This window comes from Lithobates pipiens, unplaced genomic scaffold (assembly GCF_037356315.1).
Source record: "Lithobates pipiens isolate NorthernLeopardFrog02 unplaced genomic scaffold, aLitPip1_a1.2 Scaffold_6, whole genome shotgun sequence".
Lineage (NCBI taxonomy): Eukaryota > Metazoa > Chordata > Amphibia > Anura > Ranidae > Lithobates > Lithobates pipiens.
Window position 1 is genome coordinate 9,097,886 of NW_027507881.1, and position 72,089 is coordinate 9,169,974.

General features: G+C 43.0%; 2 protein-coding genes across 3 annotated transcripts in view; one reads left to right on the top strand and one right to left on the bottom strand.

The window, feature by feature from the left end:
- Nucleotides 1-10,911: 10,911 nt before the first annotated feature.
- LOC143958251 (E3 ubiquitin-protein ligase RBBP6-like) lies at nt 10,912-40,520 on the bottom strand. Its single transcript, XM_077467769.1, has 9 exons — nt 40,467-40,520; nt 37,988-38,074; nt 25,128-25,222; nt 24,958-25,045; nt 20,302-20,426; nt 20,042-20,214; nt 15,679-15,782; nt 13,768-13,898; nt 10,912-10,942 (listed from the first exon to the last, which is right to left on the bottom strand). Exons 1-9 carry the CDS (start codon nt 40,518-40,520, stop codon nt 10,912-10,914), a joined length of 888 nt encoding a protein of 295 aa, XP_077323895.1.
- Nucleotides 40,521-60,364: 19,844 nt separating this feature from the next.
- LOC143958220 (immunoglobulin superfamily DCC subclass member 3-like) overlaps nt 60,365-72,089 on the top strand; it is a 319,528-nt gene continuing 307,803 nt past the window's right edge. For both annotated transcript variants that reach the window (XR_013270102.1, XM_077467717.1), the window contains exon 1: nt 60,365-60,670. Coding sequence is in view for 1 of the 2 variants with exons in the window: in XM_077467717.1 (XP_077323843.1) it covers nt 60,598-60,670 (73 nt within the window). In the remaining variant the exon portion in view is untranslated. The remainder of the gene's footprint in view (nt 60,671-72,089) is intronic.

Genomic DNA, 72,089 nt, shown 5'->3' on the forward strand with positions numbered 1-72,089 from the left:
CAGAATTCATCCTGCTGCTTTTGTCAGCAGTCACATCATCAATAAATACAAGAGAACCAGTTCCATTGGCAGCCTTATATGCCCACGCCATGACACTACCACCACCATGCTTCACTGATGAGGTGGTATGCTTTGGATCATGAGCAGTTCCTTTCCTTCTCCATACTCTTCTCTTCCCATCCCTCTGGTACAAGTTGACCTTGGTCTCATCTGTCCATAGGATGATGTTCCAGAACTGTGAAGGCTTTTTTAGATGTTGTTTGGCAAACTCTAATCTGGCCTTCCTGTTTTTGAGGCTCACCAATGGTTTACATCTTGTGGTGAACCCTCTGTATTCACTCTGGTGAAGTCTTCTCTTGATTGTTGACTTTGACACACATACACCTACCTTCTGGAGAGTGTTCTTGATCTGGCCAACTGTTGTGAGGGTGTTTTCTTCACCAGGAAAATTATTCTTCAGTCATCCACCACAGTTGTTTTCCGTGGTCTTCCGGGTCTTTTGGTGTTGCTGAGCTCACAGGTGCGTTCTTTCTTTTTAAGGATGTTCCAAACAGTTGATTTGGCCACACCTAATGTTTTTGCTATCTCTCTGATGGGTTTGTTTTGTTTTTTGAGCCTAATGATGGCTTGCTTCACTGATAGTGACAGCTCTTTGGATCTCATATTGAGAGTTGACAGTAACAGATTCCAAATGCAAATAGCACACATGAAATGAAATCTGGACCTTTTATCTGCTCCTTGAAAATGGGATAATGAGGGAATAACACACACCTGGCCATGGAACAGCTGAGCAGCCAATTGTCCCATTACTTTCGGTCCCTTAAAAAGTGGGAGGGACATATACTGTATATATATATATATATATATATATATATATATATATATATAAATACCACCAAAAGAAAGCTCTATTTGTGGGAAAAAATTACATACATTTTATTTGGGGACCGCGCAATTATCAGTAAGACCCCTTTCCCACTGAGGCGCTTTACAGGCGCTATAGTGCTAAAAATAGCGCCTGCAGAGCGCATGTTAAGCGCCTCTCCTGTCACTCTAATGTGAAAGCCTGAGTGCTTTCACACTGGGGCGGTGCGCTGGCAGGACATCCAAAAAAGCAGCTTCTTTGAGAATGGGCAGTGCTGCCGAAGCGCTTGGAAAGCGACACTGCGCTGGCGCTTTGCCGGCACATTTGACCCCTTTTCAGCCATTAGCAGGGGTTAAAAGCGCCTGAAAAATAACGGTAAAGCGTCATTAAAAAATAGCAGCGCTTTACCGCAGATGCCTGGGCGCTGTGTGAAAGTGCCTTTAACCACTTCGCATCCAGGTCAATTCTGACATTTCTCTCCTACATGTAAAATTCATAATTTTTTTTGCTAGAAAATTACATAGAACCCCCAATCATTATATATTTATTTTAGCAAAGACTCTAGAGAATACAATGAAGGTCGTTGCAACTTTTTATCTCGCAGCAATTTTTTCGAACACGTTTTTTTCAGAAAAACGCACAATGGCTGCAATTGATGGGCACAGTGGCTGCAATTCATGGCACAGTGGCTGAAATTGATGGCACAGTGGCTGCATTTGAAGGGCATAGTGACTGCATTTGATGGGCACAGTGGGTGCATTTGATGGGCACAGTGGCTGCATTTGATGGGCACAGTGAGACTCTGCAGGTGATGTTTTTTTTACAGTATTTTTCAGTTTGTTTGCGCCCCTCCAAAAATGTTGAACACCAGCCGCCACTGCTCAGGGAACTATTGGCCCGGCCTAAAACGACTTCCGCAGCACGCCCTAGCCTCCACCTACATAAGTGTCAGAAAGTCTACGGCTTGCTTTCCTGAATGAAGGTCTATTTCTTCCTGGCCTTCAGCCCTGTCCAGGGCCTCCACATGCTGGTTAAATCTGTACAGGTGTGGGTTGTTTGGCTCCCATGCCTCAACTGCACAAGCGCTCCCCCAACCAAGCATATATCTGGGCCCTGACTCACCCTGACTCACCCATGACATCACTGCAGGAGGGCTTTAACGAAAAGGGGCCTAGCACCTGATGACCCTGCTTTCTGTAACCAGACACTATTCTGGAACAGAGACTTTTAGGGTCATAAAGAGGGTCCCGAAAGCTTGCATCTTTATTAATGTAAATTATCCAAAAAAGGGTATCACTAAGACCCCTTTCACACTGTGGCAGTTTTCAGGCGCTTTAACGCTGGAAATAGCCCCCGCTAAGCACCTGAAAACCACCTCCCATTCATTCACGTGTCTTTTCACACTCGGGTGGTGCGCTTGCGGGACGATCTGAAAAGTCCTGCAAATGGCATCTTTGGGGTGGTCTGGGGGTTCTGTATTTAGAGCTCCCAAAACGTCCTACCCATTGGGGCCTTAAAAGCGCTTCTAAAGTGCCGCAACCCAGGAGTTTTTAACCCCTTCTTTGGGGTTAAAAGCGTCCCTATAGCGGCCCAAAAAAGCGATGCTAAAACAAGCAGTGCTTTACCGCGAACGCGGCCGTGGCCCCAGTGTGAAAGGGGTCCTAAACTTCGAACATTCTGCTTTATTGTTCCTCCAAATACAGTTCTCTGTGCAGTTTCCCCTTTAATTATGTTATCAGATAACAGCCTGTGTGGAGAGAAAACAATATAAAAGAATCTAAATCATCTCTGGTCAAAATGGTAATCTTTAATGTATACCTCAAAATACAGAAATAACAACAATGAGCATCATTTTATAGCTCATTATTATCTATTATATATTTAGAAAAAATATTATTTAACTATTATATAACTATTATAGAAAGTACAGTAAAAGAAATAACACTCAGGTTGGTTGGTTTCCACATAGGATATAATACGGGTTTTGTTTTTTTTCTTCAGAAATGGTTACCTTGGTCCAGTTAGATGGAAGGTATGAAAAGAACCCTAACCTGCATTCAGGATCCCTCCAAACAGAGCAAGGATGGCAGAATATGATAGTGGGCACTTGCATCTCTAGAGGTACCTGGCCTTCATCATAATTACTAGTGTCATGGTTGGACCTGTAAGGCAGCCCCCCCCCCCCCCCCATTTCTATTTTTGGGTGAGATTGGTGAAGTTAGATGGAAGCTATGAAAAGAACCCTAACCTGCATTCAGGATCCCTCCAAACAGAGCAAGGATGGCAAAAGATGATAGTGGGCACCTGCATCTCTAGAGGTACCTGGCCTTCATCAGAATTGCTGGTGGCATGGTTGGACCTGTAAGGCAGCCCCCCCCCTATTTATATTTCTGGGTGAGATTGGTCCAGTTAGATCGAAGCTATGAAAAGAACCCTAACCTGCATTCAGGATCCCTCCAAACAGAGCAAGGATGGCAGAAGATGATAGTGGCCACCTGCATCTTTAGAGGTACCTGGCCTTCATCAGAATTGCTGGTGGCATGGTTGGACCTGTAAGGCAGCCCCCCCTATTTCTATTTCTGGGTGAGATTGGTCCAGTTAGATGGAAGCTATGAAAAGAACCCTAACCTACATTCAGGATCCTTCCAAACAGAGCAAGGATGGCAGAAGATGATAGTGGCCACCTGCATCTCTAGAGATACCTGGCCTTCATCAGAATTGCTGGTGGCATGGTTGGACCTGTAAGGCAGCCCCCCCTATTTATATTTCTGGGTGAGATTGGTCCAGTTAGATGGAAGCTATGAAAAGAACCCTAACCTGCATTCGGGATCCTTCCAAACAGAGCAAAGATGGCATAAGATGATAGTGGCCACCTGCATCTCTAGAGGTACCTCATCAGAATTGCTGGTGTCATGGTTGGACCTGTAAGGCAGCCCCCCCCCCTATTTCCCAATAGCACACATCCCGGGATTATCCTACTGGTGGCATCTAGATACAGGAATGTGGCATACAAAATGTAAATCAGGATCACAACCAAGGTAAAACCAAATCTCTCATTCAGAGCTATAGTAGACTGACCAGTCAAGCAAAAAAAGCTTAAAAGAGAACGTTCTGTCTACTGTTACTTTGTAAACCACAAAGCCCGTGACTTCAAAAACTTCAATGCAACAACATTTTCACAAAACATCCAAAGTACAATTCCAATTGATATATATATATATATATATATATATATATATATATATATATATATATATATATATATATATATATATTGTTAACTTGGTTCCCGGACACTGTAATATTTTTTGTAAGAACCACCTTAAAATGGAAGCGTTCAATTTGGTCCTAGGTCTGAAAAATCAACCTCAATCACGGTCTGAACTATCAATGTTTACACATGAATGATGTGGGGGGGGGGGGGGGGGTACCGGGGCAGGAGCTTATATAGGGGAAGGCATATGGAAGTGCAGAGGGCACAGTAGGCAGTGGAGACCAATATGGAGGAGTTTAGCCACCAGAAACTGGCATATTGCTGGGCGATAAAGAATTCTAGTGAGCATATGAACATTTTAAAGCTTAGTCACACCTTACTGCATTGGCCATTTAGTCCTGCAAAGCAAATGTGCTTCCTTCTTAAAAAATGTATACGGTATATATTTTTTGATGTCTTAATACATACTTATTTCACAAGGATCTTTGTTCTGATGTCTTCCTCTTCTAAGGTCTGGAAAGCTGCAGAGAATGGCTGCCACTTGGCGTCGGTACAACCAAGAAAAACGCTTGGTTGGACTTTAGAGGCAAACAGGACCCTTAATAGTATAAAATTATACATTTTATTGATGAACAAAATGTAAAAGGCATGTCACATCATGCAACAATAAAATCACATACACTGATATGCAATGGTAATCCTCCAGACTGCAACAATGAGAAGTAAATCAATAAATGCATCCCTGTGCCTCAATGCATTTAGCTTTCTGCTTCATCAGGACACACAAAAGGACAGAAAAATTACGTTTGCTACATAGATGAAAGAAAATAGATTGTATTATGCATATAATGCTCAGCATTTAACTAAAGTATTGCGGTATTATGGGACTTTTAAGGTACATATACTCGTAGATAGAACTAAAAAGATACATTTAAAAGAAAAAAATTTTATTTTAACATTTTAAAAAATGTTTAAAAACTGTTTTTACAACAAATACATGTGGTACAGTCCTTATGGATACAGCAAGGTTGATGTGGTTGCCAACATGTTTCAACCTTAACCTGGGCTTCCTCAGGGGGATGCTGTCCATTTAGAAGCAAAAGCCTTAAAATATGGTTTTACAAAAGTGTGAAGCATCCAGGTACACAGGCGTTTTCAGAGCAGGACAATCATATGTGGAACTGAAGTCCTGTGGTGTGTGAGCGTGTCCCCGTAGTTTCAGCTTCTGAGGAAGCCCAGGTTAAGGGGCGAAACATGTTGGGAACCACATCAACCTTGTATTTGCCGTAAAACTGTTTTTAAACATTTTTTAACCCGTGTTAAAATAAAATGTTTTTCTTTTAAATGTATCTCTTTAGTTCTATCTACTAGTATATGCACCTTCCCATAATACCACAATACTTTTTTAACTTGGGGATGTGGTGCTCAATCCGGTGTGTTGTCAATGGTTAAGAAACCATCCTCAGCATTTAACTATTACAGCATATTCATACATATTGCATCCATTAGAATATATGTTCACCTAGCCAGGGAGAATAAGTGCGCAAAAGGGAAAACTTCCTGGGTGAGCGCCGGGGCAAAAAACGAGACCAGCCAAGCATTGCCCTGTTGCTGAAATGCGAAATATCCCATAATAGTATCTAAATTACCCCCAAAAAAGGGAATTCGTACACTTAGTATATTTCAGTAAATGTGCATGCGGTCACATATATACGTATGATTTACGCATTATTAATCTGTAGTGTTAAGTGCATATACATATACATATACATATACATATATATATATATATATATATATATGTACCCTCCCCTCCCCCTTCCTTTTCTTACTCTTATTTTCCCAGGCTAGGTGAACATATATTCTAATAGATGCAATATGTATGAATATGCTGCAATAGTTAAATGTTGAGCATTATATGCATAATACAATCTTTTTTCTTTCATCTATGCAGCGAGCGTCAATTTGTGTCCTTTTGTGTGTCCTGAGGAAGCAGAAAGTGAAACGCGTTGACGCACAGGGATGCATTTATTTATCATTGTGGCAATCTGGGGGGAATTACCATTGCCTTCACATATCTGTGCATATATTTGTATTGTTGCATGATGTGGCATGCCTTTAAAATTTTGTTCATCAATAAAATGTATGCTTTTATGCTATTAAGTATCTAATTTGCCTCTAAAGTCCGGCCAAGCTTTTTTTTTCTGGTTTGTACCTCCGCCAGTTTATAACTGTATGTGGCATTGGAGTGATTTCATTATTATCTTCACGTATTGGCGTCCTCCTTGTTCCCTGCAGTATTCGAGGGCCACTCATTTCATTTTCTAAAATGCAGGGCGATTTAGTGGAAAAAAAAGTTGCATCAATGACTTTAAAGACATTAATAATAACTATGGTTATTGTATTTCGTTTTTTTATATATCATTTTATAATTATTGCTTAAATGTATAGTCAATTGTTATTATTGTATTATAGTTATATTGTTTATATTATACTTCTCATATTAATTATAGTTATGTATGTTATTAAATGTAGTTTTTAAATTATTTTGGTTATATTATACTATATTTATGATATTATTATAGTGATGTATGTATTCTATATAGTTATTGTATTATTATAGGTATATCATATAGTTTTTCTATATAGTTATACTATTTATATTATATTATTATAGCTATATTACAGTATATAGTTAAGGTATATAGTTATGTACATGGCAGTTGATATTGTATATTCTGCCTTTCAGTATAAGAATGCCCTTACCTTGACTATAACTTTGATTTACATGTGTTACCCCATAGTATAGCTACCTTGGATAAGGTATTAGCACTGTGTTATTTTTGCATATTCTTTGTACATTTGTGCATTTTCTTGTAAAAGGCTGCTCTTGTTTCCAGATGAAGGCTGGAAGTCCTTAAACAAGGTGGAGGCAAGGATAAGGTACAAAACTGCACTCCATAAAAGTCATCCAATTGGATTTTTATCAATGTAGTCAACTTCCGACACACTCCCCCATCCTAAGCCACTCTTAGCCCTTGTACACACGGTCGGAGATTCCGACAACCAAATCCGTCTGAGTAATTCCGACGGATTAATTCCGGAAGAGGTCCGGAAGTGATGTTGCATACACACGGTCGGACTAAGTTTTCGAAAAATCCGATCGTTCAGAACGTGAGGACGTTATTTAGTTACGACGGGACTACGTTCAGGCTAGTAGCCAATAGCTTTGGTCTAGGAATTTGATCTGAGCATGCGTGGCACCTTGTCCGTCGGAGTAGGCTACACATGACCGGAGTATGTCGGATAGGAGCATTTTGTCGGAAAATTTTACCGGCAAGTTGGAAAAGTTGGTCCGTCGGATATTCTGACGGAAACAGTCCGATGCAGACCACACACAGTCGGAATATCCGACAAAACGGTCCGATAGGAAACATTCCAATGGAATCTCCGACCGTGTGTACAAGGGCTAACTGATGCACTTCACCTCGATTTGGGGTAAAATTATTCGGGGGGGGGGGGCTTAGATTAGGGATTGTGTGGGAAGTTGGCTACATTGATTAAATCTAATGGGATGACTTTTATAGAGTGTGGTTTTGTACTTCACCCAGCCATGTTGGTTGGAGTTGGATGAGCTCTCTGTTAACCAGAACCCGGAACGGTGAAGGACACAAGAAGAAAGTTTGGGACTTAGAGCAATGCAATTTTTTTGTCTTTGAACTCTCACAAGGTGAAGGCAGCCAATAAGTTGATATATAAAGAGTCCAGCGCACTCCGTATAGAAATGAGACCCGGTCATAGGGGGGTGTTGTAGTGAAATGGCAGATGGTGCCACCAAAACCTATATGAGATATCCCCAATGCACCATATTTAGATAAATAAACAGTACACTTAAATGTCCACAACAGACACAAGCAACCTTCTGTTGGTGACAATGTCCTGTTTGTTTATCTCAATATGGCTTGCAGGTAATATCTTGGATGAGGCAGCAATAACCGATATAAGCAATGTCACTTAGAAGCCCCGGTGGCCTCGGCTTCTGCAACTTGATGGCCAGCTTCATCCTTACTATTCTGTTTGCGTTTCTCACGCCTCTTCTTCTCTTTTCCCTTCTTCGAAGATCTGCTTGATCTGTGGTGGGGTTTTCTGTATGAAGATTTCTCTCTGGAGCTGCGGTGTCTACAAGAATCTCTCGGAGAACGTGACCTGGGATGGAATGATTGGTCTTCTCTGTGGACTTGAGAATGATCTCTGGAGCGGGGATATCCAGGGGAATGGTATCTGGAGCGAGACCTGGAATAATAATCTGGCTTCTCTCTGTGAACCTCCCTCTGGTATGATCTAGATCTATGGGTGTAGCCGCGGTGTCCAGGGGAATGGCATCTGGAATGTGATCCAGAATTGTAATTTTCCTTCTCTCTTAGATACTTTCTCCGATATGATTCAGATTTATCAACGGAGTAACGGTATTCAGGGGAATGGCATCTGGAACGTGACATGGAATAATAATCTCGCTTATTTGTCTGGATCTTCCTCCAGTATGATTCAGATCTATCGCCGAAGTGGTGGAATCTAGGTGAATGGCATCTAGAACGTGATCTAGAAATGCAATCTTGCTCCTCTTTGTGAATCTTCCTATGGTACGATTCAGATCTATCTCGCTCCTTTGTGTGGCTCTTCCTCAGGTATGCATTTACTTTTGAACAAATTAACATGGACCTTAATTTGGATACGAAGAATGCAGGTTTAGTCCAAGAGAAACAAAATAACATTAAAACAATCAATAGTTTTTTTTTTTAACAAGAAAACAATCAATAGGTTTAACCACTTGACCACTGGACACTTAAACCCCCTTCCTAACCAGAGAAATTTTCAGCTTTCGGTGCTCTCACACTTTGAATGACAATTACTCAGTCATGCAACACTGTACCTATATGAAATTGTTGTCCCTTTTTTCACACAAATAGAGCTTTCTTTTGGTGGTATTTAATCACCACTGAAAAAAAAGAAATTCTTTATTTCTGTTAAAATTTATTGCAGAGTATTGGCAGAGTATTGCACAGTGTTGCAGAGTATTGGCAGAGTATTGCACAGTGTTGCAGAGTATTGGCAGAGTATTGCACAGTGTTGCAGAGTATTGGCAGAGTATTGCAGTGTTCCAGAGTATTGCACAGTGTTTCAGAGTATTGACAGAGTATTGCACAGTGTTGCAGAGTATTGGCAGAGTATTGCACAGTGTTGCAGAGTATTGCACAGTGTTTCAGAGTATTGGCAGAGTATTGCACAGTGTTGCAGAGTATTGCACAGTGTTTCAGAGTATTGGCAGAGTATTGCACAGTGTTTCAGAGTATTGGCAGAGTATTGCACAGTGTTGCAGAGTATTGGCAGAGTATTGCACAGTGTTGCAGAGTATTGCACAGTGTTTCAGAGTATTGGCAGAGTATTGCACAGTGTTGCAGAGTATTGGCAGAGTATTGCACAGTGTTGCAGAGTATTGGCAGAGTATTGCACAGTATGGACATGGTATTGCAGAGTATTGGCACAGAGCAGCGTTGTGGGCACTACACATCCAGCCCACAGCGCTGCTGCAATCTCTCTCCCTCTCCCCTCGCACTGTACCGATTACAAGTGATCGCTCCGTTATTTGACGCAGTGATCACGTGGTAAACGGCCGCTATCAGCGGCTGTTTACCGCAATCCATGATGTGCCGGGTCTTCCGGACACGGTCACGGATGTTTGCGGGAGCTCGCCCCAAGGGGGCGCGTGAGAGCAAGATTCTGGGAGGACGTCCATGGACGTCCTCCCAGAAAAACACGACTATGCTGTAGCTGTCTTTCGGCTATCACCCGGTCGGTAAGTGGTTAAATTGAATGCAATTGAAAGAATCAGGTTTTCTTTAAAGTGTTACTAAACCCACATCAGTAAAATCAGTCAGTATATGCAGTAGAGCATGCTTATACTCACTGTGGTACCTAAGGGGTTAATCCTGCACATTGTGTAAAAAGGCTGTTTGATCCTGACTTCTCTGATCCTCCCTTTCTTCCTCTGTCCCCAATCCATCTCCTGATAGTACAGGGTACTAGGAGGCACTCTGCGCACGCTCAGTTTGGTCTGCATTTCTAGATAACAATGTGATAGGGATTTTGCAGAGCAGTGTTGGCAGCTCTGCACATGTTTTCAGTGTGTATCTATTCTGAGCATTTCCTCGCTATCACATCTTAACAGCCCATGTGACTATAGAGTCACACATGTGGGCGTATACACCGTGGTAAATGACAGCCCACTCCCTCCCTCCCTCTCTCCTTCTATTCCATGCCCACTAACCAGCTAAACACAATGGGGGTGGGATATCACATCTTGATTGATGGAGGCTTCACCTCCCTGTTATTATAAGACACAGGCTGAAAGGGCGGGACACAATATGTAATTGGCCAACAAAATAATAATGATTTGATTTCAAATATATATTTGTATGACAATTTAAAAGGGTTTATTGATATGAATTACTTATTTTTACTCTGTATTCCAAAGGCTGTCTTTTTTTATTTTTTATTGAACATGTGACCAGCAGCAGAGGACTAGAAGCTCCTCCTGCTTATCTTTCCTTGCAGACAGGCTGGGAGAGAGCTGGGCCATGTGACAGCTGGATATCCATTAGGAAAAAGGTACTTAGATTTTTTTTAATATTAAAATAATTACAGTGCCATCATCCATATACTGAAAGAGAAGGGAACATGTAAATTATACACTGTGTGTGTGTGTTTAGTATGACTTTAATGTGAAACTGTTGCATTGTCCTACATGGGCAAAGCTAAGGTTTACTTTAAAGTCCTATTCTCCAACATTAACAGGCATTTGTAGACTAATGAATGATTTAAAAAATTAAGTTTTTGGATAAAGTGTGGAGGGGGTTAAAGAGGAAGTAAACCCTGATGGGTTTACTTCCTCTTTCATTCCCTGCAAAGGCAAAGCATAATGGACTACTATGCATCGCATACTACCCCATTATGTGTCACTTACCTGACACAGGAGTCAGCGATGTCACTGCTGTCCCCTGTAGTCCGGCGCATCCATCTTTTTGGTGGGGTCTCGCAGCTCCGCCGCTGTCATTCGGCGGAGCCGCGATGACATCACTCCCGCGCATGCGCACGGGAGCCGACGCGCGCGGCAGCTCCGTTGTTGGAAATGCCGCGCTCAGTGCGCCTGCGCGCCGCTGTCTACGGCACATGCGCCGTAGACAGCGGTGCCTGTCTTCGGGCAAATATCTCCTAAACCGTGTAGGTTTAGGAGATATTTCTTGGACCTACAGGTAAGCCTTAATCTAGGCTTACCTGTAGGTCAAAGTGGTTTGTAAGGGTTTACAACCACTTTAACATCTTTGTAGCTTTCAGTATCACTGTAGGGTAGATCTTTCCCTTACATTCTAGCCCCTTTCACCATGGGAAGAAGTAAGCGTAGATTCCCTCCAATGGAGTAACACATTGTTGGCCTGCCGAAAATGCGCCTTCAGTTGGCCATTGGGCTGCCTCTCTGATATATCTGATAGACCGATGGCTAACTGAAGGAGCATATCTTCTAATGATGGGGCAGTGGCTTAGTCTTGTCATCCGGCAACAGGAAATGCTCTTACTGGCAAGGTCTCCAGATAGGAAACTTTTGCAGCAGATTCAGTAAACTTGAGACATGATGCCAAACATACTGAAAATTCTGTTTAGGGTTTACATACACTCAGCCCCCCCCCCCCCCCTCCCCCTCCTGCCCAGGCCAATTTTAAGCTTTCAGCGCTGTCACTTTTTAAATGACAATTGCGCGGTCATGCAACACTGTACCCAAAATACATTTGTAACATTTTGTTCCCACAAATAGAGCTTTCTTTTGGTGGTATTTGATCACCTCTGCGGTTTCTATTTGGGTGGCACTAATAGACGGCACTGATGGGCACTGAAAGGCAGCACTGATGGGCATTGATGGGCACTAATGGCTAGCACTGATAGATTTAACTGATAGGCATCACTGGTGCCACTGGCAGGCATTTTACTTGGGCACTGATTGGCAGCCTGTTTTTTCTGGGGGGGGACTAGGATTGGGATTGCAGCGGACCCTCAAGCACAGCAAGGGGGAGGTTGAGCGCCGGTACAACTTGGTATTTTTTGGTTTTACTGATTGGCAGCTGCCTGGACACTGATTGGCATTTCCCTGGTGGTCTACGGTGGCACACTTGGTGGTCCAATGTGGTGGCCATCCCTGGTGGTCCTGGCGGCATCCTGGTGGTCATGGGCGGGCATCCGAGGGGGGGCTGTGCTGATAAACAATCAGCGCAGACCCCCTGTCAGGAGAACAGCCGTCTATCAGACGCGAGTGAGGAAAAGCCGATCAATGGCTCTTCCTGTTTACATTGTGATCGGCCCTGATTGGACATGGCTGATCACGTGGTAAAGAGTCTCTGTCAGAGACTCTTTACCTAGATTGTAGTTGCGGTGTGTCAGATTGACACGCCGCAACAACGATCGCCACAATGCGGGGGTGCTCAGCGGCTTGATATTCTGAAAGACGTCATATGATGTCCGGTCAGGATATCGCAACCACTTTTCCAGTGTCATTTTGTTATATGGCGGGTGCCAAGTCGTTAAGATGTAGTCAGGTTTTCCAAACAAAATTGGCCCCTAGGCATTTGAAATCTTGGGGCCCCCCTCGCAGGATTCTTGTGCGTGCGCTCTAGTGGGGTAACACTGAACTACATCGGCACGTTGGCCATTGAATGGAGATGACATCACTACTGTACATTACATGGACATAGGTTGCATCGGCATTTTTTACAAGCTGAAAGAAGATGAGCTTTTAAGAGACAAACTAATGTGAACCCGATATCTCTGCTTTATGTACCGTATTTATCGGCGTATAACGCGCACTTTTCCCCGCTTAAAATCAGGGGAAAATTGTGTGTGCGTGTTATACGCAGATCTATGCTGGAGACTGCAATGACACAAGGCTGCAGATGGACACTGGAGAGACTGCAATGACACAAGGCTGCAGATGGACACTGGGGAGGCTGCAATGACACAAGGCTGCAGATGGACACTGATAAGGCTGCATTGATGGGCATTTAAATGTACGTTTTTTTCCTTAAAATTCCCTCCTAAACTTGGGGTGCGTGTTATACGCCGATAAATACGGTACTTTAGGTTGTTATTGGATTCATTACATTAATGCGATGTCTTTAAAGTAAAGTTTTCATTTCTTTGCGTTGATACATTTTTTCTATCTTTTGTAAGCAATTTAAGAAAGCTTCATTGTCATTTTCTTTCAAGATCAAATCAATATTATTTTTATCCATTGTGGTGGGGCCCTTATACGGCGTGGGGGCCATAGGCCAATACCTACTCTGTCTATTTGGTAATCTGGCACTGGGGGCTTCTGATATGAAGTTATTTCTTGGCGTGGGTTCGTTAATTTCCATTTTTCTCATCCAGTAATAAAACAGTCTTTTTTTTTTTTCGTGGACCACCAATGTTTGTAATATATACAGTACAGTGTGGCCTTCATACTGAATAGTTTGGAGACCCCCTTGACAATTTTCTGATAAAAAATAGAAAACATATTTATTGCTTCAGCTAACTAAATGGCATCCTGTCCTAGTGAAAGTAATAGAGACACTATAAAACGTTTAAAAAAGACATAAAGACTTACCATGATGCTCTCTCCAGTTCCGGTCTTGGTGGCACAGTAGAAGGCTTTACCAGGGAAGCCTCTGAGTAGTTGGCGATTGGGCTGTCCATTGTTGACCGTTGTTGACCTTTGTTGTTAAAGTTCTCAATGAACTAAAAGAGAGACATTTCTTGGGTCTAGAATAGTACCCACCACATTTGGACATATATTTATGCATTTAGCTACAAAAGAAATTACCGTTTAATGCACAAGATCTACATAATACAAGGCAGGGAGGCAGACCTGTTTCCTGATTTGCCAAAGTTCCAGGCCACCCTATTGGATGCCTCGCACTTAGGAAGAGGAGTGGAGGAGCTGCTGCGGTAAGTCCCCTCTGCCAGAGCCTCGCGTGCAGGGGGCTTCGTTGCTGCCAGAGCTGCAATCGTGGGGGTGTGGTTTTATTGGTGCTGCCAGAGCCAGGCTGGTGGGGGGGTGCTGCCAGAGCCGCAGTCGCGGGGGGGGGGGGGGGTGCTGCCCCAGAGATGCATGGAGGATGGAGGTTGGGTGCTAGGTTCTGCCAGAGCCGTGAGTGGGGGGGTCGTGGGCACAGTGGCTGCATATGATGGGAACAGGTGGCTGAATATGATGGGCACAAGTGGCTGCATATGATGGGCACATTGGCTGCATTTGATGGGCACAATGACGGCATTTGATGGGCACAGTGGCTGCAATTGATGGGCACAGTGGCTGGATTTGATGGGCACAATGACTGCATTTGATGGGCACAGTGGCTGCAATTGATGGGCACAGTGGCTGGATTTGATGGGCACAGTGGCTGGATTTGATGGGCACAGTGAGGCTGCAATTGATGTGGAGTTCAGTATTTTTCAGTTTTGTTTGCGCCCCCTCAAAAACTTTGAGCACCAGCCGCCACTGTTTATGAAAAAGGAACATTTAAGGAGTCACCGTAATTGGCACCGCTGTGTAGAACAGGTGGCTGAATATGATGGGCACAAGTGGCTGCATATGATGGGCACATTGGCTGCATTTGATGGGCACAATGACGGCATTTGATGGGCACAGTGGCTGCAATTGATGGGCACAGTGGCTGGATTTGATGGGCACAATGGCTGCATTTGATGGGCACAATGACGGCATTTGATGGGCACAGTGGCTGCAATTGATGGGCACAGTGGCTGGATTTGATGGGCACAATGACTGCAATTGATGGGCACAGTGGCTGGATTTGATGGGCACAGTGGCTGGATTTGATGGGCACAGTGAGGCTGCAATTGATGTGGAGTTCAGTATTTTTCAGTTTTGTTTGCGCCCCCTCAAAAACTTTGAGCACCAGCCGCCACTGTTTATGAAAAAGGAACATTTAAGGAGTCACCGTAATTGGCACCGCTGTGTAGAAATGTATATTCATGACATGCTATATATCAACAAATTGCCAATATTCTACATTTTTGATAAATGAGAGCCACACTCAACTCTCTGCTCTTTCAGGTACATTTACTTAAACATCGACAATAAAGCTGCAACCATGAAGTCTCGACCCAAAAACCACCACTTCCTTAATGCGTTTCACCACAAATGGCCTGGTCTCAAGGATCATGGTTGCAGCTGCATTGTTGATGGTTGAATAAAAGTACCTGGAAGAGCAGGGACTGTAGAGTGGGTTCCATTGATCTATTCTCCTCAATGGTGAGCGGAGATGAGCTTCTTTGAGCCGACACTCTGTTTGTCCATAGGCAATAAGAGGAGAAGGTCTGGAGAGGTGTTGTGGGTTTGGGTTACTTCAAATGTCCAAGATCTGGAAACAATATCTGTTTTAGATTCCTACTAAATGTCCAAATCCCATTGCATGAGTTTTTTTTTCCCCCCAAAAAATTGGACCCACCAATTGTTACACTAATGTCAAATTTGTAGCTGGTGAAAGTTTTGTAATACCTGACGCAGCAGCTTGTTGGCGATGATGCTGTTCGGTGAAACTCCTTTTTGATGGCACACCGGGCATTCATGCTCTTCTGATTCTAATAGAGTTGTGCGGATACCTATGGCAGAACAAATACGGAATTAAATTCTGAGAGACAATACACATTTATGCCCCATACACACTATCAGATTTTCTGTTGATTTTTTTCCTTCAGGTTTACCAAAACCATGTAGTAGAAGGGCCTGCCTGATTGCATACAAATTGAAACTCCTAAGGTTTGACCTCATATTATATGGTTTTGGTAAATCTGAAGGAAAACTCAGCAGAAAAACTGTAAGGGGTGTTTTTATGTGGCGCTACCTAAGTGAATACTAATAAAGTAAAAAAATTAAAAAATTACCTAAATTAAATAGATACGATTATAAATAAAATATGTGAATCTATCGAACCTATCACAATACTGAAAAATATAATAATCAGGCTACTAAGCAGCAATAAAGTGCATAAATAACAATTCCTCTAAATATTAAAATGCATCAGCAATAAATCTTAATTATAAAAATTCATGTGACAGTGGAACTAGTGAGAGCACACCTAGCATAATGCTGTCATGCTTCTATTATATTAAATAAATAACAAGTGCTTAAAAATCCAGAAATATATCAAAGAAAATAATAAAAAATATTCATATACAAAAGTGGATAAATCCACGTTAACCGCAGATTGCATGCACCAGTGTTGAATATTTTTTATTATTTTCTTTGATATATTTCTGGATTTTTAAGCACTTGTTATTTATTTAATATAATAGAAGCATGACAGCATTATGCTAGGTGTGCTCTCACTAGTTGCACTGTCACATGAATTTTTATAATTAAGATTTATTGCTGATGCACTTTAATATTTAGAGGAATTGTTGTTTATGCATTTTATTGCTGCTTTTTATTATTATATTTTTCATTATTGTGATAGGTTGGATAAATTCACATATTTTATTTATAATCGTATCTATTTAATTTAGGTAATTTTTAAATTTTTTACTTTATTAGTATTCACTTAGGTAGCGCCACATAAAAACACCCCTTATAATTCTATTTAGAGTGCTAAGAACACTTTCATATGTGAGCAGCTTCCTATATTCCTTATTCATTTTTTATTTTTTATTTAGCAAGAGTGTTGCGCAACAGGACTTTCCCATTTTTATATCAGCAGAAAAACTGATAGTGTGTATGGGGCTTTAGTATGACTCTGCTCTACCCCAAACTATCAGGTACAACCCACAAAGTGGTAATTAACAACCGTTCTTTACATTCCAACTATGGAACAATCTGAGACGTGAGGCATATGTATGAAGGCTTTATCAAAAGAAAAGTACATCGGTCGCCCAGTTGATCAATTTTACTTCTGATATTAATTTAGAAAAAAAACAAAAAACAAAAGCTGGAATCCAAGTGGTTTTCTGGGGCTACAGGGAACTCCTCATCAACGTCATTGATTCCCATTGGCCAACAATTCTCATTCTTGGTAGACTAATGATGGCCTCACATCTGTAGAATTCAATTTGTACATTTGGACAAGAAAGTATAAAAAAAACATCTGATGGCGCCTTGATGGATGCAACTAATTTGAAAAGACTTTTAGTTTGAGTATCATGTCAGACAGCTCCATTCACAAAGCGGTATCTTACCACATCTGAATATACAGTAAGATACCGCACAGCGTTTTTCAAAAAGTTTTTTTGGCATTCACTAAAAAACGCTACTAAAATACCGCATGCGCTATTTTATGAAGTCATGCAGTATTTTAGTAGTTAAAGCCTGCTTCAATTTTTCGCTGGCAGTAGCCGGCGTCCTTAAAGCGGACCGTCAGTCATTTTTTCAACTTTCCATCTATTAAATCTTCTGTCCTTGTAGTTTTAGCTTTGGATAGTAAAACATTTTTTTATGCCAGCAAATCCCTTATACAGCCCACTTTCTGTTTCTTGTCTGGTCATTAGCCTAGGCTTATGACATCATGCACAGCTCTCTCTCTCTCACTCATTTGAGAGTTTGCCAGTAAGAGAGGCGGGATGAGTCATAAGAGGTGCAATAAGAACTGCAGAGTTGGAGGTGTGTCTGTGTAAATCCAGGAAGTGAACAGGCAGCAAGCTTCAGCTGCCCACAGTTAAAATGGATGCAGCCAGAATCAGTGGGGAAAGGGGGGAGATTTCTGCAGCATATTTGGCAAGTACAGAATCCCAGTAAATATAAAATAATATGCAAAGTGGTTGGAGGGAAGCTTCAGAATGGCAAATATGTTTTTATTACAAATTATGTGAGCAGACTGCAGTTCCTCTTTAACAAACACTGTAAATAGCTGATTGTCAAGGAGCGTGCAGCCTCCGGTGTCCTTAACAACCAGTAAACAGCACGGTTGTTAGGGAGCTGGCAGCTTCCACGTCCTTATTTAACAAATAAGTCACCAGCTTTCAGTGGGGTTCCCTGCTGACAGCTGAATGTAAAAAAAAAAAAGAATTGCCAGCAATGGAAAATACAGAAAATAATGGGATGAGGTCCCCCCCTAATTATACACGGCCCTTTGGGTCTGGTATGGATTTTGATGGGAACCCCCCTTAACAAATGGACCGCGATATCCCAGCCTTCCCCCCCATGTAAATGAGTATGATATTTTGAGGGGGACCCCAAAGGATATTTTGGGGGGGACCACACGCCATTTTGAAAAATATTTTGACGTGGAGGTTCCCCTTGAAATTCATACCAGACCCAAAGGGCCTGGGGGGGGCACACTGTTTTTCTTTTAAATCGGCGGTCAGTGGGGAAATCTGCTGACAGCTGATGACTCATCAGTTGTTGAGGATGCAGTGGCGGCCCACTCCTTAACAACCATGTTGTTTACTGGTTGTTAAGGATGCTGGTGGCTTCCGGTTCCTTAAATATCGCATGCCGAAACCAATACTTATTTATTGCATGCATTTATTGACTTTAACTAATGTTTTATGCCCTATTCACCAAGTGTTTTTGCTTTATGACCTTTGGGTCTGGTATGGATTTTGATGGGAATCTCCATGCACAAATAAAAAAAAAATGGCGTGGGTTCCTCCCCTTAATAAAGGGGCTCCAATATCCCAGCCTACCCCTCTGTGAATGAGTATGATATTTTGAGGGGGACCCCAAATGGAATTTTGGGGGTACCGCACGCCATTAAAAAAAAAATTGGTGTGGAGGTTCCCTTCGAAATTCATACCAGACCCGGCATAAAACAATAGTAAATTGACATTTTTAGGATCGCATGCAGTATTTGGGAAAACACTTAAATGCCGCATGTGATCTGCTATTGTGAATAGAGCCCACTGTCAGTAATTCCCATTGACCAAGAGTTACCATTCTTGGTAGGCTAATGCCGTGTACACACGACCAGACTTTTCGACGGACTGAATTCCGTCGGACTTATTGACAGGCTTATCGTCAGACTTTTGGGCTGACTTTTGGGCTGACTTTTCGGCTGACTTTTCGACTGACTTTGATGGACTTTTCAACTGACTTTTCGACTGACTTTGATGGACTTTTCGACTGACTTTTCGACTGACTTTGATGGACTTTTCGACTGACTTTTCGACTGACTTTCGTAGTATCGGACACAATCACACCAAAGACCGACGGATTCGACTGCGATGACATACGACCAGACTAGAATAAGGAAGTTCATAGCCAGTAGCCAATAGCTGTCCTAGCGTCGGTTTTCGTCTTTCAGACTAGCATACAGACGAATGGATTTTTAGACCGGACTCGAGTCCGTCGGAAAGATTTGAAACATGTTCTAAATCTAAAGTCCATCAGATTTTTCGACAGCAAAGGTCCAATGAAGCCCACACACGGTCGAATTGTCCGACGGATTCGTTCCGTCGGACCTTTGCTGTCGAAAAGTCCAGCCGTGTGTACACGGCATTATGCTGGCCTTACACCTGTAGAAATGTACTCAAACGTTTGCATCGATAAAGAAGAAAAATCATCTGATGTGGTCTTCATGGGCTCAACTAATTTTGAAGGACCTTTAGTTTGAGTATCATGTCAATATCTCAATTTTGGTAGAACAAATGTTTGGCTTCTGGATCAACTTTAACAACTTTATGTGTATTTGACTAGTTGCAATCTTTCTTCATCTGGAGTGAATCCAGTTGTTAGAAATTTGTTGGTTTTCATTAGATTCAACAAAAAGATTTTCCATTCTTTTCCTTCAATTTTGGTTGAAAGCAATTCTTGAATCGTCCATTTAAGTCTTAAATTCTGAAGTTCTGAAAGCAACAATTTTCTAACAAAATTCTACAGCTATAACTTCAGCTTAAGTAAAGTTCAAAAATTGAAAATCAGAAGCACTCACAGTCATCACAGAAGCTGTTTGCACAACAGGGGACAGAGGCTGCATCAATCATGATGTCTTTACATAGGAGACACACCACCTTGTCTGCTATTTGTTCTCTCTCTTCAGGAGAGGATGATGGCTCTACTGGAGGAAACTGAGGTTTCTCCTTTCTCTTTATAGCATATGCCTCACTGTAATATAAGAGAAACAGGTGATGAAGAACACTGGCTTACCAAACCCCTTACCCCCTTGTCATGCATGGTAATTGGGACACTCACGCACTAATGATGGGAATGACATATTTTCCAGTTTTTAAAAGCATGGCTCCGGTCATATTGGGATCATCAATCTCTTTCAAGAAAGTCCGTGGGATCCCGGTGGCCTTTTTCATTGTTTGAGACTTCTGTAAAGGAGGAAACACATTTAGTACACATGAAATGTGAATATAGCTAACACCCATAACATTCTCTAAAAAGTGGTTAATATCCCAGCAGTGTGTGTTTTGTCCAATTTACATGAATTTTCTATGTTTTATCCAACTGCATCATACACTCACCAACCACCTTGCTATTAGCGGGTTGGACCCCCTTTTGCCTTCATTCTTCATGGCATAGATACAACAAGGTGTTGGAAATTAAAAGGCGCTCTACTGGATTGAGATCTGGTGAGTGTGGAGCACTATTGGATTGAGATCTGGTGAGTGTGGAGCACTATTGGATTGAGATCTGGTGAGTGTGGAGCACTATTGAATTGAGATCTGGTGAGTGTGGAGGCCATTGGAGTACAGTGACCTCATTGTCCAGTGGTGAGATGATTTATGACATGGTGCATTATCCTGCTGGAAGGAACCATCAGAAGATGGGGACACTGTAGCCATAAAGGGATGGACATGGTCAGCAACAATACTCAGTTAGGCCGTAGCGTTTAAATCATGCTCAATTGGTACTAAGGGGCCCAAACGGTGCCAAGAAAATATCCCCCACCACCATTACACCAACAGCCTGAACCGTTAATACAAGGCAGGATGGATCCATGCTTTCATGTTTTTTACAGCAAATTCTGACCCGACCATCTGAATGTTGTAGCTGAAATCGAGACTCAGACCGGGCAACGTTTTTCCAATCTTTTATTGTCCAATTTTGGTGATCCTGTGTGAATTGTAGCCTCGGTTTACTGTTCTTAGCTGACAGGAGTGGCACCCGGTGTGGTCTTTTGCTGCTGTAGCCCATCTGCTTCAAGGTTTGATGTGGTGTGTGTTCAGAGATGGTATTTTGCATACCGTGGTTGTAACGAGTGCTTATTTGAGTAACTGTCGCCTTTCTATTATCTCAAACCAGTCGTCCCATTCTCCTCTGACCTCTGACATCAATAAGGCATTTCCTCCACACAACTGCCTCTCACTGGATATTTTCTCTTTTTCCCACCACTCTCTGTAAACCCGTGAGATGGTTGTGCATGAAAAGTCGTCTTCACCACGTCTAGATGCCTAAATGCATTGAGTTGCTGCCATTTGATAGGCTGATTAGCAATTTGTGTTAACTCGAAATTGAACAGGTGCACCTAATAAAGTGGCCGGTGAGTGTATTATTTTTGTTCAGTAGTATGCTTATATCTAGTAGAGGATTTGGGAGACTACAACTTGTTTACTATGTGATTTTGGTTCCTTCGTCTGTCGTCTCCTCCTGTTTAGTACTAGTTAGTTGAGTCCAACTAGACCCTCCCTATTTTTTCCGTTAGTGTTAGTACTTCACACAGATAGAGCTTGGGAAAGTCACTGCCTTCTTACGCTTCAAAAGACTGGAAAAACATCCTCTACTGCACCTCGCTAAAGTTAAATTCTCAATAACACACATGCATGGATCTCTAATAGCAGCTTACACAATTTGTTGACAACTAACTTCAAAACATATATAAGTATTAAAGTGCAGCACTCTAAATAGAAATGGTGTCTAAATGAAATTTTTAAAGAAAGTCCGGAAATCATGATCACCTCCGTGTTCAGAAAGAGAAACACTCCAGTGCTAGCCTTTCACACCATCCACCACTGGTAAGCACATATAGCCTCTTATCAAAACATATTGACCCTCTATACAACGAGTGTTCAAATAGCGCTTCTTCAGAAATAGCCAGTATGTCAGAAACCATGAAATCAGAGACAGAAGTACAGTTAAATAACACTTGTTTATTAAAAAGTAAATAGAACAAACGTAGTCAAAACCAGAGTTCAGGAACGGATAGTCAGGCAAGCCAAACGTCAGGAAGCCAGAGATGAGCGTAATAAAACAGCAAACAGGATCTGGAGCCAGAAGGGATGTCAGCCAAGCAAGTCTTTCAACAGGAACTCAGGAGATAGTCTCTGTGATGTTGACTAAGGCGAGGGCAGAGATCCTCTTAGCTGGACAACTTAAGTAGGCAGGACTGATGAGTGGGATATCATCAACAGTTGAGTAACTGTGGAGAGATAGGAGCCGGCAGTTAGCCGACAGCTGAGCGGCCAGCTCAGAGAAGGAAGGACTGAGCCCAGCTGTCAGGTCACCTTGAGGCGAGGTGACGGATGCACACCGTAGGGATCAGGAGTGCACTGCAAGGTTGTGGACCCTACAGCTGACTGCTGCGGACGGGAGACAGATCCCACCGGGATTAGAGCGTAAGATTCCCTGGGGCGCAGAGTCTAAGAGCCAGCAGGTGTTCACCAGAGCCTCTAGAGGTGAGGATGGACTGGGCTGCAACTGGCTCCAGGTTGCGACCCCCAGGGTCCCCCAGCTCACACCCACAGTAGGCAACAGGAGGATAGGGATAGTGAGGGATAAAGCCAAGGTCGGGGCCACAAGCAGACAGGAATAGTCAGGGACACGCCAATAGGTCAGGATCACAGGCAAACACTAACAGGGACAGTCATGGACACGCCAAAGTCGGTAACGGAACAACAGAAGAGCACACGGCAGGAACAGTAAGCTAAACACACAAAGGAATACACAATGGTTGATCAGCCCTGTTGGCTTGCAGCGCACAGGTTAATATAGGGTTCCCTGATAGGGCCTGGGGTGGAGCCATGCTCAGAGGAGAGGTTATAAAAACCACCAGGTGGAAGTGGCTGGCCTCTTAGTCAGAAGACATGAGGGGAGGTAAGCAACCAGAGGAAGATCACTGCATAACCATGACACCAGCCCTGACAGTATCAGGAAAACACAAGGTTCCACAGCCTCCACCAGACCTTACCCATCTACACAGGTTCAGCTGGACCACCTTCACATAAGCCTCAAACGTATTTCTTACCAGAGACCTGAAGGAACTTGGCTCCAATATTCAATCCACTTCTGGAAAGCAAAAAGAACAATTTCATGGTGCTGTATACAAGCCCCAAATATGGTAGTAGAACTGATATGCATATCATAAAATCCTGAACAAATCACCAATAAGATGGCCACTGTCCTCAGCGTGATGACGCCACACATCACATAACTCCGCCCTATGCATTTCATCATATGGGGACGTCATCAGGGGCGTGAAGTAAAATTGCACTGAATTTAACTTCTATGTCTTATTGAAGAGTTAAGCTCCCCGTGGATGGTGCCAAGTCAGCAGGTGAACATTCTCCCTGGACAGACTGGTTCTAAGGAGGTCAATGTTAATGCATACTATGGTATTTTAAACAGAACAGAATGCCTGGAGTCAGCAATGGCAGCAGACAACCTAATAGTTACATAGTACGTGAGGTTGAAAAAAGACACAAGTCCATCAAGTCCAACCTATGATGACCTATCTCAATGTTAGTGCTGATTTTATACTTCACTGCCCGCTCGTTACTGAGCTCAGCTTGATCTGTGACTTCGCTTCTGATTCCTACTCTGCTCTATGCCATTGTCGAGTGCCTACTTGCCCTAATTGCTGATTCATCTGCCTGCTTCTCTGTATAGTGCTGCTTCACGTGTGCTAACATCATCAGTGAGCTCTGCCAGCCTGAACTTTTTGAGAAGCCCGAGTTCCCTTTAACTTCTGCTGGTTCTCCTGCTGACTCCTGATCTGGTTCTCCTGCACATTTCGCTGGATCTTCCTGGTCGGCATCTCCAGTTTGGGGTTTTGCAAACTACATCCTCCAGCACTTGTCTTCTTCCTGTCCCTTTGCACCACCTGCCTCACCTTCAGGGGTGCTTAAAAGAGAGGTTGCCCTCCTCATCTCCTATCAGGTACATGACAGGTGTGGAAATGGGGGACCCATTATTACACTAAGCCCTTGTACACGCGGTCGGACATTCCGACGGAAAATGTCCCATCGGACAGTGTTGTCGGATAATCCGGCTGTGTGTGGGCTACATTGGACTGTTTCCGTCGGAATATCCAACGGGCAAAGTTTTAGAGCTGGGCTATAAAACTTTCTGACAACATGATCCGATCGGACTTTGTCCAATTGTGAATAGAGAATTCCGATCGGACAAAGTGCCACGCATGCTCAGATCAAATTCCTAGACCAAAGCTATTGGCTACTAGCCTGAACGTAGTCCCAACGTAACCAGATAACGTCATCACGTTCTGAACGATCCGATTTTCCGACAACTTTGTCCGACCGTGTGTATGCAACACAAGTTTCGGACAAAATCCGTCGGACAAAATACGACGGATTTTGTTGTCGGAATGTCCGGCCGTGTGTACAAGGGCTAACAATACCGAAGTCTGGAGAGGCTGGATTTACATTTCTTCCTGGAGATGCAATAGATGCAATGAGCTTAATTTCTAACTATACAAAGAATCTACTGATCTCATTGTTGATGGCACCCAATCACCTGCACACTTTCTTGTTTCTAGTGTAGTGTGTGAGAATGAAAGAAAGAATCTGATTGGATGCTGTAAGTAACAATAGTTTTTTCTTCCCATACTTTAGACCAAACTCAAGGGAGCTATGTGATGTAACCATCATGTCTGAGATATCCACTCACCTTCTTAATAGGACAATCCTTTATTAAATGACCAGACTGAAGACAGCGGTGGCAAATGTAGGAAGGTGGGAGTGGACTCCCCAAACATCTGTTGGGGATTAAAAAGGAAACTGTTGGTATTGGCAACACCATTAATACTATCAGTCCTGGGAAACTCTGATTTTACTTACTTGTCCGAGCCGTAAAAGGAGGCAGACTGATCCATCACAGCTCGTATCTTTTCTTCTTCGCTGGCTGTCGATTCAGCCAGATTAGAACGTGAAATCTGTTAATGGGAAATTGGTTGATGGGGAGATATTAGACATGGGGAAGTTAGAAGAGCCCATGATGAGACCTATGTAATCCAATACTAATAGATCCCCTTATCAGCAACCAAGCGGATCAAACAATCCTCATTCCCAATGTAGTCCTCCCCCTTGTAAGGGCCCGCTGTTTAGGCCTCTGGGTTCTTTCCCAGTAGATGCACCAGCAGCCAGACACTGAGTTACTCTTATGACTCAATAATCATTCTTGGGGAATTCTTTTTTTGATTCTTTATTGTAAACTTGAATTTGGATGGGTGCAGGGTAACTGTGGGATACTCCAGCAATGTTAAAAAGTTACTTGTATTCCTCCTAAAGCAGTCCTCAGGGCTCAGGGCCTGTCCTCAGGACCCACTAACAGGCCAGGTTTGCAAGATAACTGAAATACATGACAGGTGATATCATTTGCTGCTCAGTGATTGCCGTATTCTAGTCTGCATCTCCCCCCCAAGGTAATACATAAAACCTGGCCTGTTAGTGGGCCCTGAGGACAGGGTTGATGACCACTGTCCTAAAGGATCTAAGCCCAGTCCTTCCAGCAGCAAATAATGGGCTGTGCTACACTGGGGCACCATGTGTTGTGATATGGCTGAACCAGAGTGACTCCATCTTTATAAGTTCATATAAGATAGACTTGGGTTAACCTACTAGTTAGTTTAAACTCTGTATTTACAGACTGTAGCAGTTTCCCTATAAAGCATACCTATAAGAAAATATAAATTGTAGAAGCAGTTTTATTCTGTACTGTCTAAATCAAGAAATTGTGTTGCAATATGTCTGGGCCACATAACTCATGACTGTGACTCATGAAAGCAGATGACATAATTAATGATATGTAATGATATGTAATGTACACCTCTGTATTAACCACACCCATGTTCTATGCAATGATTGGCTGATAATGGTGAATATAAAAAATAGACCCTCCCTGAATAAACAAGACAACCCCTGAACATTAATCTTGATGTTGTCTCCTAAATACTGCAGTGTTAAGTAAAGGGTTTTGTGAGTATTGTAATTGCGTTAATTATACCTCTAGCTGGTCTTTGTCAGGTATATAGAAATACCATTTTAATCACAACACCATGAACAATGTCCCCTTTAACTACTTAAGGACCACCCTATAGCAGACATGCAGACATACTGCTACATGGCGGCTGTTCTGAACCACGTATATATATATATATATATATATATATATATATATATATATATATATATATAGATATATATATATATATATATATATATAGATAGATAGATATATATATAAAACAAATCTTCTACCACTTCCATCAGCTCATTCCCCACAGTTACAACCTTTTGTACCACCTGCCCCACCCTATTAGATTGTAAGCTCTTTGGAGCAGGGCCCTCTTAATCCTCTTGTATTTTATTGTATTATGACTGTATTGTCTCCTTTTTATATTGTAAAGCGCTGTATAAACTGTTGGCGCTATATACATCCTTTATAATAATAATAATATATATGTATAAAAAAAAATATATATATATATATATATATATATATATATATATATATATATATATATATAAATGTGATTCTGCACTTCCGACTAGGGGGCACGCATGCTCCCTACATTACTCACAGCAGAAGCAGGGAAAAAAATCCATCACTTTCCTTAGTAAAAGCAGCAGACAGTTTACACATAAACACTGATTAGGCACACAGTTAACCCTTTGATCGCCCTAGATGTTTAACCCCTTCCCAGCCAGTGTCATTAGTACAGTGACAGTGCAAATTACACAAAGTGTCAGTTGGTGTCGGACTGTCTGCCACAATATTGCAGTCCCGCTATAAGTCGCTGATCGGCGCCGTTATTGGAATATAAAAAGTATACAGTGTCTTAAAAAAGTATCCATACCCCCTTGAAATTTTCCACATTTTGTCATGTTACAACTGAAAACTTAAATGTATTTTATTGGGATTTTATGTGATAGACCAACACAAAGTGGCACATAATTGTGAAGTGGAAGGAAAATGATAAATGGTTTTCAACATTTTTACAAATAAATATGTGATAAGTGTGGTGTGTGTATTTGTATTCAGCCCCCTTTACTCTGATACCCCTAAGATCTAGTGGAAGCAATTGCCTTCAGAAGTCACTTAATTAGTAAATAGAGTCCACCTGTGTGTAATTTAATCTCTGTATAAATACAGCTGTTCTGCAAAGCCCTCGGAGGTTTGTTAGGGAACCTTAGTGATAAAACAGCATTATGAAGGCCAAGGAACACACCCGACAGGTCAGGGATGAAGTTGTGGAGAAGTATAAAGCAGGGTCAGGTTATAAAAAAATATCCCAAGCTTTGAACATCTCATGGAGCTCTGTTCAATCCATCATCCAAAAATGGAAAGAGTATGGCACAACTGCAAACCTACCAAGACATGGCCGTCCACCTAAACTGACCGGCCGGGCAAGGAGAGCATTCATCAGAGAAGCAGCCAAGAGGCCCATGGTAACTCTGGAGGAGCTGCAGAGATCCACAGCTCAGGGGGGAGAATCTGTCCACAGGACAACTATTAGTCGTCTCTCCACAAATCTGCCCTTTATGGAAGAGTGACAAGAAGAAAGACATTGTTGAAAGAAAGTCATAAGAAGTCCTGTTTGCAGTTTGCGAGAAGCCATGTGGGGGACACAGCAAACATGTGGAAGAAGGTGATCTGGGCAGATGAGACCAAAATTGAGCTTTTTGGACTAAAAGCAAAAAAACACTATGTGTGGTGGAAAACTAACACTGCACATCACCCTCAACACACCATCCCAACTGTGAAACATGGTGGTGGCAGCATCATGTTGTGGGGATGCTTTTCTTCAGCAGGGACAGGGAAGCTGGTCAGAGTTGATGCGAAGAAAGATGGAGCCAAATACTGGGCAATCTTATAAGAAAACCTGTAATGCCCTGTACACACGGTTGGATTTTCAGACGGAAAATGTGCGATCGTAGTGTGTTGTCAGAAATTCCGGCCGCGTGTAGGCTCCATCGGAGTTTTTCCATCGGAATTTCCGACGCACAAAGTTTGAGATCTGGATCTAAAATTTTCCGACAACAAAATACGATCGCGCAAATTCCGATCTTGCGTAGACAATTCTGACACACAAAGTGCCATGCATGCTCCAAATAAATTACGAGATGGAAGCTATTGGCTACTGAACTTCCTCTTTATAGTCCCGTTGTACGTGTTGTATGTCACCGTATTCTTGGAGATCGGAATTTCCGACAACTTTGTGTGACCGTGTGTATGCGAAACAAGTTTGAGCCAACATCCATCGGAAAAAATCAGATTGGATTTTTTTGTCGGAATGTCCGATCGTGTGTACAGGGCATCAGAATCTGCAAAAGACTTGAGACCGGGGCAGAGGTTCACCTTCCAGCAGGACAACGACCCGAAACATACAGCCAGATCTACAATGGAATGGTTTCGATAAAAGCATATTCATGTGTTAGAATGGCCCAATCAAAGTCCAGACCTAAATCCAATTGAGAATCTGTGGCAAGACTTGAAAATTGCTGTTCACAGACGCTCTCCATCCAATCTGACAGAGCTTGAGATATTTTTCAAAGAAGAATGGGCAGAAATGTCCTCTCTAGATGTGCAAAGCTGGTAGAGACATCCCCAAAAAGACTTGCAGTTGAAATTGCAGTGAAAGGCGGTTCTACAAAGTATTGACTCCGGGGGGCGCCATACAAATGTACCCCCCACACTTTTCACATATTTATTTGTAAAAAAAAATTGAAAACCATTTATAATTTTCCTTCCATTTCACAATTATGTGCCACTTTGTGTTGGCCCATCACAAAAAAATTCCAATAAAACACATTTATGTTTTTGGTTGTAACATGACAAAATGTCATGAAAATTTCCAGGGGTATGAATACTTTTTCAAGGCACTGTATATACCATAGTTTGTATAAAGCTTGCCAGAACCAATCATATGTAACAGAATGCATATTGGTTTAAATTTATGAAGAAATTAGATTTTTAAATTTTTGTTTTGAAATGTTTTATAGCATACCGGTATATATATTTTTTTTTTTTAAATTGTCTGTCTTTTTTTTGTTTAGTGCAAAAAAATAAAAAACACGGAGGTGATCAAATGCCACCAAAAGAAAGCTCTATTTGGAGGGGGGGGGGGGGGGGGGAAGAAAATTCTAATTTTATTTGGGTACAGCAATGAATGACCATGCAATTGTCAGTTAAAGTAACCAAGTGCCATCTCTCAAAAAATGGCCTGGTCATGAAGGGGGTAAATCTTCCTGGAGGGCAAGTGGTTAAGCAACATGGGCTCTAATGTAAGAGGGATCGGAGCAGAACACAGTAACTGGGATCTCGCACTCCGGTCTGTACTCACTAATGTCTTTGGATAATTGGATGCCTCCTTCCAATATCGTAAAGGACACCGCTTCCGCTCCTGTGAAGTCTTCTGACCCCAAAAGAAGCCCCTCGGTAAGCTCCATTTCCGAAGAATAGCCCCCCCCCCCCCCAGCTAGCAAAGCAGGGACCTTGATGAGCAGCAGAAAAGCACAATTTGGACTGCCCAGAAGGGCAACAGCCCTTCAGGCTGAGATCTTCTCCTACGGACAAGATCCCCTCTGTTCCTGGCCCCACACTATTTATGATCTCTCCCAGCCCTCATCTGAGATTAGCCAGGGCTGCATAAATATTTAGCTGCTGATTTGGCTCTCTCAGCCCACTATCTGCCAGAACCCTCCAGAAAGACAGGGGGAAGCAGTCAACCCTGCAGCCAGTAAAACACAAAAAATACCAAAATTATCACATGCTGCTCAACTGATTATAGTGGTGCTAATAGCTACATTTGCCTAACCTGGCACCTATCTAGGAGGGTGCTACACCAATACGAGAATTAGGCTGACCAATGGAGGAGATCCAGAAGTTACCGGTTCCTGGGAGAGCTCACAAATCAAAAGGTGACTCAAAGCTCCAGTGACTACTGAAAACATAGAAGCCAACAAAAATCTAAAACAATTTGTTTTACAATATAAAGTGATTTAAAAAAAATAAAAATAAACAGTATTTGCTAAAATCACCGAACAGCTTTCTTGTTAGAGAAAAAGTCAATGATTTATACTTCTTACTTCAGTTGTACTTTAGGCATGCAAATGTGTAATCTCCAAGCAATATTATCACTGACCTTATCACTTGACAGACCACTTCAGAATGCCTTAAAGTGTATGTAAACCTATCTTAGGCAATGGCCCTTTACAGGCAAGAACTCGTAGCCCCTTGTGTAGAAAAAAGAAAGTGAAACAGCTACTGACCCCAGCATCACCTCTTCAGGCACTGCCAACCCACCTGGCTGCAGCTGTCTCTTCACCAACCCTCCATGCTAACTCTCTACGCTAGTCCTTAATACTGGCTCTTCACCAGCCCTCCTGGCGAACTCTCTACGTTAGTCCTTCTGACGGGCTCTTCAACAGCCCTCTAGGCTAACTCTCTATGCTACTTCTTCAGACTGGCTCTTCCCCAACCCTCCAGGCGAACTCTCTACGCTAGTCCTTCAGACTGGCTCTTCACCAACCCTCCAGGCTAACTCTCTATGCTAGTCCTTCAGACACTCTCTTCACCAACCCTCCAGGCTAACTCTCTATGCTAGTCCTTCAGACACTCTCTTCACCAGCCCTCCTGGCTAACTCTCTACGTTAGTCCTTCTGACAGGCTCTTCACCAACCCTCCAGGCTAACTCTCTACGCTAGTCCTTCAGACTGGCTCTTCACCAACCCTCCAGGCGAACTCTCTACGCTAGTCCCTCAGACTGGCTCTTCACCAACCCTCCAGGCTAACTCTCTATGCTAGTCCTTCAGACACTCTCTTCACCAGCCCTCCAGGCTAACTCTCTACGTTAGTCTTTCCCGACTGGCTCTTCACCAGCCCCCCAGGCTAACTCTCTACACTAGTCCTTCATACTGGCTATTCACCTGTCTGCCAGGCTAACTCTCTACGCTAGTCCTTCAGACAGGCTCTTCACCAGCCCTCCTGGCTAACTCTCTACGTTAGTCCTTCAGACTGGCTCTTCACCAATCCTCCAGGCTAACTCTCTAAGCTAGTCCTTCAGACTGGCTCTTCACCAACCCTCCAGGCTAACTCTCTAAGCTAGTCCTTCAGACTGGCTCTTCACCAGCCCGCCAGGCTAACTCTCTATGCTAGTCCTTCAGACACTCTCTTCACCAACCCTCCAGGCTAACTCTCTATGTTAGTCCTTCAGACACTCTCTTCACCAGCCCTCCTGGCTAACTCTCTACGTTAGTCCTTCTGACAGGCTCTTCACCAACCCTCCAGGCTAACTCTCTACGCTAGTCCTTCAGACTGGCTCTTCACCAACCCTCCAGGCGAACTCTCTACGCTAGTCCTTCAGACTGGCTCTTCACCAACCCTCCAGGCTAACTCTCTATGCTAGTCCTTCAGACACTCTCTTCACCAGCCCTCCAGGCTAACTCTCTACGTTAGTCTTTCCCGACTGGCTCTTCACCAGCCCCCCAGGCTAACTCTCTACACTAGTCCTTCATACTGGCTCTTCACCTGTCTGCCAGGCTAACTCTCTACGCTAGTCCTTCAGACAGGCTCTTCACCAGCCCTCCTGGCTAACTCTCTACGTTAGTCCTTCAGACTGGCTCTTCATCAATCCTCCAGGCTAACTCTCTAAGCTAGTCCTTCAGACTGGCTCTTCACCAACCCTCCAGGCTAACTCTCTAAGCTAGTCCTTCAGACTGGCTCTTCACCAGCCCGCCAGGCTAACTCTCTATGCTAGTCCCCCAGATTGACTCTTCACCAGCCATCCAGGATAACTCTCTACGCTAGTCCTTCAGACTGGCTCTTCACCAACCCTCAAGACTAACTCCCTATGCTACTCCTTCAGACATTCTCTTCACCAGCCCTCCAGGCTAACTCTCTACACTAGTCCTCCAGATTGACTCTTCACCAGCCCACCCAGCTGACTCTTCAGGGGATCTCCTGGGGAAGGATGAAGATTTAGAGCTCATTTACACTTGCTTCGGCTTCAACACACATTAATGGCCAGACACTTTGCTTCAAAACAAGGCTTCGGAACATGCTTTTGTTAAAGCTCTCTGAACTCCAGTCAAAGCTCCTGTCACTAAATAATATGGTTAGCTTACAGTCCTGTTTACACCTTGCTTTTGCTTTGCTTTGCTTCAGCTTCACTTCAAAAATGATACCCCATGTAGCTTTAGTGATGTTTCAAAGCGTCTTCAAAGCCTCCATAGAAGTCTATGGCAAAGCTCGCTTGAAGCCTCATCAAAGCCCCATGAAGCCCCACCAAAGCCTAATTGAAGCACAAAGCAAAAGAAAGGTGTAAACAGGACTGTAAGCGAATTATTTTATTTAGTAACAGGATCTTTGACTTGCGTTCAGAGAGCTTTAATAAAGCCTGTCCGAAGCCATGTTTTGAAGCAAGTGTAAACCAGCCCTTAGAGCAGGGGTCTCAAATGGATGGCCCTCCAGCTGTTGCAAAACTACAAGTCCCATGAGGCATTGCAAGGCTGACAGTTACAAGCATGACTCCCACAGACAGAGGCATGGTGGGACTTGTAGTTTTGCAACAGCTGGAGGACCACCAGTTTGAGACCCACTGCCTTAAATTGATTGTAATTGGGATCCATTGACACAGACAGCGGGACTCGGCCCCCGGGTCCTGTGTCACTGGATTTGATTAACAGCAGTGGTTCCTGCCAATGGTTCCTGCTGCTATCAATCTATCTGATGAGGACCGACAGGGTTCAGGTAAGAAAAAAGTGTGTGTGTGTGTGTGTGGGGGGGGGGCGGTTGTTTGGGGTGATGCAAAAGGTTTTTAATGCACATGCATTAAGGTGAAAAAACATGAGGGTTTACAACCCCTTTAAGCCCACCACTGTCTTCAGGGAGAACTGGCTACATGTGGCAATCTCCCCCCTGATAAGTCCCCAGTAGTTCTGATCTACTCACTCTGACCTCTCATGCTCCTGTGCCTCCAGGAAGGGCTTCCTTCGTGTGTTATGGCAGGATCCTTCCAGCACCCGAGCCCTGGCCCAAGGCAGGACACCAACCCCCAGACTACGGGGCACCCCTGAGGGCCACCGAAAGCCTCCTCAACACTGAATCTCCATCCTCCACCTGACTACCCCTGCTGGCATGGCCCGTGTCTATTTATGGAGTATTCTCAGCTCCCTTCCAGCCAGCTCCTGAGGGTTGGCTGAGGCTCCATAAATATTCAGGGTAGCTCCTCCTAACCTCCACCCACTAGCTCTAGAACATTCTCCAATGTGCCAGAGATAGGGGAGGCACCAGAGAAGCTGTCAGGGTGAGTCAACCAGTCCTGATTCACTGAACCCTGACCCAGATTCACAGCTGAGGCTTAGCCTCGAGCTAACCAAATTTACCTACACTAACAAAACCTACTATACTTCTTGCACACACTAGAGGGTGCTACATTAGTATATATGGCATCATGCCACGCTGTATATATTGTTGATGAAAAAATATTTATTGTAAATCTGCAGTGTTCAACCTGGAGATCCTGCCAGAAACAGCCATTTATGTTAAAGGCCGACAACGCAAAATGGCTGCCTTACACTTAGCAGGCATTGATCTCGTTCAACTTGTATACATTTTTCTGACACTCACGCAATGAATGTTTTATCAATAGATATCTTTAGGTTTTATCACATTTTAATGAATGAGGCCCAATGGCCGTACATGACCAAAAAATCCCCAGTTAAGTCTACAGCTGTTCAATTTCTAAAACAGGCAAATATATAGACAGGGCGGATGTTTTATCTGTATATATGTACCTTCCGAAAATGATCCAGGGCAATGGAAGAGTTGTCAGTCTGTTCATAAAAAAAAAATATTCACATATTAATACCGAATGTAATTGATTAAAATAATAAATAAATTGATTTAAATAATAAATTTACTGGACGGCACCACTTTCAGTAACTGGGGAAAGTGTGATTCTACAATTGCATGTTCCCTAGGGATCTACAGTGGAACCTTGGAATAGGAGCATAATCCGTTCCAGGGGAATGCTTGTAATCCAAAGCACTCGCATATCAAAGCGAGTTTCCCCATAGAAATCAAAGGAAACTAAGATAATTTGTTCTGCATTGACTTCTATTGCATGCAATACCACAGGCGGCCAGAGGTGGGGGCACCAGAGAGCTTCGAAAATACTCGGGGACAGCTCGGCTGAAGTCAGAAACCCTCGGAAAGGTGCGGAAACACTCGGGAACTGAATATTTCCAAGTGCTTCCGAGTATTTCTGAGTGGTTCTGAGTATTTCAACCATGGTTCCTCTAGAGCACCCACTCAAGCAAGGTTTTGCGAAACCTTAGGGTTCCTCCAGAGGTTGCTAGGGGTTTCATGAGCTGTGGTTGAATGACATTCCATATGATGTGACCTGCATAACTTTGGGGCCAATGCCACTTTGCAGAGTCAGCAGTATTAGAACAATTATCTTTTTTGTTGTTTGCAAGGGTGGCATTCTGACCTCCACCAATGTATCCACTGACCCTCAATGAATTTATTTTAGAAAGTGATTCCCCAAGACATTAAAAATTATTTTAGGGGTTCCTCTGGTTTAAAAAAGTTGATGCAGGTTTCTGCTGTGGCTTAGTGACCTCCCATTTGATGGTGCCTATATAGCTATCTGTAAGGGAGGCATTCTGGCCACCACTGTAAAGGTTGCGATATTCCCACTGATCACCAATGTAAGATGCCTTCTTCTCACTGACCACCAATGTAAGAAGCCTTCTTTTCACTGACAACCAATGTAAGAAGCCTTCTTTTCACTGATCACCAATGTAAGAAGCCTTCTTCTCACTGATCACCAATGTAAGATGCCTTCTTCTCACTGACCACCAATGTAAGAAGCCTTCTTCTCACGGATCACCAATGTAAGAAGCCTTCTTTTCACGGATCACCAATGTAAGAAGCCTTCTTCTCACTGATCACCAATGTAAGAAGCCTTCTTCTCACTGATCACCAATGTAAGAAGCCTTCTTCTCACTGATCACCAATGTAAGATGCCTTCTTCCCACTGATCACCAATGTAAGAAGCCTTCTTCTCACTGATCACCAATGTAAGAAGCCTTCTTCTCACGGATCACCAATGTAAGAAGCCTTCTTTTCACGGATCACCAATGTAAGAAGCCTTTTTCTCACTGACCACCAATGTAAGAAGCCTTCTTTTCACTGACCACCAATGTAAGAAGCCTTCTTCTCACTGACCACCAATGTAAGAAGCCTTCTTCCCACTGATCACCAATGAAGGATGCCTTCTTCCCACTGATCACCAATGAAGGATGCCTTCTTCCCACTGATCACCAATGTAAGAAGCCTTCTTTTCACTGATCATCAATGTAAGAAGCTTTCTTTTCACTGACCACCAATGTAAGAAGCCTTCTTTTCACTGACCACCAATGTAAGAAGCCTTCTTCTCCCTGACCACCAATGTAAGAAGCCTTCTTCTCACTGACCACCAAAAGTAAGAAGCTTTCTTTTCACTGATCACCAATGTAAGAAGCCTTCTTTTCACTGACCACCAATGTAAGAAGCCTTCTTTTCACTGACCACCAATGTAAGAAGCCTTCTTCTCCCTGACCACCAATGTAAGAAGCCTTCTTCTCACTGACCACCAAAAGTAAGAAGCTTTCTTTTCACTGATCACCAATGTAAGAAGCCTTCTTTTCACTGACCACCAATGTAAAAAGCCTTCTTCTCACTGATCACCAATGTAAGATACCTTCTTCTCACTGACCACCAATGTAAGAAGCCTTCTTTTCACTGACCTCCAATGTAAGAAGCCTTCTTCTCACTGACCACCAATGTAAGAAGCCTTCTTCTCACTGACCATCAATGTAAGGGGCACGGGTTGGGGTTCCTCTAGACCTGAAAAATATTTCAAGGGTTCCAGTCTAGGGGGAAAAAAAAAAATTGAGAAAGGCTGCATTAGACACTAAAGCTCTGATGAAGAAAAATAGTTTGGCCTCTAAAATGTGTTGGTTGCCTTCTTTTTTTTGTTCCCCTATGGAATCCAATAAAAAACAAAATGGATTCTGGGAAACATTTTTGTTGGCGCTCCTTTTGGATCAATTAAATAATGAAAACCTGACAGTGGTTCTAACACTTATCTCCTGTATCCAAAGAAAAAGTCTTGGTTCTACATATACTTTGAGCTTGCTTTGAGATTCTTACCAATAAATATACCAACAATATCATCACATAGAAACATCAGGTGGGATCTAAAGCTTCACCAAAATACAGTCATTTCCATGGATAGGAGGTGCATGTGGTGCATGTGGTGCAGTTGTCGGGATGCAGCTTGCCCTGGTGCCATGCCTGGGTGCTCGGGACCTGGTGGACCAAGGCACATTAACCCCAAGGAATGGGCATAAGCCTTATGGCATTTTCTGGATACAAAACTTCAGATTTCAGCGAAATGGAAAGCCTTTTCTATAATCTTATAAATGGGGTTTCCCAATCTTCTCCTTTATCCACACAACTCCAGACTATGGGGGGTCCATGGGAGTCTACAGGGGGGGGGTCTATGGGGGGGTCTATGGGGGGGTCTACTTTGCATATTCCTCATTTGTACAGCTGTGATGACCAACCCCCTTGATGTATACAGTGCTGGGACAAGGCCATTTAGAGCCCAGGGCGAAGATGCCAAACTGTGCCCCCCCAACCCAACTCAACCCCAAGATGAATGAGCAAAAATCCCCTCCCCCCAAAATAAAAATTGAACACTAATCTACATGCTTACCCTTAAGCTTAACCCCACCCCACCCCCTTTTCCCCCCAGTACAATTCCACCCCCTGCTGAAATTCCCCCTCCCAGAACAAATATTTCCCCCCATCTCCCAAACCCCCCAGCACAAATGCACCCCACCTGAAAAAAAATCTCCCCTCCTAGCACGAATCCTCTACCCCTCAAATTTCCCCTCTGAGTACACATCCTCTCCCCGCCTCCCAGCACAAACCCCCCCCCATTCCTCCTCTAGCATGAAACCCCCCTCGGTACTCCCTACTAGCACAAATCCCCCCCCCCCCCCATTCCTCCTCCTAGTATGAAACCCCTCCTCAATACTCCCTACTAGTACAAATCCATCCGCCCAAAAATGTATCCTCCTAGCACAATTCCCCTACCCCCTCTACCATATCACCTCTTCTAGCAGAAACCCCCCAAATCCCCCCTCCTAGCAAAAATCCCCCTAAATCACCACTCCGAGCACCCCCCCAAAATGTCCTCTCCTATAACAATTCTTATCCCCTGTCCCCCCCCCCCCCCAAATCCCCCTCCAAACACAAATCCCTTCCCTTCCAATCTCCTCGTGGTGCCCCCCACCTCACATGATACCACAGTGCCCAGGGCAGCTGTCCCTCCTGCCCACCCTTTGTCCCGGCCCAGGATGTATATAACATAATTATTGTCTATGATCGCCAGCTCCATCTAGTGGCCACCAGGCGGTATTTCCCTGCTCGAGCTATTTCAGGAAATTAGCAGAATATGGCCCCTAGATGGAGCTGATGATCATAGGAAATATAATTTGGGAAGTTTGGGAGACTGCTGAGACATTCATACAGCATTTTTTATTTTTTTTTTAAGAAAAAGCCCTCCGTGTCTTTGGCTTATCTGTTCTTTGTTCAGAATCAGATAGGTGTCTTATTCTGTACTTTGGCTTCCTGCACTGACCTTACTGGTTGATGGATGAGGAGGATCTTCCTGCACTGACTGGCTTTGTGACACCAGTTCTTCTTCCTGCTTTTCATTAGCAGCAAGCTGTGTAAATACAACAAAATATGGCTTAAAGTGTAACTCCACTTTTGTTGAGAAAAAAAAATTCCCCTTTGGGTGATCTACATTATATTACCAAAAGTATTGGGACACCTGCCTTTACACGCACATGACCTTTAATTGCATCCCAGCCTTAGTCCGTAGGGTTCAATATTGAGTTGGTCCACCCTTTGCAGCTATAACAGCTTCAACTCCTCTGGGAAGGCCGTCCACAAGGTTTAGGAGTGTGTCTATGGGAATGTTTGACCATTCTTCCAGAAGAGCATTTGTGAGGTCAGGCACTGATGTTGGACGAGAAGGCCTGGCTCGCAGTCTCCGCTCTAAAAGGTGTTCTATCGGGTTGAGGGCAGGCCAGATGAGTTCCTCCACCCCAAACTCGCTCATCCATGTCTTTATGGACCTTGCTTTGTGCACTGGTGCGCAGTCATGTTGGAACAGGAAGGGGCCGTCCGCAAACAGTTCCCACAAAGTTGGGAGCATGAAATTGTCCAAAATGTCTTGGTATGCCGACGCCTTAAGAGTTCCCTTCACTGGAACTAAGGGGCCAACCCCTGAAAAACAACCCCCACCATAATCCCCTCTCCACCAAATGGATTTGGACCAGTGCACAAAGCAAGGTCTATAAAGACATGGACGAGCGAGTTTGGGGTGGAGTAACTTGACTAGCCTGCACAGAGTCCTGACCTAAACCCGATAGAACACCTTTGGGATGAATTAGAGCGGAGACTGCGAGCCAGGCCTTCTCGTTCAACATCAGTGCCGGACCTCACACATGCGGTTCTGGAAGAATGGTCAAACATCCCCATAGACACACTCCTAAACCTTGTGGACGGCCTTCCCAGAGGAGTTGAAGCTGTTATAGCTGCAAAGGGCGGAGCCAACTCAATACTGAACCCTACGGACTAAGACAGGGATGCCATTCACCTATGAAAATCACACCATAAGTAGGGTAAAATCGTGGCAAAATCACTGGCGTTTTCAGCAGTCAATCTGATAACCCAAATTTTGCGGGTCGAAAAATTTGGTGCATCACTACTTGTTACATAAGACGTTAATTAATTAATTAATTAATTATCAAAATAATTTTTCATTATTATTTATGAATTATTAATTAATATGCAGCTGGAAGGTTACATAGTTACAAAGTTACATAGTTCAGGTGATTTATAGTACATTGAATTACGCGTATCTTAGTATATTATTATGATTCACACTAACGTGTTTTTTTGATGCATTTTGCAGAAATGCAGGGACATTTTTTAACACGGGTTCCTATGGAACATGTTCACATCAATGCATTTTTGTGCCTCTGCGCTTTTGGAAAGGGACGGGGACTTTTTTTCATGCAAAATGCAGCGTTTTGCATGTAATTAAAGTCAATGGACCTGCATCCAAAACGCAAGTACTGTGTTTTTACAGCGTTTTTACAGCGATTTTGCCGCGATTTGTGTTTTGCGTGGTTTTTTTTTCACTGTATATAGCTGGTTGCTAAGCAACCACAGTATAAAAAAAAAAAAAAAACGCAAAACAAAGCAAAATCACGTAAAAATCACGGTAAAAACACGTGTCCACAAACGCGACAGGCACCGCAAAAAGCACTGCAAAAACGCTCAAAAGCAACATGCATACATGTGAATCGAGCCTTAGGCTCCGTTCACACCAAAAAAAAAAAAAAAAAAACGCATGCAAAATTGTGCGTTCCTGAAACACACACACACACACACAAAAAAAACACGTGTCACGATTGCAGCGCCGCATGTTTTTCTGCATGCGAAGACGCACAACAAATGCGGCAAAAATGCGTGCGTAACAAACGTGCAAGGCTCAACGTGGCAAATAAAAAGACAGGAGCTCCATTTTCTCATTTGTGGTGCAGTGGGCAGCCTATTGAAATAAAAAAAATAAAAATCACGCATTTCCTAAAACGCTGGGTGCGAACCCAGCGTTTTAGGAAATGCGCGATTTTATTTTTGTGCCTTTCTTTGCGCACATTTTCGTTGCGACGCGCTTTGGGGCACCCCATTTATTTCAATAGGCTGCCCACTGCACCACAAATGAGAAAATGGAGCTCCTGTCTTTTTATTTGCCACGTTGAGCCTTGCACGTTTGTTACGCACGCATTTTTGCCGCATTTGTTGTGCGTCTTCACATGCAGAAAAACATGCGGCGCTTCAATCGCGACACGTGTTTTTTTTTTTTGTGTGTGTGTTTCAGGAACGCACAATTTTGCATGCGTTTTTTTTTTGGTGTGAACGGAGCCTAAGGCTCGATTCACATCTATGCATGTTGCTTATGAGCGTTTTTGCAGTGCTTTTTGCGGTGCTTGTCGCGATCTCAGACCGCGATCTCTCATAGAGCTGAACTAAACCCTCCTAACCTTTACTGCCGAGCAAGCCGCCATCTTGTCCTTTGTTTGAGGTGCAGTTGCCATGGTGCCGCACATGTGATCAGTTATGACGCCAGCCATTGGTTGAATGACAGTTGGCTGGGAGCGCATCCAATGTGGCAGTTATAATTTCCCAGCATGCCTTGCATGTAACTGATTCGGGGAAACCGTTTATTTGAAGGGTTTCCCAAAGGTCCCACTTGGCTCCATTTACATCTGTGCGCTTGGCAAACCTGTGCAAAATCGCGTGTTTTTTGCGTGCGTTTGCGAAACACGCTAAAATAAAGTGCATTGTGTTTGTGTTGGCATTTATTGTTATTGGCACCCCCCAAATGCGGCCAGCCGACGCACATTTTGCAGCAAATGCGCGGTTAAAAACATGCAAAAACCATAAAGTGACAAAAAAGCTATACGTGCTACTTTGGCGCGGGGCAGAAAAAAAACACGCAAAAAAAAACGGTGCAAAAACTCACACCAAAAAAAAAATAAAAAAATGTACGTTTAGAAAACGTTCGACGTGAACGAGACCTAAATAATGAACAAAGGTTATTACAACGAGGCTCCAGTCACACTTAGGCGGTTTGAATTGCGAGCGGAATCACCGTGATTCCTAATCGCGGCAAAAACGCGAATGGCACCCGGAACGTGGTGACATTTCGCATAATAAATGGCACTGCAATCACAACAAAATCGCGCCAGGCGAAGCTTGTCCTTTTAAAAAAAGGAGCGGGAGCTTCTTTTGGGGCGTCAGCATCGCAAATCGCGAAATGCCACGATTGCAGCGTGATTTGCAGCGTAAATAACTCTGCAATCGCGCCAAATCGCAAAAAGCACGTCGCTGTCACCCCCCCCCCCCAAAAAAAAGCTCCTTTTTTGAGCGACAAGCTTCACCCAGCCCAATTTGCCACGATTGCAGCGTCATTTGAAACATAAAATAACGCAGTCGCAGCAAAATCGCAAACATGCGACACTGTCACCCAAAGGAATCCCCCACTCCTTTTTTGAGCGACAAATTTCACTCATTGCGATTTTGCCGCCATTGCAGCGTAAATCACATTGCAATCACACCAAATCGCAAAAGCCTGATGCTGTCGCCCCCCAAAGAAGCTCCTGCTCCTTTTTTTAATGACAAGCTTCGCATGTTGCAATTTTGCCACGGTCCAAAGCGTGATTTATTGTGCGACAATCGCGGCGAAAAGGCACCGCAATTTAGGGAGCTGCTGAGAAGTAACGATTTGGAATTGTGGGCCGAAACACCGCGATTCCGCCCCTCGCTCTAGGTGCGAACGGAGCCTTAGGCGACCGGAGATCCAAAATGAAATCTGGGGACACCCTACTAAACTCGCTCGACTTTTAAACGCACCCAAAAAAAAAAAAAATCACCCAAATTTGTAACAGTGCTCGCCAAAATGACACCTGCCGATTTTTAACTCGTCCTTCAATAATCGTTTTTTTGGGGAACAAGACGCAGACATTTAAAGTATAAAATATAGTTTTGGAGGAACGCCCTGAAATTATCAAGATTAGAAAAATGGTGCGCCGCCCAACGCACCTCTGGAGGCGTGGTCAACAAAGTGGGTGTGGCTTTATGGTGTATGGCTTGTAGTGTGTGTGTGTGTGATATAAAGCCATAGTGAGGAACGCATCATCAGAAAATGAAGATGATGTCATATAGCGATTAGCGAATGACAACACTGAGAAGAACGCAGGAAAACAAAACAGCGGGGGGAAAAAAAAATAAAACAAAAAAAAAAGCGGGGGGCTTGAGATGAAGTGGATCCCCAGATTCCCTGCCGCTACGGATGTGGTGCATTCTGTGTCCACCGTAACCCATAGCAACCAGATTGCCCTTTACTGCAGCAGCAAGCTGCTGAGGTTAATTCTTGGTTGCTATGGGATACTGATGCCGGGGACAGCCGTTGCACTTCCTTATTAACCACTTCAGCCCCCGGAAGATTTACCCCCTCTTCCTGGCCAGGCCATTTTTTGCGATACGGCACTGCGTTACTTTTAACTGACAATTTACGCAGTGTGTGACGTTGTACCTAAATAAAATGTATGTTCCCCACATATAGAGCTTTCCTTTGGTGGTATTTGATCACCTCTGCATTTTATTTTTATTTTTTTTTATTTTTTTTTATATTATTTTTTTTGCACTATAAACATAAAAAGAGCGACAATTAAAAACAAAAACAAACAAAAAAAACAACAATATTTTTTACTTTCTGCTATAAAACATATCCAATAATAAAATAAAATAAATCGAATTTCTTCATCAATTTAGGCCAATATGTTTTCTGCTACATATTTTTAAGGGAACGTTCTAGTGTCTACAAACTACGCGTTATTTTTATGGAATTTTTATTTATGTTCTTTTTTTTTTTTTTTTTTTTTTATACCAGTAATGGTGGTGATCAGCGACTTATAGCGGGACTGTGAAATTGCGGCGCACAAAATCGAACACTAAGACCCCTTTCACACTGAGGCGCTCAAAAACTGCCCATAAAACGTCGGGCGTTCTTTTGCGGTACTTTTGCGATGGTTATTTTTATGGAAGTTTTATTTATCTTATTTTATTTTTATGCCAGTAATGGCGGTGATCAGTGACTTATAGCGGGACTGCGATATTACGGCGAACAAATCAGACATTAAGACCCCTTTCACAGTGAGGCGCTCAAAAACTGCCCATAAAACGTTGGGCGTTCTTTTGCGGTACTTTTGCGGCGGCTATTTTTATGGAATTTTTATTTATCTTATTTTTTTCTTTTTATACTAGTAATGGTGGTGATAAATGACTTATAGCGAGACTGCAATATTGCGGTGGACAAAATCGGACACTAAGACCCCTTTCACACTGAGGCGCTCAAAAACTGCCCATAAAACGTTGGGCGTTTTTGTGGTACTTTTGCGGCGGTTATTTTTATGGAATTGTTATTTATCTTATTTTTTTTTTTTACTAGTAATCGTGGTGATCAGCGACTTATAGCAGAACTGCGATATTGCGGCGGACAAAATCGGACACTAAGACCCCTTTCACACTGAGGCGCTCAAAAACTGCCCATAAAACGTTGGGCGTTTTTGTGGTACTTTTGCGGCGGTTATTTTTATGGAATTGTTATTTATCTTATTTTTTTTTTTTACTAGTAATCGTGGTGATCAGCGACTTATAGCAGAACTGCGATATTGCGGCGGACAAAATCGGACACTAAGACCCCTTTCACACTGAGGCGCTCAAAAACTGCCCTTAAAACGCCAGGCGTTCTTTTGCGGTACTTTTGCAGCAGTTATTTTTATTTTTTGGGCTATACATAATAAGAGTGGCAATTAAAAAAAAAAAAAAATATATATATATATATTTTACTTTCTGCTATAAAACATATCCAATAATAAAATGAAAAAAAAAAATCTAATTTAGGCCAATATGTTTTGTGCTACATATTTCTGGTAAAAAAAAATCGCAATAAGCGTATATGGATTGGTTTTACGTGAACGTTCTAGCGTCTACAAACTATGGGATATTTTTATGGAATTTTTATTAATCTAATTTTATTTTTATACCAGTAATGACGGCGATCAGCGACTTATAGCGGGATTGCGATATTGCGGCAAACAAATCGAACATCAAGACCCCTTTCACACTGAGGCGCTCAAAAACTGCCCATAAAACGTCGGGCGGTACTTTTGCAGCAGTTATTTTTATGGAATTTTTATTTATCGCATTCGTTTTTTTTATACTAGTAATGGCGGTGATCAGCGACTTATAGCGGGATTGCGATATTGCGGCGAACAAATCGGACATCAAGACCCCTTTCACACTGAGGCGCTCAAAAACTGCTCATAAAACGTTGGGCGTTCTTTTGCGGTACTTTTGCAGCAGTTATTTTTATGGAATTTTTATTTATCGCATTCGTTTTTTTTATACTAGTAATGGCGGTGATCAGCGACTTATAGCGGGACTGTGATATTGCGCTGAACAAATCTGACACTAAGACCCCTTTCACACTGAGGTGCTCAAAAACTGCCCATAAAACGTTGCGCTTTTTTTAAGGTTACGTGACGCCCCGGATAAGCGCCATAAATTGCCATGGTTTTGGGCCGGCGGGCCGGTCGCCAGCACGCAAACAACCGATGATGCTCCGGGGCAAAAACAACGGGTAAAAAAAAAAAAGATTATTTTACGTCACAAGCACATAATGCACAGTATAGATGGCTGGTTCAGATTACGGATCGCACAGGCGCACCCCGCACTCCCCCGTGCGATTCGCATTCAGCGCAGGCGCAGTTGCGATTTCGGCGACCGCGCTGGACCGAACCAAAAGTAGTCTACCCTCTACTTTATAAAACACACAACCGCGACCAGATCTCATGTTATTGCTGTACCAGTACGATCCAGTGCAGGCAAACGCAATGCCTTTGCGGACCCGGGCTCGCGATATCATAGGCCTGGCTCAACACTTGTTGCGGCTTTGCCGGGCCACCTTTTGCGTGGACACGCCAGCCCATTAATTTAACCATACCTCCCGACATTTTGAGATGGGAATGAGGGACACCTACTAGAAAATGTATGCAGGCATAGGACACGCCCCCTGCCACACCCCCTTAAAGGAGAATTAACAAGAAATTTTTTTTTAAATCCACAAGGACTTTTTTTTTACCACTACTATTCCTTTATATTGGCTTTTAAAATTTACAAATGCAGCAATTTAGATTTTGGATGAAAGGTTTTGCGCTGGGAAACACTGTTTGAAAGATACAAAGGGCATTTTATATACAACTATATGGATCAGACCAACATGAGGGACAAATGAGGAGGAAAGAGGGACAGAGGGACTTTGCTCCAAATCAGGGACAGTCCCTTGAAATGCGGGACAGTTGGGAGCTATGATTTAACCTCCCTGGCGTTATGATTATGTCTGATTTTTGAAAGCCAAAGCGGTACATTGTTTTGCATGGAAATTTGGTGTTTTATATTGTAGGCCTGTAATTCTTCGAGTCCTTTCACACCGGGGCGAGGGGTGAGGGGGGAGGGGGGGGGTGGTATCGGTAAAGTGGTGCTAGTTTTAGCTGCGCTTTTTGCTGTTATAGCGGCACTTTGGCGCTGCTATTCGGGTGGGAGCGGGGGGCTTTTAACCCCCTAGAAGGACCGAGCCTCTTTCTGAGGTTTGTTGTTTACAAGTTAAAAACATTTTTTTTTTTGCTAGAAAATTACTTAGAACCCCCAAACATTATACTTTTTTTTTTTCTAACACCCTAGAGAATAAAATGGCGGTCGTAGCAAGCGCACTTTTTTTGGAAAAAAAAATACACTTTTTTTAATTAAAAAATAAGACGACAGTAAAGGTAGCACAATTTTATTTTTATATTGTGAAAGATAATGTTATGCCGAGTAAATTGATACCCAACATGTCACGCTTCAAAATTGCGCCCGCTCGTGGAATGGCGGCAAACTTTTACCCTTAAAAATCTCCATAGGCAATGTTTAAAAAATTCTATCGGTTGCATGTTTTGAGATACAGAGGAGGGTCTAGAGCTGGAATTATTTCTTTCGCTCTACTGATCGCGCCAATACCTCACGTGTGTGGTTCGAACACCATTTTCATATGCAGGAGCTACTCACGTATGTGTTCGCTTCTGCACGCGAGCACGGCGGGATGGGACGTGTTTAGAAATTTTTTTTTTTTCTTATTTATTTTACCTTTTATTTTTTATTTTTACACTGTTCTTAAAAAAAAAAAATTGTGCCACTTTTATTCCTATTACATGGAATATAAACATCCCTTGAAAGAGAAAAAAAGCATGACAGGGCCTCTTAAATGTGAGATCGGGGGGGGGGGGGGGGGGTCATAAAGACCTCACATCTCATATTTACACTAAAATGCAATAAAAAAAATAAAAAAAATTGTCATTTAAAAAAAAATGGCCCTTTAAGAGCTATGGGCGGAGCTGACGTTATGACGTCACTTCCGCCCTGCAATTGTATGGAGAAGGATGGGGGGCCATCTTCCCCTCACTCATCTCCATACTGAGCCACCGACAGGAAGCGATCGCCTCCGCCGCTGCAGGGCACAAGCGTGGTGGGAGCACTCGGTCTGTCACACTGGGGCTGCAGATGGGGTGTTTTTCAGGTGCTTTACAAACGCTATTTTTAAAAATAAGGCGCCTGAAAAAATGCCATCAGTGTGAACGGGGTCTTAGGAATAACTCACTTAAATCTGTCCAAACAAGAGTCTATCAGCCCTTGTACACACGGTCGGACATTCTGACGGAAAATGTCCGATCGGACCGTGTTGTCGGATAATCGGTGTGTGTGGGCTCCATCGGACTGTTTCCGTCGGGAATATCCGACCGACAGAGTTTTAGCCCTTGTACACACGGTCGGAGATTCCGACGGAATGTGTCCGATCGGACTGTTTTGTCGGATATTCCAACTGTGTGTGGTCTCCATCGGACTGTTTCCGTTGGAGTATCCGACTGACCAAGTTTTCCAACTTGTTGGTAAAATTTTCCCACAAAATGCTCCGATCATATGTAGAGAATTCCGATCGGACAAAGTGCCACGCATGCTCAGATCAAATTCCTACACCAAAGCTATTGGCTACTAGCCTGAACGTAGTCCCATCGTAACGAAATAACGTCATCACGTTCTGAACGATCGGATTTTCCAACAAACTTTGTCCGACCGTGTGTATTACAACACCGGTTTCAGACAAAATCTGACGGATTTGGTTGTCGGAATGTCCGACCGTGTGTACAAGGGCTTATGCCGCATACACACGACCGGACTTTTCGAGGGACTAGGTCCGACGGACTTTCGCCGGAGTTCTGATGGACTTTCCGAATGAACGGACTTGGCCACACACAATTACACCAAAGTCCGACGGATTCGAACGTGATGACGTACGTCCGGACGAGAATAAGGAAGTTCATAGAAAAGTAGCCAATCGCTGCCCTCACGTCGGTTTTTGTCCGTCGGACTAGCATACACACGAGTGCTAACTGGGTCCGGCGGAGTTCCGGCGGAAAAATTAGAAACATGTTCCATTTCTAAAGTCTGTCGGATTTTTGCAAATCAAAAGTCCGCTGCAGCCCACACACGATCGAATGGTCTTCCGGAATCGTTCCGTTGGACCTTTGATGTCGAAAAGTCCCGTCGTGTGTACGGGGCATTAGACATCTCGGGTAGGATAAAGTTTGAAATGCGAAATCATAAATTATAATATAATAAATAACTAGAAATTATCATAAAAAATAATAATATAATGACTTCCCACCCGGCCAATGCATATATACGGCCGGGTGGGAGCCGTCTACTTCTGATAGGACATTCAGGAACGTCCATCAGAAGGAGTGGGATCGCGTGCGCGTGCCCGCGCAGCGGCGCGATCCCGATGTGCTCGTGTCACCCGGACACGGCGCATCTCAGATTGGCAGGAGGGCTCTGTGATTGGCCCTCCTGATCACATGACGGCCGTGTCCAATCACGGCCGTCATGTGATGTAAACAAACAGCCGGTTGCTAGGCAATCGGCTCCTCCTCTCCTCACACAGAAGTCATCGCTGAGGAGAAGAGAGCAGATCGCTGCAGCCGGCTGATGATCAGTGAGTATGAGCTGTTTTTTACAGCTTTTTACTCACTGATCACCAGTCTAGTGTAAACACACAACACACCACACAGTATAAACACAATGTCCCCACATATGTCCCCAAAACACACATGTCCCCAAAACATACATGTCCCTAATAATAAAAACATGTCCCCCACATATGTCCCACTAAAATCACATGTCCCAATGATTATCTGCACACATATGTACATGATCATTTGCGTACATATGTCCATGATCACACAAACCAATTATTATACACTTAACGGAATTTTTTTTACCAAAAACATGTAGCAGAATACATTTTGGCTTAAATTTATGACAAAATTTGATTTTATTGGATTTCTTTTAAAATAGAAAAAAGAAAATATAGTTTTTTTTCCAAATTTCCGCTATTTTTGTATCGCAAAAAATAAAAAACGGAGTCGTGAATAAATACCATCAAAATAAAGCTCTATTTGTGCGAACAAAATGATAAAAATTTCATTTGGGTGCAGTGTAGCATGACCGTGCAATTGTCACTGAAAGCGCTAGAGCGATGAAAGCTGAAAATTGGGCTGGGAAGGAAGGGGGCGAAAGGGCCCGGTATTGAAGTGGTTAATAATAATACATTTTATTCTATAATGTAATCAAATCAAAAACACAGAAATTTGCTCAGTCGCAGAATTGTCACTGTCGTCGCTTTCAGTGTCCGATGACTAATATCCCTACAAATCACAATCGCTCAATTCTGCGAGTGATTCTTATTCACGATCGCTGTTTTCTAGCGGGTCTTAAACTGCTTTTGATGTAAAGGGACGCTTTTTGGTTGCTATGGGCGTTCTCAAGTTTCCAGGCAGAAAGAACAGTGTATATAATATAGAAGTGCAGGCGGGGGATTGGACAAATCACTGGGGACAAAAGGGAAGTGAAATGATTTGATGCAGTAATGTAATCTTACAGATCGCAGTGTGTTATGTTATGTGTTATGCATTTTGCACTTTTTGAATTTGCCGCTGGGCTCCGCCCCTGTGTGTCGCGATTCTCATAGGGAACAGTAATGCCCCATAACCACGGTCGGACTTTCCGATGCAAAATGTGCGATCGGATCTTGTTTTTGGAAAATCCGATCGTGTGCGGGCTCCATCTGGCTTTTTCCGTCGGAATTTCCGACACACAAAGTCTGAGAGCAGGATATAAAATTTTCCGACAACAAAATCCGATCGTTTAAATCCCGATCGTGTGTAGACAATTCCGGACGGACAAAGTGCCGCGCGTGCTCAGAATAAATTACGAGACAAAAGCTATTGGCTACTGGCCTCGTTATAGTCGTACGTGTTCTACGTCATTGCGTTCTGAATTATCGGATTTTCCGACCAACTTTGTGCGACCGTGTGTATGCGAGACAAGGTTGGGCGAAAATCCTTCGGAAAAAAAACACAGCCTCGGGATTACCGCTATGGAGGTTTAATGGGCTGCTGTGCCTGCATTTAATGCAGGAAAAATGGTTCCTGAAACATTGCGCCGTGCGATTTCCCGCGCCCTGCAAACACGTTGCGTTTTTAGAGTTGTGGGGGTGCTGTTAAAGTGGTAGTAAACTCCTCTTTTTTTTTTATATACATTTAATACATATATACAATATCTCACAAAAGTGAGTACACCCCTCACATTTTTGTAAATATTTTATTATATATCTTTTCATGTGACAACACTGAAGAAATGACACTTGTCTACAATGTAAAGTAGTGAGTGTACAGCTTGTATAACAGTGTAAATTTGCTGTCCCCTCAAAATGACACAACACACTATTGTCTAATCCTCTGGCAACAAAAGTGAGTACACCCCTAAGTGAAAATGTCCAAATTGGGCCCAATTAGCCATTTTCCCTCCCCGGTGTCATGTGACTCGTTAGTATTACAAGGTTTCAGGTGTGAATGGGGAGCAGGTGTGTTAAATTTGGTGTTATCGCTCTCACTCTCTCATACTGGTCACTGGAAGTTCAGCATGGCAGCTCATGGGAAAGAACTCTCTGAGGATCTGAAAAAAAGAATTGTTGCTCTACATAAAGATGGCCTAGGCTATAAGAAGATTGTCAAGACCCTGAAACTGATCTGCAGCACGGTGGCCAAGACCATACAGCGGTATAACAGGACAGGTTCCACTCAGAACAGGCCTCGCCATGGTCCAAAGAAGTTGAGGTCACGTGCTCAGCATCATATCCAGAGGTTGTCTTTGGGAAATAGACGTATGAGTGCTGCCAGCGTTGCTGCAGAGGTTGTAGGGGTGGGGGGGGGGTGTCAGCCTGTCAGTGCTCAGACCATACGCCGCACACTGCATCAAATTGGTCTGCATGGCTGTCATCCCAGAAGGAAGCCTCTTCTAAATATGGTGCACAAGAAATCCCACAAACAGTTTGCTGAAGACAAGCAGACTAAGAACATGGATTACTGCAACCATGTCCTGTGGTCTGATGAGACCAAGATATACGTATTTGGTGTCAGATGGTGACAAGCGTGGGTGGGGGCAACCAGGTGAGGAGGACAAAGACAAGTATGTCTTGCCTTCATCAGGACAAACTGATTAGGAGAACATAACAAAAGAACTTCAATGCAAGGGTAATGATACGGTGCCGGAGGACTTACATGGTAGATGGAATGATTGGAATGGAGGCATCTCCTCTCTCTCAGCCATCATCTGAGCAATGACAGAGTTCTCCAGAATACGGCTTTATCTGTGTACTCTACAGGGAGGATAAAACAAAGTGTTATGGACAGATCATCGAAAAGAACGGAGGGTAGCCGAGCCTGACCCAGTGTAAAAGTATCTAATAATGCTAAGAGAAACACTACATGGAGTCCCAACTTCTGCCGACTTAAGCTTTCTCCCCCTAAGCTCCGCACTTTGCCTTCACCTAGCCTTGATTACCATCTTCTACCATCAACTACTCTCATCTATCTTACTTTGCCTTAACTTGCCGCTGAATACCACCAAGTGACATTCACTTGTCCACCAATACCACCAAGTGACATTCACCTGTCCACCAATACCACCAAGTGACATTCACCTATCCACCAATACCACCAAGTGACATTCACCTGCCCACCAACTGACAATCACCTGCCCACCAATACAACCAAGTGACATTCACCTGTCCACCAATACCACCAAGTGACATTCACCTGCCCACCAACTGACAATCACCTGCCCACCAATACAACCAAGTGACATTCACCTGTCCACCAATACCACCAAGTGACATTCACCTGCCCACCAACTGACAATCACCTGCCCACCAATACAACCAAGTGACATTCACCTGTCCACCAATACCACCAACTGACAATCACCTGCCCACCAAGTGACATTCACCTGCCCACCAATACCACCAAGTGACATTCACCTCCCCACCAACTGACAGTCACCTGTCCACCAATACCACCAACTGACATTCACCTGCCCACCAATACCACCAAGAGACATTTACCTGCCCACCAACTGACAATCACCTTCCCACCAATACCACCAACTGACATTTACCTGCCCACCAATTGACATTCACCTGCCCACCAATACCACTACTTGACATTTACCTGCCCACCGACACCACCAAATGACATTCACCTGCTCACCGATACCACCAACTGACATTCACCTGCCCACCAATACCACTACTTGACATTCACCTGCCCACCGACACCAACAAATGACATTCACCTGCTCACCGATACCACCAACTGACATTCACCTGCCCACCAATTGACATTCACCTGCCCACCAATACCACTACTTGACATTTACCTGCCCACCGACACCACCAACTGACATTCACCTGCCCACCAATACCACCAACTGATATTCACCTGCCCACCAATACCCCCAACTAACATTCACCTGCCCACCAATACCACCAAATGACATTCACCTTGTGGCAGGGCTTAAAGTAGAAGTTCCGCCTACACCTAACTCTAAACCTACTGGCAGCCACATTCTATAACAAATCTATCTAGCTCTGTAAAGAAGAGATCGCTATTCTTACCGGTTCTACAACCGCTCTGCTCCGGTCCCACGCTGAGCTGTCAGCTGTGTCTTCGGTATGTGGGATTGTGCAGGAGAGACAGCCGACAACGGAAGCCCCATAGTAAGTCTATGGGTGACGCCACTTCTCAGGTGTTTCCCAGCCGTTGTCGATTCTCTCCTGCACACAAAATCCGCCGCTGGAGACCGGACCGGACCGGACCGGCTTCGGCACAGGTAAGTACAGCGATTTCTTCTTTAGAGGGCTAGATAGATTTGTTGTAGAATGTGGCTGCGAGTAGGTTTAGTGTTTTGTGTTTTGGATGAACTTCCCCTTTAAAGTGTTACTAAACCCAGGACTCTGCATTCACTATATCTGCTCTCCCACAGTACACAGAACACGGAAATGCGATTATTTTAGTAAATATAAACTGCTAAATACCTTTTCTCATCAGCAGTATATAGCAGTCTTGTGACTTCTATTAATGTCTGGTTAAAGCTTGTATAGGAGGAGTTTTCATTCTGCTCTGACTGTCCTATGATTCTGCATGACCCCTGACCCTCTGTCTGGACAGTGCTGATTGGCCCTGTGCTGATCACATGCACTCTCCCATGAAAAAAAAACAACAACTCTCTAGCAATACACACCGAACTGATCATGTGCAGCTTGTTCCCAAGGCTCTGTTTTAGAAGCAGATGTATTGGGGATAGTGGAAGAAGGGGAGGATAAGAGACGACAGGATCAAACAGCCTTTTTTTATTTTTTCAAAATTGACGTTTATTTCTTGTTCATAGAGTAAAAAATAAAAACTGCATAGGTGCTCAAATACCACCAAAAAGAAAGCTCTATATGAGGGGGAAAAAAAGGAAATTTATATTTTTTGGGTACGGCGTTTGCAGTGCCGTAGAGCAAAAAATGGCGTGGTCATGAAGGGGGGGGGGGGGGTAAATCTTCCGCAGGTCAGGTGGTTAAAGGTGGTTCCAGATAGAAGATTTATATAATGAGGTTTATGGCAGCCTTTAGATTTCTATTGGCGCTCTCATTGGTGATTTCGGCCCTGGTTTATGGTGACTACGGGTTATAAAGGTAAATTCTTCGTCATATAAATTGATCCCTCCGACTACGTCTTCAGGAGCCGCATTAGACGCATTCCCAAGGGAATGAGCTTTCCAATGACTTATTTTTCCCAATGGTGAACCCCAGTGGGAAATTCAGCTCTAGTGTTCCTCGGAGTCTCCCGGAATGGCACTTCTTCCATTATGTTAATTATCCCGACCAGCTAAAGTGTTTCCTTTATGTCCTCTCTGAAACCTCGCTGAGATAACCTCTTTTCATTTGTGGATGGGCTCTGAGCCATCGGAGACAGCTTCCCACAAACACTCCATCCAATCCGTCTATTTATCACTACGCCAATTTGTGAGCTGATTGTTGCTGCATCTAATATCCTTGTCTTTTAGAGCGGGGATGACCAAACTCCGGCCCGCGGGCCGCATGTGGCCCACTACAAGGTTTTATCTGGCCCGCAGCTGATGTGCACGGTCTCTGCTTCCCTCCCCCACCAGTAAGGGAGTGTCTCTGATCAAATGGGGCCTCTGATGGGGGGCACTGAAGTGAGTGGGGACTCTGATGCTAGGGGGGACTCTTATAGGGACTTTGGTGTAAGGGGGGGACTCTAATGTAAAAGAGGACACTGATGGTGACCCTGCTATAAAGGGGAGACTCTGATGCGAACCCTAATGTATGGGCGGAACTCTGGTGGGGACTCTGATATTAAAGGATGTAATGATGGGGACTCTGATAAAAGGGGAGTCTCTGATGGGGACCCTAATGTATGGGTGGAACTCTGGTGGGGACGCTAATGTTAAAATAGGTAATGATGGGGACTCTGATAAAAGGGGAGACTCTGATGGGAACCCTAATGTATGGGTGGAACTCTGGCGGGGACTCTAATGTTAGAGGGGGCTGTGATGGGGACTCTGATAAAAGGGGAGTCTCTGATGGGGACCCTGATGTATGGGTGAAACTCTGGTGGGGACTCTAATGTTAAAAGAGGTATTTATGGGAACTCTAATAAAAGCGGAGACTCTAACGGGAACCCTAATGTATGGATGGAACTCTGGTGGGGACTCTAATGTTAGAGGGGGTTGTGATGGGGATGCTGGTGTTTGGGGGGGGGACTCTACTGTAGACTCTAATGTAAAAGAGAACACTAATGGGGACCCTGCTGTAAGAGGGGACTCTAATGTATGGGTGGAAGTCTGGTGGGGACTCCAATGTTAGAAGGAGTAGTGGCGGGGACTCTGGTGCAAGCGGAGACTCTGATGGGAAATCTAGATGTAAGAGGGGACTCTGATGTAGGGGGAACTCTGATGGGGACCCTGAAATAAGCTATCTTGTATACTGAAATAGCAGAACATATCAAAGCATATCAGTCACAATGGTTTGAGCATATTACTACAGAGGGGACTCTGATGTTAGGTGGGACTCTAATAGGGACCCTGTAAGGGGGAATTCTAGTGGGGACTCTAATGTTAGAAGGGGTAATGATGGGGATTTCTTTGCTTTGTGTTACTGAAGCTCTTACTTTTATGTTCTGAATTCTTTTGCTGGTTACAAAAAATTTAATTATTCATAACATTTTTTAGTTATATTTAAAATCATAAATGTATATTAATTGTTTTTTTTGCAAAAGTTCTCGTGTCTCCAAACTATGGGATATATATTGGAATTTTTATTTCTTTTATTTTTTTACTAGTAATGGCGGCGATTGCCGACTTATCGCGGAACTGCGATATTGCGGCTGACAATTCTGACACTGATGCCGCGTATACACGATTGGACTATCCGGCGGACCAGAGTCCGGCAGACCATACTTTAAAAGAAGTCTTGACTCGGCAGTCCAACGGACAATCCTTCCATCTGTGTGCTAGTCCACCGCGACTTCGGGTACGACGGGACTAGCGAGATTGACACCTCGTGAGCCCCGTCGCCTGGTATGGGTTTTAAGGGTATCCCCTACGCCGAAAAACGGCGTGGGGGTCCCCCCAAAGTCCATACCAGACCCTTATCCGAGCACGCAGCCCTGCCGGTCAGGAAAGGGGGTGGGGACGAGCGAGCGCCCCCCCCCTGAACTGTACCAGGCCGTGTGCCCTCAACATGGGGGGGTGAGTGCTTTGGGGAAGGAGGGGCGCTCTGCGGGTCCCCCACCCCAAAGCACCTTGTTGATTAGGACAAGGGCCTCTTCCCGACGACCCTGGCCGTTGGTTGTCGGGGTCTGCGGGCGGGGGGGCTTATCGGAATCTGGGAGCCACCTTTACTCTGGAAGGGTAGCAGAATATATTTTGGGGTGTAATTTTTGCTATGTGTTAGAAATATCCTATAAATAGACAACTTTGTAAAAAAAAATGCAATTACATTTTCTTTCCACATTTTTCGAAAACTTGTGGAAAAAAAATGACATGTTCAAAAGACTCATTATGCCTCCTAAATTATACGTTGGGGTGTCTGCTTTCCAAAATGGGGTCATTTTGTGGGCATTTCCATTGTCTTGGTGCTCCAGGGCCTTCAAAAGTGTAATAGGTGGTTGAAAAATGAGATGTGCAATTTATGTTTGTAGAACACCTGAAGGTGCTACTTCACTGGTGGGCCTCTGTGTAAAAGTCTAACACATTTGGTATCGCTATACTTAGGAGGAGTAGCATAATGTATTTTGGGGTGTAATTTTGTGCATGCTATGTGTTGGAAAAAAATGAACAGTTCAAAAGCCTCATAATGCCTCATAGATTATAAGTTCGGTGTCTTCTTTCCAAAATGGGGTCATGTTTTGGGCGTTTCCATTGCCCAGGTGCCCCAGGGCCTTCAAAAGTGTGATAGGTAGTCAAGAAATTCTACGTGTAATTTATGCCCCTAGAACGCCTGAAGGTGCTCCCTGCATGTTGGGCCTCTGTATGTGGCCAGGCTGCGAAAAAGTCTCACACATGTGGTATCACCGTACTCAGGAGTAGCAGAACGCATTTTCCCCCCTCTTTCTTCTTAACCTTAAATAAGGACATGTGTGTTCCAGTGCGTTTAGGTGCGTTTCAGTGTGTTTTTGATGTGTTTAACAGCGTTCCTGTACAGTCCAGTGCAGGTAAAATGCAGCATGTTCTATTTTTTTTTTTCTGGAACTGCAAGCACTGGTGTGAACTATGCCATTGAAAACCATATAACCTACTTTCCATGCATTTTGATACAGAAAAAAAAAACGCACTGGACTGCATATGATGTGAACTGGCCCTTAAATCATCATTTTTAAAGCAACGGTCATCTCTGTCCCGGCTCCTCCTCTGACCCGCTGGTGGCTCCTCCTCTGACCCGCTGGTGGCTCCTCCTCTGACCCGCTGGTGGCTCCCCCTCTGAGTCGCTGTTGACTCACCGACAGTCCCATTCACTTTAAGGGGACGGCTGGTGATGCGGCAGTGTCACAACAAGGTGAGGGACGTGGCGGCAGCGGGTGAGTGGTTGTCCGCTAACAGGTGCTGCCATGATGGATCTGAAATGACAGGTGCTCTTTAAATGTAAGGACTTATTCTTGCTGGTAGTTAGCATCTTTAATATTTGCAAACAAAATGAAGGTTTCCTGTTTAGAATAATAAGCTGTCGGGTTAGTAAAACAGCGATATCAGAACCGATTCAATCATACGGTTTGTAGTGTACATAGATTTTAAAAACAATGGGATAAAGGGATATTCCTGAACTTTGTTTTATCTCATGGTTACTGTGACATTGTGTGAATGCATGTTATCTCAGCTTCCAGAGCTTGGATTCGTTGAATGAGTTTACCCAAAAATGTAAATATTACAGAATATACAGCCTCATGCTACTTAACTAAGCTCCATTTCATGCTGAATAAACTAAATTGTTAATGTATCTTAAACAGAAAACTATCTTTAGATAGATTTTTACTCTAAAAGCATTTTATTTAAAAAAAAAAAACTGATAAAAATCAAAAAAATCTGATTTAATCAAAAAAAATCCTATTTACTTTTTTTTTTTTTAAATCATTGATTTTAATCCACCCTGTCGGCAAGCGATCCTGCCAATAACTTACTCCCTGTCCTAGGGTGACAACCATACTGAGAAGCATTGTCACTAGGGTTGCACCGATACCGATACTAGTATCGGTATCAGTGCCAATACCGAGCATTTGCATGAGTACTTGTGCAAATGCTCCGATGCTTGACCCGATACTTGGGCAGCCTCAGATATGATCGGTGCAGCGGTGGGGGGGGGGGGGGGTTACAAGTCATGTGACTCGTTAGTATTAAAAGGTCTCAGGTGTGAATGGGGAGCAGGTGTGTTAAATTTGGTGTTATCACTCTCACTCTCTCATACTGGTCACTGGAAGTTCAGCATGGCACCTCATGGCAAAGAACTCTCTGAGGATCTGGGAAAAAATATTTTTGCTCTACATAAAGATGGCCTAGGCTAGAAGAAGTTTTTGCCAAGACCCTGAAACTGAGCTGCAGCACGGTGGCCAAGATCATACAGCGGTATAACAGGACAGGTTCCACTCAGAACAGGCCTCGCCATGGTCCACCAAAGAAGTTGAGGCCACGTGCTCAGCGTCATATCCAGAGGTTGTCTTTGGGAAATAGACGTATGAGTGCTGCCAGCATTGCTGCAGAGGTTGAAGGGGTGGGGGGGTCAGCCTGTCAGTGCTCAGACCATACGCCACACAATGCATGAAATTGGTCTGCATGGCTGTCGTCCCAGAAGGAAGCCTCTTCTAAAGATGATGCACAAGAAAGCCCACAAACAGTTTGCTGAAGACAAGCAGACTAAGAACATGGATTACTGGAACCATGTCCTGTGGTCTGATGAGACAAAGATAAACTTATTTGGTTCAGATGATGTCAAGCCCATAGACACACTCCTAAACCTTGTGGACAACCTTCCCAGAAGAGTTGAAGCTGTTATAGCTGCAAAGGGCGGGCCAACTCAATATTGAACCCTACGGACTAAGATTGGGATGCCATTAAAGTTTGTGAGCGTGTAAAGGCAGGTGTCCCAGTACTTTTGACTATATAGAAAAAATAATAATTAGTTTTATTACGTGTTAGCGTTTTTAGCATTTTTTTTATTTATTTTTTTCAATGGATCTAAAACGTTAAAAAATGGCGGTGAGCCACATTTTTGAGCATTTTTGATCCATTGAAAAAAAAAATATTTTTTTTAGTGTTATTCCGCATTAGCCTTTTTAGCGGTTTTTACATTTTTTTATTCAATGGATCAAAAAGTTTAAAAAACGCTGGTGAGCCACGCTTTTGAGCGTTTTTGATCCAGTGAAAAATAAAAATAATTTTTTAAGTGTTATTCTGCATTATCCTTTTTAGCGTTTTTTGAATGTTTTTTTTTTTCAATGGATCAAAAACATTAAAAAACGCCGGTGAGCCATATTTTTTGAGCGTATTTGATCCATTGAAAAAATAAATAAAATTTTTGCTTTATTCCGCATTAGCGTTTTTAGCGTTTTTAAATGTTTTTTTTTTTTAATGGATCAAAAACATTAAAAAACGCTGGTGAGCCATGTTTTTGAGTGTTTATCGACGTTTATCAGCGTTGATGAACGTTTGGTGTTTTTTGTGGTCAGAAAAACGACTCCTAAATGCGATTTTATGGCGTTTAGAAAACAGCCCATAAATTCCATTGCTGATAAAAGTTCAAAACCGTCCATTTGTGCATGGACACATAGGATAACATAGAGGGGGGTTTATGGGCCATAAAAAAAAAAAAAATGCCCAAACTCATAAAAAAAATAATGTCCGTTTATGAGCTTCAGTGTGCATGGAGCCTAAATGGATGTGGAACAAATCATCTGAGTTTCCATAATTTCTTATGAGGAAATTCGCTTTGATATACAAGTGATTTGGATTACAAGCATGTTTTCGAAACAAATTATGTTCACAATCTAAGGTTACAGTAAGTATTATTATTACATGGCGTCAACAGTTTGCCCAGCGCTTTTTCAATATAAAAAGGGAGACAATACAGTTGCAATACAACAAAACACAAGAGGGATAAGATAATATTTTTGACAATGTCTGGGTGACACAGTGGTGTAGTGGATAGCATTTTTGCCTAGCAGTACGAAGGTTCGAATCCCAACCACGACATTACCTGGTTCAAATCCCCACCACGACACTACCTGGTTCGAATCCCAACCACGACACTACCTGGTTCGAAACCCAACCACAACACTACCTGGTTCAAATCCCAACCACGACACTACCTGGTTCGAATCCCAACCACGACACTACCTGGTTCGAATCCCAACCACGACACTACCTGGTTCGAATCCCAACCACGACACTACCTGGTTCGTATCCCAACCACGACACTACCTGGTTCGAATCCCAACCACGACACTACCTGGTTCGAATCCCAACCACAACACTACCTGGTTCGAATCCCAACCACGACACTACCTGGTTTGAATCCCAACCACGACACTACCTGGTTCGACTCCCAACCACGACACTACCTGGTTCGAATCCCAAACACGACACTACCTGGTTCGAATCCCAACCACGACACTACCTGCCTGGACTTTGCATGTTTTCCCTGTGCTTGTATGGGTTTCCTCTGGGAGGTTAATTGGCTCCTAAGTTGTCCCTAGTATGTATAAATGTGAGTTAGGGACCTTGGAGTGGAAGCTCCTTGAGGATAGGGACTGATGTCAATATATATGTAAATTGACGGCGCTATATAAGTACCTAAAATAAATAAATATAGTGAACGCCCACCATAGAAAGTCATGTTATTTCACTTGTCGTGCGATTTTATGCTTTTCCGAAATTGCATCCAGGGGGTTTAATGCTGCTGTGAACATAGGGACTGATGTGAATGTGAAGCACTGCATAAATTGTAGGTGCTGTATAATTATCTGCAATAAATTGTAGACCCCCCACCCCCATGAATCCCACCCCATGTCCCTTTATTGGGGAGAATTCCCAGCAGCTCCTGTCACATCAAAGTTTTCAGACCCTTCATTATGAATGGAGTCCATGTCACTGAGTGCCCCCCCCCCTCCACCTCTTATTGCTATGCCCACAATGATCAGCCATAGGTAACCCCCCCCCCCCCCCCCCACAAATCTGCGACAGATCTCCCTATTTGATCGCAGGCTGACAAAGTGTCCAGGCAGGGAGAGCAGAGGCTGCCTCTTTTGTTCCCCAGAAAGGGCCTCCAGAGGACTGAGCTGGGAGGAGGAGGAGGAGGAGGAGAGGGGGACCTGCTGCCTGTCCGCACACACAGTCGCACACATGCGGATGGGCTGCACACGGGATGCTGCCGATCTTCCTCCATCCATGTGCGGAGTGCTGTAGCCGTGTTCCCCGCATCTCCCCGCAGCTCCCCACCCCTCCTCCCCGCTGGATCTCTTTGTGCAGCTGCAACATTGTAACATTTTGCTGAATTTCTTTCCTTCTTTCTTTCTTTCTTTCTTTTTTTTTTGGGGGGGGTGTGGATTGTTACAAAGTGTCAGTATGGCTGGTGGTGGAAGAAGCTGCTGCTGCTGGTCTGTCGGGCTGTCACTGGGGCTGATCACCTCCATCCTGGGTGAGTAAAACTCAGAAACTTGTTGTATGTCATCGGTGTCATGCATGGAAAAAAAAAAAAAAAAACCCTGAGCCCATGAGCTTGCAATCAGCTCACTACAATGGACCAGGCATGTCAGCCTCAGCCCCTTCTCCTTTTGTTATTTAGCAATCTAGATTGTGAGATGTGAGCCTAATATGATGCAGATTGCAAACTTTGAATTGGGGGGGTGGCGGGGTTGGGGGGGGGGGTGCTGTCTGGTGTCTCCCAGCAGCATTGTCTGCACAGTTGCATGTCACACACACCCACTGTCTGCCTTTAGCTTTCCAGAGTGTGGACCCATCAATGCCACATTGCTCTGCAGCATCTTGCAGTAACAGCCCCCCCCCCCCCACACCCCACACACACCCCTCCCTTAAAATGACTTGGAGGTCCTTAGTGTCCCGTTGCCATGGCAGCCTCATCATAACATCTCTTTGTAGTGCCAGTGGATGGGGCAGAGCATTGTCTCCCATCCTGGTGTGTAAAGCTGTCTAGTAGGAGAGCACATGGCTGTGTCAACAAGTCTCCCAGCAGCAGGGAATTCTGCCAAAGAGCAATAAATAACCAGAGAAAAAGGGAATACACAGCGGGATGCATGCATTGCTCCCTCTGCACCCCCACCATCCTAAAAAATAAATAAAAATCCAAATATGAAGCCCCCCCTCCCCCCAATTAAACCAGTGTCAGTGCAAACACAGCAAGCTAAGGTGTTTTTTTTTTTTGTTTTTTTAGGATTTGTTTAAGATAATGAGCCTCCTGGGGTATATATTCCCATTGATCTGTCTGCTGGTAAATGAATGTGCTGCTTCTTTGTACAAATAAATAATGGGTGCAGCGTGCATGGGTGATGATGACATGTGGATGTGCCCATGCTGTACACTGCCTGCTCATCTCTATGGGCTGCTCTGCAAGCTGCATTTTAAATCCATCCTGCCAAAAGATATGCAAGGTTCCCTTTGTGTGAGAGTTCACTATTACAATCCAACCCATTAGGATTTCTACAGATTTTATTCATTCACTCCTTATTTTGGCATGCCCCCCCCCCCCCCCCACTTAAATGGCACCATGAATATTATTACCAATGCATAGAAATAGTTAATGCCCTCTTATTATAAGAGAGCTATCCATTTATCTATCCATCTATCTACATATATATATATATATATATATATATATATAGATAGATAGATAGATAGATAGATAGATAGATAGATAGATAGATAGATCTCTCTCTCTCTCTCTCTCTCTCTCTCTCTCTCTCTATATATATATATATATATATATATATAGAGAGAGAGAGAGAGAGAGAGAGATGTCTATCTATCTATATATTGACAGATGGCTATAAATTCATTTTTTACATTTTTTCTTAAAAGAGAATGCTTTAGGGCTACTCATTATTATTGGAAGGATCATTTTATGTCTATGGCTATAATCGATTTTGGAAAGAGAATTCTATTCTATTCTATAGGGCTAGTCATTTAATTGGGAAAAAAAGAATGCTGTGTATAGGACTACTCATTTTTTTGTGGTGGGGGATTGTATAAGATTGTATAGGGCTACTCATTTTTGGAAGGGAAATGCTCTATTTAGGGCTACTCATTTTTTTCATAGAGGGGGCTATGTATAGGGTTACTATTTTTTGTAAACAGGATGCTGTGTTTGGGGCTACTCATTTATTTTGGAAAAAGGATGCTGATTATAAAGCTAAACACAGAGAAGTCTGTGTATAGGGTTACTAATTTATTTGGATAGAGAATGCTGTGTATAGGGCTACTTATTATTTGGATAGAGAATGCTGTGTATAGGGCTACTTATTATTTAGGAAGAGGATGCTGTGTATAGGGCTACTTATTATTTGGGAAGAGGATGCTGTGTATAGGGCTACTTATTATTTGGATAGAGAATGCTGTGTATAGGGCTACTTATTATTTGGATAGATAATGCTGTGTATAGGGCTACTTATTATTTGGATAGAGAATGCTGTGTATAGGGCTACTTATTATTTAGGAAGAGGATGCTGTGTATAGGGCTACTTATTATTTGGGAAGAGGATGCTGTGTATAGGGCTACTTATTATTTGGATAGAGAATGCTGTGTATAGGGCTACTTATTATTTGGATAGATAATGCTGTGTATAGGGCTACTTATTATTTGGATAGAGAATGCTGTGTATAGGGCTACTTATTATTTGGATAGAGAATGCTGTGTATAGGGCTACTTATTATTTGGGAAGAGGATGCTGTGTATAGGGCTACTTATTATTTGGGAAGAGGATGCTGTGTATAGGGCTATTTATTATTTGGGAAGAGGATGCTGTGTATAGGGCTACTTATTATTTGGATAGAGAATGCTGTGTATAGGGCTACTTATTATTTGGATAGAGAATGCTGTGTATAGGGCTACTTATTATTTGGATAGAGAATGCTGTGTATAGGGCTACTTATTATTTGGGAAGAGGATGCTGTGTATAGGGCTACTTATTATTTGGGAAGAGGATGCTGTGTATAGGGCTACTTATTATTTGGGAAGAGGATGCTGTGTATAGGGCTACTTATTATTTGGGAAGAGGATGTTGTGTATAGGGCTACTTATTATTTGGGAAGAGGATGCTGTGTATAGGGCTACTTATTATTTGGAAAAATGATGCTGTGTGTACGGCTACTTTTTTAAATTTGTTTTACTTATTTCTTTTTTTTAAAGAAAGAGGATGATGTGCATGGGGCTTCTCATTTTTGGAAAATGATGCAGTGTATAGGGCTACTCAATTGTTTTTGGAAAAAGGATGCTGTGTGTAAGGATACTTTTTTTTTTTTTTAGCAAGAGGATACTGTATAGGGCTACTTACTTTTTGTAAAGAGGATGCCGATTATAAGGCTACTTATTTTTTTAGAAAAATGATACTGTGTGTAAGGCTACTTTTTTTAAAAAAAAATGTTTATTTTCTAGAAAGAGGATAATGTGTATAGGGCTACTTCATTCTAGGAGAGAAGATGCTGATTATAGGGCTAGTTATTTTTTAGCAAGAGGATGCTGTGTATAGGGCTACTCAACAGTTTTTTGGAAAAAAAGGATCCTGTGTGTAAGGAAGGATACTCTTCTTTTTTTTTTTTTTTTTTTTTTTAGCAAGAGGATAATGTGTATAGGGCTACATGCTTTTTGGAAAGAGGATACTGATTATAGGGCTACTTATTTTTTTTTTTTAGAAATAGGATGCTGTGTATAGGGCTGCTCAATTGTTTTTTAGAAAAAGGATTCTGTGTGTAAGGCTACACATTTTTTTTAAAAAATTTTTTATTATTATTATTATTAATAATAATAATAATAATAATAATAATTTATTAGGATATGTGTATAGGGTGACTTAATTTTGGGAAAGAGGATGATGATTATAGGGCTACCTTTTTTCTTTTCGAAAGAGGATGCTGTGCATAGGGATACTCAATTGTTTTTGGAAAAAGGATGCTGTGTGTGAAGCTACTTATTTTTTTAGCAACACAAAAAAAAAAAAATTGTTCTACACACAACGTTCTCTTTAAAAAAAAAAAAAAAAAAAAAAAAAAAATGAGTAGCCCTATACACAATAGAGCATGTTGTGTGTAGGACAATTTATTTATTTATTTTTTGAAAAGGGAATTCTATGTATAGGTCTACTCATTTGTTTTTGGAAAGAGGATGCTGTGTATGGGGCTACTCATTTTTTTGGAAGAGGATGCTGTGTATAGGGCTACTCATTTTTTTTTTTTTTTTTTAAAGAGGATGTTGTGTATAGATCTTTTTTTTTTGGAAAGAGCATTGATTGTATAGGGGTTAATCATCAGTTGTTTTTTTTTTGGGGGGGGGGGGGGGGAAGATTCTGTGCATAGGGCTTCACATATTTTGGAAAGAGGATACTGTGCATAGGGCTACTCATTGCTTTGGAAAATAGGATGTTGTTTAACAAGATCAGCTTTCATCTTAGCACACGTGCAGAATAATCACTGAAGCATCTTAAAGCAAACCAGTATGTGTGGATGGGCAACCTCTGCCTAATGAGAGCTGCTGGTGTGCAGGAGGATTACCAGATTGGAGGAGTTTGGTATGATTTCACAGGCTGAGAGTTGGTACCCCCCCCCCCCTTCCTGCAGGGATCTCCTCTCTCTTTGAGATGTAAGTGCCCCTGGACAGTTTGGTAGGCACAGGGTTAATAGCTAGGTTGACTGTAGAGAGAAATGTCAGATCCACCCTGTGTGCTGCCCCCAGTGGACACTTTCCACATTACAGGGGCACAAAAGCTTTTTTCTAGCCAATTCTAACACACCTGCTCAGATGAGCCCTGTATTGGATTCCTGATGTGATGGGTGGGTGGCTGATGACACCCAGAATTTATGGTGGATGAGTGAAGGGTTACTAAAAATGCTTAAAATTCAGCGGGGATGGGGGTTTGGGGGGGGGGGGGGCGACTCCATTAATGGGGACTTTAGGAGACGCGTCAGCCTTGCTACAAAAATGCGAAGCGCAGTTGCTTTTAGCAGCCAATCAGATTGGTTGCTCTTTTGATTCTCATCACTTCCATTTATACTAAGATGTATTTATTTATTTTTAATGAACGAAGCGCGGTTGCTTATAGCAGCCAATCAGAATGCATACCTTACTTAAAAAACTAAAAAACTAAAATCTGATTTGTTGCTCTTTTGATTCTCATCACTTCCATTTATACTAAGATTTATTTATTTATATATTTTTGTTTTTTTAAATAAGCCTCATACTGTTTATACAAACTTGTTGTTATTGGGAAAATAACATTGTCCTTTTTTATTTTTGCAAAATACACTTGGTGAGCATTTTGTTGATAAATACCTTCATTATACAGACAAAGAAAAGTCACCAGGACTTGTGCTGCAGGTGTGCTGGGTTTATTTATATATATATATATATATATATATATATATATATATATATATATATATATATATATATATATATTAATAATAATACAAGATTTATATAGCACCAACAGTTTACATATATATATATACACATTTACATTTTATGATCCTCTATATCTATGAGTAGGTGTGTATATATATATATATATATATATATATATATATATATATATATATATATATATATATATATATGAACCCAGCACATCTGCAGCACAAGTCCCGGGGACTTTTCTTTGTCTGTATAATATATATACGTAAACTGTTGGCGCTATATAAATCTTGTATAATAATAATTATATATATATATATATATATATATACACCTACTCATAGAGATAGAAGATCCTAAAATGTAAATGTCCATAAGGAATCATGGTGCCCAGGCCCCTACAAATGGATGAGGATGGGGCTTTATAGAGATAGAAAAATTCTATAAATGATATGGAAGGTAGTAGGTGCTGTTTACCAACAAGCAGAAGAACTGTGCCGTAGTCTGAGGACCAATGATCTTCTCAGTGTGCGAGACAAAGAAAGCAAATATTCCAACATCAGGACCGCTGCTGGGCTGAGGATGTGACCGGAGAGGGGAAAACGCAAACTGAGCTTAAAGTGATACTAAACACACACTGATTAAAGTGATAGTAAACTCAGTTCTTCCACTTATACCTGCAGGCGAACCTATAGTAAAGCTAACCTGTAGGTACTGCAAATATCTCCTATACTTGCACAGTTTAGGAGATATTCACAGCGCATCCAGTACCGGCACATGCGCTATGACGGTCCGGCGTACAGTGCCGGACCTTTAGTGCTCGTGCCGTAAATGGCGGCTCCTGCGCGCATGTACGATAGCGACGCCATCGCACCCTCAGCCACTCATGTAGCCTCGAAAGGAAGACCGGGGGGAAGATGTCAGCCCTCTCAGCGGTGACAGCGTGGCGCTGGAGGGGTTCGGTCTAAGGTAACTCTCTCATAATGTGCTAGTATGCATACTAGCACATTATCATAGCTCCCTCGTTCCTCCTCATTTGTCCCTCATTTTGGTCTGATCCATAGAGATGTATATAGAATGCACTATTTGGCTATAAAAAAAATGTGTTTTCCAGCGTTAATCTTTTCATCTGATTTCTAAATTGCTGCATTTGTAAATTCCAAAAACCAATATAAATAGTAGTGGTAAAAAAATCACTTGTGGGTTTAACCAATCTTTTATTTTTTTGTACAATTCTCCCCACTTGCCTACTGGGCACGAACACCCCCTTCCTGCCCAGGCGCCATTTTTCTGCTTTCAGCACTGTCGCTCTTTGAATGACAATTGCGCGGTCGTGCTACACTGTAACCCAACTAAATTTTTTATCATTTTCTTCACACAAATAGAGCTTTATTTTCATGGTATTTAATCAATGTTTTTTTTTTATTAAATTACAAAAGAAAAAAAAAAGAAAAAATTTAGGAAAAAAAACTTTTTTTTACTTTTTTTTTGTCAGTAAATTTTGTAACTAACTCATTTTTCACCTTCACTGATGTGCGCTGATGAGGCGGCACCAATGGGCACTTAAAGGCTGAACTGGTGGGCATTAATGATAATGCTTATGGGCACTGATGAGGAGGCACTAATATGCCACATTTATAGGTAGCACTGATATGTGGCACTGATGGGCACTGATGGGCCCTAATAGGTGGCATTGATAGGCGGTACAGATGTGCACTGATGGGCATTGATGGGTGGCACTGATGGGCGGCACTGATGAGCATTGATGGACAGCAGTGATGGGCATTGATGGGCAGCACTGATAGGCGGCACTGATTGCCATCACTGACTGACATGGCTAATGGGCACTGATTTGTGGCACTTGTGGGCAGTGTGGCCACTGATTGCTGCCACTGGTGGGCACTGATCACTGGCATTATTGGGCACTGTATCCTGGCATTGGTGGACACTGTGTTTTGGCACTTTTTTTTCTATATTGTAATCAGGGCACTGATCAGTGCCCTGATTACTTCCCTAGCTGTCCCCCTGTGAGGAGATGCCGCTGATCGGCTCTCCTCTCCTCACACTCTGTCAGTGTGAGGTAAGGAGAGCCGATTACCGGCATCTCTGTGTTTACATGTGAGCGGCGGTGTTTGACACCATTTTATTTTAAAAGAACAGTGTAAAAATTAAAAATAAAAGGTAAAATAAATAAGAAAAACATTTTTTTTCTAAACGCGCCCCGTCCCGCCGAGCTCGCATGCAGAAGCGAACGCATATGTGAGTAGCGCCTGCATATGAAAATGGTATTCTAACCACACACATGAAGTATCGCCGCGATCGGTAGATCGAGAGCAATAATTCTAGCCCTAGACCTCCTCTGTAACTTAAAGGGGTTGTAAACCCTCATGTTTTTTTCACCTCAACGGATCCTATACATTAAGATGAAAAAACGCCCGGCAGTGACCAGCCCCCCCCCCCCCCCCCCCCATTTTACTTACCTGAGCCCTGGGTGGATACTTGACACGCCTATGGAGATTTTTAAGGGTAAATGCATTAAGGTGAAAAATCATGAGGGTTTACAACCCCCTGTAATGTACACGGGACGTTTTACAACCTCCCCTGAATGATTCAACTTGACAGATAGTAAACGACATTTTAAAACGTCCGTTTTGCCGTGTTTACATGCTGCGATTAGATGCGTTTAGCTGCGTTTGTGTTTAGAAGCATTTTTTTTTTTTTCGAAATAGCCAAAAATTAAAAACACCTGTAAACTAAACGCAAGTTAACGCGTTTAGCGTTTCAAATGCCTCTGAACATCCATCCTGAACGCATTTTTTTTTGCTTTTCCAAAAAATGCTTCTAAACTCAACTGCCTAGAAACTACTATAAAGGACCCTGTGTACAGGTACTGATAGGATAACATAGAGGAGAGTTCAGGGGCAGCTGAAAGAAACGCCCAACTGCTCCTAAACGTCCGTTTACCAGAAGCCGTGTACATGAGGCCTTTGAAACGGAGGGGATCAGGTGAGACTGAAAGGGTACAAATAACACACCCGAGCTCATCCTTGGACTCTTCACCACACACAGCCACAGAGGCAAGAGAATTCTTGTCGGGCCGTGTATTAATTAATTTGCATTTCTTTTTAATGGTTCACAGAATGTCAGGCAAACTGGTCGTCCCTTACGCTTGAGCTCATATCCCTACAGAGATGATAGCTGATATGAAATGTTGAGCTCATATCCCTACAGAGATGATAGCTGATATGAAATGTTGAGCTCATATCCTTGTATAGATGACAGCTGATATGAAAGGTTGAGGTCATATCCTTGTATAGATGACAGCTGATATGAAAGGTTGAGGTCATATCCTTGTATAGATAACAGCTGATATGAAAGGTTGAGCTCATATCCTTGTAGAGATGACAGCTGATATGAAAGGGTGAGGTCATATTTTCGTAGATATGATAGCTGATATGAAAGGTTGAACTCATATCCTTGTATAGATGACAGCTTATATGAAAGGTTGAGGTCATATTCTTGTAGAGATGATAGCTGATATGAAAGGTTGAGCTCATATCTTTGTAGAAATGACAGCTGATATGAAAGGTTGAGCTCATATCTTTGTAGAAATGACAGCTGATATGAAAGGTTGAGCTCATATCCTTGTAGAGATGACAGCTGATATGAAAGGTTGAGGTCATATTTTTGTAGATATGATAGCTGATATGAAAGGTTGAGCTCATATCCTTGTATAAATGACAGCTGATATGAAAGGTTGAGCTCATATCCTTGTAGAGATGATAGCTGATATGAAAGGTTGAGGTCATATCCTTTTATAGATGATAGCTGATATGAAAGGTTAAGGTCACATCCTTGTATATATGACAGCTGATACGAAAGGTTGAAGTCATATCCTTGTAGAGATGATAGCTGATATGAAAGGTTGAAGTCATATCCTTGTATAGATGATAGCTGGTATGTAAAGTTGAGGTCGTATCCTTGTAGAGATGATAGCTGATATGAAAAGTTGAGGTCATATTCTTGTAGAGATGACAGCTGATATGAAAAGTTGAGGTCCTATTCTTGTAGAGATGATAGCTGGTATGTAAAGTTGAGGTCATATCCTTGTAGAGATGATAGCTGATATGAAATGTTGAGGTCCTATCCTTGTAGAGATGATAGCTGATATGAAAAGTTGAGGTCATATTCTTGTAGAGATGATAGCTGATATGAAAGGTTGAAGTCATATCCTTGTAGAGATGATAGCTGATATACAATGTTGAGGTCCTATCCTTGTAGAGATGATAGCTGATATGAAAAGTTGAGGTCATATCCTTGTAGAGATGATAGCTGGTATGTAAAGTTGAGGTCATATCCTTGTATAGATGACAGCTGATATGAAAGGTGAGGTCATATCCTTGTAGAGATGATAGCTGATATGAAAGGTTGAGGTCCTATCCTTGTAGAGATGATATCTGATATGAAAAGTTTAGATCCTGTCTGTGTAGATATGACAACTGATATGAAAGGTTCCAATGATATCCTTTCCACATTCCATCGGAGGTTCTCCCACACTCCAAGTCTTTAATGCAACCTGAATACAAATCTTCTCAAAGGCGTCTAACATTGATCCATGACATCTTTATTTTAACACATGATTTTCCTCGACTTGTCCCAGAACTATTGTTCCCACAACAAAAGCACCGCCAAATCCTCCGTATTTATTGTATGTGTGGCTTCTCCTTTTATATGGTAGGCTTGTCTCTGTACGGTTGTCCTTACTATTGTGTCTGCTTGTGTATGCTTTGATGTGATTGAGTAAGAAGACCTAATCTGCAGAGTTAGGTCAGTTTTAATGTCCAGACTGGAAATGGCAAAAGGATATGTGAAGCCAACGCCACCTTTTATATTTCAGTTTTGGATAAAATGGAGAAGGGTTAAAACTGCACCACCCCCTCTATTGGTCCTGGTGATCACTTGGTATGGAAAGTGATGGGAAATTTTGGAGGTGCCGCGCCGAAACATATTGAAAGTGGAAAAAGTTTGGCACCACTTTTCTGACAACCTTCTAAGCCTGGAATAACAGCATTGTCATACTATGTGGTGCAGTATGTTGCATTTTGATGTTAGTTGCATTGATGTTCTGCCAATGAACCACAATGGATCGATGCAGTGCATCACAATGCAACCATTTGTGCATTGTGGTGCACTGCGGTTAGCTGTGTGATGCACTCTACTATACAATGTATCCACTGGGGTTTGCGATTGGGGTTTGCAGTGAACACCATTCCATGTGGTTTGATGAGGACACAGTTAATTTTGGTTTGCAAAGGACACTGTTCATTGGGTTTGCAGAGGACACCATTCTTTGGGGTTTGCAGGGAGAACGTTTCATTTGGGTTTGCAGAGCACACCATTCATTGGGGGTTTGCAGAGGACACCATTCATTGGAGTTTGCAGAGGACACCATTCATTGGGGATTGCAGAGGACACTATTTATTGGGGATTGCAGAGGACACCATTCATTGGTATCTCCAGAGGACACCATTTATTGGGATTTCCAGAGGACACCATTTATTGGGATTTCCAGAGGACACCATTCATTGGGATTTCCAGAGGACACCATTCATTGGGGATTGCAGGGGACACCATTAATTGGGGATTGCAGGGGACACCATTAATTGGGGATTGTAGAGGACACCGGTCATTGGGTTTTTCAGAGGACACCCTTCATCAGAGTTTGCAGAGGACACCAATCATTGTGGTTTGCAGAGGACACAATTCTTTGGGGTTTGCAGAGGACACCATTCATTGGGGATTTCAGAGGACACCATTCATTGGGGATTGCAGAGGACACCATTCATTGGGGATTGCAGAGGACACCACTCATTGGGGATTTCAGAGGACACCATTCATTGGGGATTGCAGAGGACACCATTCATTGGGGATTGCAGAGGACACCAGTCATTGGGGATTGCAGGGGACACCAGTCATTGGGGATTGGGGAGGACACCAGTCATTGGGGATTGGAGAGGACACCAGTCATTGGGGATTGCAGGGGACACCATTCATTGGGGATTGCAGAGGACACCATTCATTGGGGATTGCAGAGGACACCATTCATTGGGGATTGCAGAGGACACCAGTCATTGGGGATTGCAGGGGACACCATTCATTGGGGATTGCAGGGGACACCATTCATTGGGGATTGCAGAGGACACCATTCATTGGGGATTGCAGGGGACACCATTCATTGGGGATTGCAGAGGACACCATTCATTGGGGATTGCAGAGGACACCATTCATTGGGGATTGCAGAGGACACCAGTCATTGGGGATTGCAGGGGACACCATTCATTGGGGATTGCAGGGGACACCATTCATTGGGGATTGCAGAGGACACCATTCATTGGGGATTGCAGAGGACACCATTCATTGGGGATTGCAGAGGACACCAGTCATTGGGGATTGCAGGGGACACCATTCATTGGGGATT

Excerpts from the sequence above, each read along its gene's own strand:
- LOC143958251 (XM_077467769.1), bottom strand. The coding sequence starts at position 40,520 with ATGGCAACTGCACCTCAAACAAAGGACAAGATGGCGGCTTGCTCGGCA. Across the intron at positions 25,223-37,987 it reads CTCATCCATCAACCAGTAAG|ATTTCACGTTCTAATCTGGC; the intron begins GTCAGTGCAGGA and ends TCCCATTAACAG. Across the intron at positions 13,899-15,678 it reads CCAACAAGCTGCTGCGTCAG|TTCATTGAGAACTTTAACAA; the intron begins GTATTACAAAAC and ends TCTCTCTTTTAG.